Below are 72,089 nucleotides of genomic sequence, written 5' to 3' on the forward strand. Positions count from 1 at the left end.
TTAAGATTTTCAAAGGCAATCACATTCTTGGTCTTATTATCTTTTTATACATAAGGAAACTGAAATCCAGAGAAATTAAAGATCACCATAATCATATAGCAGGTGGAGAAGGGGTATGAGGAAATTATACTTAACGTAAAAGTCATAGGAATCCTCCCCCTAGAGTGAAAAAAACAAACTATGCTCCAAAGTTCTCCCAGAACTTCCTTCTATAACCTAAACTTACAACGATATCTTTTGGGATTTCTCTTTCTCATCTATATATTCACTTTCCATAGCATAGGGATTTAATGGGAAAGAATGGTACAAGCAAAACAGAATGTGGCCCAGTCAGGGAAGACCCAGCATACTTTTCCACTTAATTTTTTTCTTTTTTCTCAGCCAGACCTCTGTGTTACTGCCTGCTTATAGCTGCTATCTTTTTATCTGCCCTCCTTTGAGTCTCGGCATGTTCTCGGGAAGCATTTGAAAAATTTAGTGATTAAAAAAAATAGAGCATTTAGGAATCACTTTTTATGAAAATAAACATAATAATAGATATGTTTCCACTTTTAACTATTTTCTCATTCATTTTCATGACATCCTTAAAAAACGAGGAGTGAGTATTCTGATCTCCATTTTCCAGAGGAGGAAATTGAGACATAGAAGAGATAGAGTTGTTTAATTCTTTTTCATTTGTGTCCAACTCTATTTGAACCCATTTTTCTCTGCAAAGATACTGGATTGGTTTGCCATTTCCTTCTCCAACTCTTTTTTACAGATGAGGAAACTGAGGCAAACAGGATTAAGTGACTTGCCCAGGGTCACACAGGTAGTAAGAGTCTGAGGTGAGATTTGAACTCGGGAGGAGAAGTCTTTCCTGACTCCAGCATTCTATCCACTGTACCACCTACCTACCATCAAAGAGATGGAATAACAAGTAATAACTCACGGTGATGTAGCCAGGATGATCCTTACTAGAGATGGATTTAGAATACTGGATTCATAGCCTGAGGACCTGGGTTGGATTTCGGACTTCTGCCTCTTTCTTGTCCTTATTTATATTGCCACAGAGTCAGACTAGATGACTTCAAAAATTGTTTTCCAGCTCTAAATCTATTATCCCCTTGTCCTAATCTTGACTCAGTGGAGAGAGCTATTAACATTGTAGAAATATTAGTTTGGTCACTCTGAAGCCCTTGTGTTGTTATTTTAAAAGAGGAATGAAAATGTCAACTTCCCCCAGAGAGATCCTGTCAAGTGAAAACTTGAATTCTTTGGTATCACCCGTAGGAATGGTGTCTTCCCATTTGCTTTGAGAAGCAGACGATTTAGGGTAGAACTATGATAAAGGTCAAGACAAGAGAAAATAGAGCTGCTCTCTACATTTTTATGTCACCAGTACCCAAAGGCCAGAGCATTTTATTACTATCCATGCTATGTCAGACACACTGGAGAAACAGGATATCTCAGCCTTTCAAATGTCCATTTTTGGCTTTCCAAGTTCTAAAGTACCATCTCCTGGGCAACAATGTCAACATTATTATCTTCTTTTTAACAAGAGGTTAAAGTCCTTACTGTAAGGGGGGAAAGAGAGTTAATTTTATAAAAGGTTGGACTTGATTATTTTAATATAGAGTGACCAAGAATTTATATTAATTTCAGAGATTTATTTACAATTTATTTACAAAATATAGAAAGAGTGAAATCAAAGCAGAGAGAGGTTAGGGTAAGATATCACTAAGTAATTTAGTCAGATCCCTGGCTCGACCCCGGCAGGGGAGTTTTGTCCTTAACCAGAGAGTCCTCGGCCCTAGTAGCTGAGGACTTAGGGATGTCTCTCTCAAGGGGTAGGTCTCTGCTGAGGCTAGTTTCTCCAGAAAATCCAGGAAAGGAGTCAGCTTTTTCACTCATCACATATCAGTCCAAAAGGAAGGGATTTAAGAACAGTCTCACCAGGAACAGGGTCTCAGGTCTAGTCAGCAGATTCTTCTCCAGTCTTAACTCCAAAGAATGAAGAACTGCCTCTCACAGGAAGTTCAACTCCAAGTAGAACTCTAAGTAGAACTGCACTTGGGAAGTTGTAACTCCCTTTTAAAGACATTTTCTTTTGCATCACTTCCTGTGCCTTCCCCTAATTTTATGTCTCCTAATCACAATTGAAGCTTTGCTTTAGGACTGCCCAGGGGCAGTCAGTTTAATTCTGATTCGTCACCCACTATTGCACACGTGGGTCACAGATCTCCCCCTCTCAAGTGTGAATGATGTGTTTATACCTTTGGTGATTAAATCTAAAAATGGGCAGATCTCCCTACTCAACAGTAAGTAGAGTGTTTACACTTTTGGTGATTAAATCTAAAAATGGGCAGGGGAGTTAATTTAATTTTCATAATTAGGGGAAAGTTAATTAATTTCATTTTCACAATCAGGGGAGAGCTAAATTTAATCTTCACATTATCCTCATCAGTAGGGATAGAACCAGGACTTGGGAGACTTCAAACAATACTACAGTGTAATTGGATGTTTCACATCAACCATCTGGATAATCCATGTTGTAGCATGGAGTGGATAGAGTAGGTAGAGTGTCAGTTTAGTAATCAGGAAGATTTCATCTTCCTGAGTTCAAATCTGGTCTCAGACATTTATTAGCTGTGTGATCTGGGCAAATTGCTTAACCCTGTTTGCCTCAGTTCCTTCATCTTTAACATGAACCGGAGGAAGAAATGACCAACCACTCACATATCTTTGCCAAAAAATCCCAAATGAGATTACAAAGAATCAGATGCAACTGAAAAATGACTCAACAACAACAACAAAGTATGAGGTGGTGATTTGAAATCATAGGAACTAAGTTCAGATCTCATTTCTAACTATTTACTATACCATCACTATGTGCCCTTAGATATGCCACTTCAACTCTAAGACCTCATTTTCCTTCTCTAAAAATGAAGGTATTAGATTCAATGATTCCTCAAGACCCCTTCTATTTCTAATCCTGTGATCATTAAGAACAATTTGATCAGATGAAGTTTCAGGTCAATTGGTAAGATAGATGGAATGATGAAGATTAATCATTTTGTACTAGACTCAAAATTACTGAACTTATTAAACATGGAAAACATCTTCATCCAAGAATTTTTCAAGGAAAAATATGGAATCTGTATGGAAACCAGTGACAAAACTTAACATAGTATACAAAATTGAAATGCCTTATTTAAACTTTTTGTATTCTTGAAAACTTTTCTAGTTGAAAGAAATGAGAAATTGTGTACTGGCCTTGACAAACAAGCAGTTATAAAAAGCTGGAAAGTTTGCTAGAGGGATTGTCACCAGAATTATACCCCATATTTCCTCTACCTTTAAAGACTTAAAGATAGGATCAAGTAGTTCTTGTTTTAATTATTAAGATGAAAGATGAAAGAGCCTTGGCAATTTTTCATTGACCTATTAATAATATTAGAGTATAGAGAATTTTGTCTTTGTTACATTCATTACAACTCTAATCCTGGAAAGAAACATAATTATTATCCCCTTTCAGCCAGAGTACACCTTGGATAAGATTCCACTCAGTCCTTGAAGACTTTCCATTTTGATAAAAATTGACAGTCAAAAGTTTCCCTTTAACACTCCCTATGAAAAAACAAATGAATGAACAAAATAATAGTTACATAGAGATTAAGACTATAGGGCTAAAATTATTATTAAAAACCCATACCCTTTGACGTCTAGCTTATTGCTTGTCCTTCATAATTGAAGGGAACAAAAATAACATCATGATATTAGGGTCAGGGTACAGTGTGTTTGACTATGGCTCATCAGTCCAATGCAAGTTCAGAAGGCTCTGCCACAGGTCAGACACAAAGAGTTCATTTGAACACTTGGGATAGAGGAGTCTCTAAATTCAAGGCTCTCATGTTTCATCGGTGCTACTATAATTCTGCTTTGTTCAAGAAGCACAGCACCCTCTTTAATGTACAGATACTATGCTGGGCAGTCCAGTAATAGTATCTCCTATGTCTTACAACCAATACAAAGGCTTTCATAAGGGCCTTGAAAGTGTCCTTGTGCCACTTTTTCTGACATGGAGTGCTTGCCTTGTGTGAATTCGATGTAAAATAGTCTTTTAGGTAAATTTTGGCCATGTGGCCAGCCCATCAGGAGTAGCAATCTTTGCAGAAGAGTTTGAATGCTTGGCAGTTCAGCTCAAAAGAGGACCTCAGTGTCTGGTACCTTAACATACCAAGTAATCTTCAGAATCTTTCTCAGACAGTTAGAAAGAAAGCAATTCTGTTTCCCAGCATGTTGCTAGTAGACTATCCAAGTTTCACAGGGATACAGCAATGAATTCAACACAATTACTCTATGAACCTTCAGTTAGGTATGCAACCTACTCCCTTTTCTCTGTCATCTTTTATATTTTTCTGGAGCTTCTAAAATGCTGAGCTAGTTCTGCAATGTATGCATAAACCTTATCTATGTGGCCATCCCTGGAAAGCATCCTGCCAAAGTGAGCTGAACCACAACATACAAAATTTCATCAATGTAATTGTTTATAATGTGTTATGGTCCAAATAGTCAGTCCCACATCTACAGTGTGCTTATACTTTATTGAATACTACTAAATTAGCATACCATGGAGTAATAATTTGTTTTTTACTAGACCTATGACTACATTTCAGCAGTATGTCAAGGAAGTTCATTCCCTCCCCCTCCTTAGTAGCCTGACCTGTCTGTCAACATTCCTCACATAACAGAGTTACACCAGGTTTTGCATCCATGTATGTGTTGTATGTCAATAAAAGTCAAGGCTTTGGGATTGAAGCTGGGAAAAAGGGAGAAGAGAATGAAGAAGGGACACAGGAAGAGAGGAGGCAAGTAGGAGGGAAGGAGGCTAGGCAATTCGTGGTCAGGTTACTTAGAGGAATGATGAGATTTAAACTATAATTGTCTACCCTTTCTAATAAACTTTTATAAAATATCTATTTGAGTGGAAATATTAATTCAATTCTTACAACAGAAAACTCCATTGTGGAAGTTCTTCTATCAATGAAGATTGGACCTTATCTTGTCACTTAGAGAGTTGTCTAGGGGCACTAGGACATTAAGTGACTTTCTCAGGGTCACTTAGCCAGTATGTATCAGAAGCAGATTTTGAATATGTCACTCCAAAATCCCACACTCTGTATCCACTGAGTTTGTTAATATCTTTATTAATATTAATATTAGTTATTTATATTTATATAACACTTTAGGTTTTATGAAATGGTTTACATATATTATCTTATTTGGATATAATGTATACAAATTGAATTGTCATTACTCTCTATGAAATGAGTTTGTGATTCTTGAAATCTCTTTTATCAACTATTTTTTATCAATATAACCCCTTAATAATCATGAATGAAATGATATTTGTAGTTCAGTTTTGATAATTAAATTTAGTTAGAGTCTTCCTAGACAAAAGGGCCTCCCTGTCCAAAGTGCTGAACCTTTCTTGTAACAAGAGACCTTCACTACTCAATTTAATCTTTCTACATTGGCCCTTCTTAAATACAGGATTTGGATCTAATTGGGTATTGATTCTTGCACTTTCTTCAGAGTTTAGTTTAACAAGGCCACTCATTTTTAAAGGCATTCATTGTCCAATTTTTTAAACCGCATAATTCTTCAGGCCCTTGAAAGTTGTTAAATCTTCTAATTCTTTATTAAGGCCTCTTCTGAAATAACCCAGGTCTTGGGAATGTCATTTTCTCGGGAAGATGCGGCTTTTGTAATTCCTGTCTCACTGAAGGTGGAATAAATGCCTCCTGTGCAAAAATTGTGCTCAGAGACTAGCTCCCATGTATTCCTATCAATTAGAAATCTTGGCTCTTCTACTTTTCAGTAATAGCTCCAAACTACAGGGAGCCATTATCTTTGATGGATAACTACTTTCTTTATCATTTCCTAATAGTGAGGCAATAGAATGTTGTAATTATAACATTCTGAACTTTTGTTCAATCCTACCTATTATAAATTTGGCTACTTTCATTTTCTTTCTATTGGTTTCAGGTGCAATGAAAACATTGTGCACAGAATGAGTTCCACCCAACCAAAGAAAAAAGGACATTCCTGATATGCCATTTGATTGAGAACATTCTATCTCCTTTCCAGCACATCCATTTAGTAATGTTTTGCTCTCCCAAGATTTTCTTTATATGATTGCCTTGTCCTTAGCCCTTAAATCTGTGTTTTATAATGGAGCAACTGAACATATATTGTAGCTTAACCTAATATCTCCTTTCTAATAATTAGGCATGGTCTTGTGCCTGTGTTTTGATCACCTGTTATATCGGCAAGAGATTCTTAGGCATCATGACTGCCACCATAGATGTAATTAAGAACCAACCCCTTTATTTAAACTCTACTACTACCTATTCCTGTGGTCTTAGGTAAGTCACTTAATATCTTCATGTCTCAATCCTTTCATTTATAAAAGGAAGGAACTAGACTTTGTAAAAAATAAATCTCAATAATAAAAATATCACATTTTAAGAGATTTATTAATGATCATTAGAAATCAAGGATTAAAGAAGATACAAAATGAAGACTGTGTGCCCATGGATGATCAGCCAGTTCAAACACCTGCCTTACCACCACCAAGTTCAGGACCAGAAGTAAAAGCTAGGACCCTTTATGTCCTTGCCTAACATCCCCTGTCTACAGGAAGTATGTAAGGACAGGAAGTCAGTGGGCTCCTGAGAAATGTAGTTCTTTTTTAGGGTAACAGATTTTCAATTATACAACTTTCATGATCTCTAGCTTTATCTACTTCTTTCTTCTACTACCTATCTACTTTCATCTACTATTTTCACTTTAAGATTTAGATAAAACTCAATGATTAGGGCATAGAGGAAAGGATCAATGTGTCCTTGGCTATTTTCTAACACCAAGGAAACTTCTTGAGATTTTGGAAATCTATCTCATTTCCACTTTTAGAGAAAAACTATAAGAATAGTGGAAGATATATTTTACTTTTATTTTTTTATCAGAAGAAAAGGTCACAAAGGAAGATAAATCAGAATTGGAAGGTTTATCTACACGGATACTGAAACCTCTTTTAAGCAGGAATGGATCACAGAGGGAAAGAGCCTTTTCTAAGTGCTAAAGTTAATGTCAAGGAAGGTGGGGCTAACAATATAATTAGTAGAAGGTTCTTCTACTGAGAAGACAGATATAGAAATGATAGAACACATACAAATTTAAACTAAAGAAAGAGATTCTGTTCTTGGCAGAGAAACAAGGAATTATTGCTGCAAAATGGAGCAGACATTGTCAGATGTGGCCAGCTTTTTTATTTGTTCTTCTCAGTTGAACTTAAAAGAGAGGGTTTTATTGGTGTGTGGCAAGAAAGTAATTAGAAAATGACAGTGACATAAAAAAGAATAATGTAACTTTTTCAAAAGGAAGAGGTGAAAGGGAAGAGAAAAGAGACAAGCCAATGTTAAGTTTTGTCACTGGTTTCCACACAGATTCCATATTTTTCCTTGAAAAATTCTTGGATGAATATGTTTTCCATGTTTAATAAGTTCAGTAATTTTGAGTCTAGTACAAAATGATTAATCTTTATCATTCCATCTATTTTACCAATTGCCCTGAAAAATCATCTGATCAAATTGTTCTTAATGATCATAGGATTAGAAATAGAAGGGATCTTGAGGAATCATTGAATCTAATCTCTTCATTTTTAGAGAAGGAAAATGAGGTCTTAGAGTTGAAGTGGCATATCTAAGGGCACATAGTGATGGTATAGTAAATAGTTAGAAATGAGATCTGAACTTAGTTCCTATGATTTCAAATCACCACCTCATACTTTGTTGTTGTTGTTGAGTCATTTTTCAGTTGCATCTGATTCTTTGTAATCTCATTTGGGATTTTTTGGGAAAGATATGCAAGTGGTTGGCCATTTCTTCCTCCAGTTCATGTTAAAGATGAAGGAACTGAGGCAAACAGGGTTAAGCAACTTGCCCACATCACACAGCTAATAAATGTCTGAGACCAGCTTTGAACTCAGGAAGATGAAATCTTCCTGATTACTAAACTGACACTCTACCTACTCTATCCACTCCATGCTACAACATGGATTATCCGGATGGTTGATGTGAAGCATCCAATTACACTGTAGTATTGTTTGAAGTCTCCCAAGTCCTGGTTCTATCCTTACTGATGAAGATGATGTGAAGATTAAATTAGAGATATATAAAGAAGTTTCTCTTTCACGGAGATTTGAGAAGTTAAGGGAATAAGAAGGCTGATGATAAGGTTTGATTAACCAATTAAAAATAGTGAAGAGAAAATGTGGGAAAGAGCAGAGAAGAAACTAGGAAAGATGTATTAGATGGAAGAAGAAGAAGCTTAAGCCTAGTAGGGAGTAGTTATATAGAATGCATGAGGTTACTTAAGAGATTTTTTCTATTTAGGAATTGGTAGTAGACATTCATTATTTAGTAGTCACTTATAATTTTCTCAGAGTTCATGAGAAACTAAAGCATGGTACAAAAAAGTAGTGAAAAGACAGGAAGGAAAAGGAACAATATAGATTCTTCTATCAAGATCTTCAGGACTGTGTCTACAGTTTATTGCTAGAGGAAGTAAAGGTTGATAAAGAATATTAGAGTTCATGTAGATCCCAGAAGTAATCTAGTCTAACTCTCTATTTAATAGATAAGGGAACTGGGTCCAAGAGAGGTGAAATGACTTATCCAAGGTGACATAGCTGCTCTTATTCAATTTAAGAAAGATTTATTAGTTCCGGGTAAGAATGGCTGCAGATTAGATGTGGCTCGCTTCTCCTCCTCAAACACAATGATACAGATGACCTCAAAAGACCCCCTCCCCCCAAAAAAACCATCTTCATAAGAACGGAGGGACTCCACACTAAGGTGCAGCACTGAGGTACATGATATTTGGGCATTTCCATAATATAAGGGAACAAAAAAACTCCCAAACAAAGCTGAGCTGCTGACCTAACCTCCCCCCACCACACCTACTGAGCCAGAGTTAAAGTCAGTGCTGGCCAGAATCAACAAGTGAGGGAGGGGCATCCCAGGGCTGAGCAACGGGCAGCCCCAAGTCTGGAGAGCTGATTAAGACCACCAAGGACCTACCCCTGTGAACAGTAACACCCAAAACCCCAGCAGGCGGGCAATGGGAGCTCAGATCTCAGGAGCCCAGGACTAGCTCGCTATAATCAACGAGTGCACGAAGGGATCCCCTGAAGTGAGCAAGGGGCACCTACAGGTCTTGGGAGTTAACTAAGATCACCAAAAGACCTACCCCTGAGAGCAGTAACACCTGAAAAGGAGGCAGGCAAGGGAGGGCAGAACCTGGGCTCCCCCGGGAAGACAGCTCAGCTGCAGAGAACCAAGAATTTGCACAAGGCTAAAGCCTTGATCATTAGACCCATACACTGAGAGCAAGCCCTCCTCACTCAGATTTCTGACTGGAAAGGGGAGAAAAAAACATAGAGATGGCAAACAGTACCCAGGAACCACAACACCCCAACACCAAGAAAAGCAAGAAGAAGGGGGTGACTTTGGATATATTTTATTGAGGAAAAATACAGAATACTGAGGAAATAGTAGAAGAGGAAAAACAAACAAATGCTCCAAAACCTTCCAAAAGAAATGGAAATTGTCCACAAGCTCTTGAAGAATTTAAATTAAATAAATAAAATTATCAAAAAGATGGAAGCCTCCTGACAGGAAAAATGGGAAATAATGCAAAATGAATTCAGCAATCTGAGGGACAAAAAAACACCCAATTAGAGAAATAGGTGGAAGCCTCAAGAAGCAGGACAGACCAAACTGAAAAGGAAAACCAGTCTTTAAAGGTCAGAATCAGGCAACTGGAAGACAATGATATTGCAAAATTGCAAGAATTAATAAAGCAAAGTCAAAAGACTAAGAAATTAGAAGATAACATAAAGTATCTCACTGACAAGGTGACAGACCTGGAAAACATAGGAAGGAGAGACAATCTGAGAATCATTGGTCTACCAGAAAGCCAGAAATAAACAGAAATCTTGATATCATAATACAGATATCATCCAAGAAAACTGCCCTGAGGTTCTAGAACAAGGGGGAAAAATGGGCATTGAAAGAGTTCACAGAGGACCCTCTACACTAAATCCCCAAAAGACAACTCCCAGGAATGTAATTGCCAAATTCCAAAGCTTTCAAGCAAAAAAAAAATCTTACAAGAAGCCAGAAAAAGACAATTTAGATATAAAGGAATGCCAATCAGGATCACACAAGACCTAGCAACTTCCACACTGAATGACTGCAAGGCCTGGAACTTGATATTCAGAAAGGCAAGAGAATTGGGTCTTCAACCAAGAATCACATATCCATCAAAACTGACTATACACTTCCAGGGGAAAGTATAGGCATTCAACAAAATACAAGATTTCCAAGTATTTCTAAAGAAAAGACCAGAGCTCTGTGGAAAGTTTGACATCCAAACACAAAGAGCAAGAGGAACATGAAAAGGTAAATATGAAGGAAAGGGGAAAGGAGAAAAATGTTATCTTTTTCTTTTATTCAAACTCTCTTCTATAAGGACTACATTTATATCAAATTATATATGTGGAAAATGTAATGTGTAACTCTCAAAAATTGTAAGCATTACTAGAGTAATTAGAAGAATCATGCATAGGGAAAGATTGGAGCATTAAGACAATATGGATAAATGGGGGGGGAAGAAAGAAAAGGGTGGGAATCGTTGATGACACTAAGATATACTTCAAGAAATAGAAAAAAACTAAATAGAATAATCTTTCTCACACAAAGATACACGTGAGAAAGGGAGGGGAAGACTTCTCCTATAAGAAGGAGAGTAAGAGAGTGCTAATTGGCATTACTTAAACCTTACTCTCAGTGAAATCAACTCTGAGAGGGAAGAATATCTAGATCCATTGGAATCTTGAATCCTATCTCATCCAACAGAGTAAGAGAGAAGGGGAAATTAAGAGGGGGGAAGCATAAAAAGAGAGCAAAGTAGAGGGGAGAGGGAAGTTAACAGACCCTAAAAAACAAATAAACAAAAAAAAATCAACCAACAAACAAGAAGGGAACAAAAAGGGAGGGGTTAGAAATGGAAGCATATCAAGGGAGGGGACTAGGGGGACTGACTTAAAGTAAATCACTGGTTTATATATCAAAAGAAGAAAGGTCAGAATTAGGGGAGGATATCAAAATGCCAGGGAATCCTCAAATGACAATCATAACTTTGAATGTGAATGTGATGAACTCACCCATAAAACATAGACGAATAGCAGAGTGGATTAGAATCCAAAACCCCACCACATGTTGTCTTCAAGAAACACACATGAGGCAGGTAGATACTCACAAGGTCAGAATTAAAGGATGCAGTAAGACCTTTTCAGCATCAATTGATAGAAAGAAGGTAGTAGTTGCAATCATGATATCTGACAAAGCCAAAGCAAAAATAGACCTGATTAAAAGGGATAGGGAAGGTATTTATTATTATATTTATTTATTTATTTATTATATTTTATATTCTGTTAAAAGGGAGAATAGACAATGAGGAAATATCACTAATCAATATGTATGCACCAAATGGTATAGCACCCAAATTTCTAATGGAGAAACTAGGAGAATTGAAGGAGGAAATAGACAGTAAAATCATATTAGTGGGAGACCTGAACCAACCACTATCAAATTTAGATAAATCAAATTAAAAAATAAATAAGAAAGAGGTAAAAGAGGTGAATGAAATCTTAGAAAAATTAGAGTTAATAGACACATGGAGAAAAATAAATAGGGACAAAAAGGAATACACCTTCTTCTCAGCACCACATGGCACATTCACAAAAATAGATCATACACTAGGTCACAGAAACATGGCACACAAATGCAGAAAAGCAGAAATAATAAATGCAACCTTTTCAGATCATAAGGCAATAAAAATAATGATCAGTAATGGTACATGGAAAGTCAAATCAAAAATTAATTGGAAATTAAATAATATGATACTCCAAAATCGGTTAGAGAACAAATCATAGAAACAATTAATAATTTCATTAAGGAAAATGACAATGGTGAGACATCATTTCAAACCTCATGGGATGCAGCCAAAGCAGTACTCAGAGGAAAATTCACATCCCTGAGTGCATATATTAATAAATTAGGGAGGGAAGAGATCAATGAATTGGAAATGCAAATTTAAAAACTTGAAAGCAAACAAATTAAAAATCCTCAGAAGAAAACCAAACTACAAAATCTAAAAACTAAGGGAGAAATTAATAAAATCAAAAGTGATAGAACTATTGAACTAATAAATAAGACTAGAAGCTGGTACTTTGAGAAAACAAACAAAATAGACAAAGTACTGGTCAATCTAATTTAAAAAAAGGAAAGAAGAAAAGCAAATTAACAGCATCAAGGATGAAAAGGGGGAACTGATCTCCAATGAAGAGGAAATTAAGGCAATCATTAAAAACTACTTTGCCCAATTATATGGCAATAAATATGCCAATATAGGCAATATAGATGAATATTTACAAAAATATAAATTGCCTAGACTAATAGAAGAAGAAATAGAATTCTTAAGTAATCCCATATCAGAAAAAGAAATCCAGCAGGCCATCAAAGAACTCCCTAAGAAAAAATCCCCAGGGCCAGATGGATTCACAAGTGAATTCTATCAAACATTCAAAGAACAGCTAATCCCAATACTATACAAACTATTTGACATAATAAGCAAAGAGGGAGTTCTACCAAATTCCTTCTATGACACAAAAATGGTAGTGATTCCACAGCCAGGCAGGCCGAAAAATGGAGAAAGAAAACTACAGACCAATCTCCCTAATGAACATAGATGCAAAAATCTTAAACAGGATACTAGCAAAAAGATTTCAGCAAGTGATCACTTGTTGGATCATTCCAGGAGGGTCATTCACTGTGATCAAGTAGGATTTATACCAGGAATGCAGGGCTGGTTCAATATTAGAAAAACCATCCACATAATTTACCACATCAACAAGTAAACCAAAAAAAAAAATAATAAAATAAAATAACGTTTTATCTCAATAGACGCAGAAAAAGCCATTGATAAAATACAACACCCATTCCTATTAAAAACAGTAGAAAGCATAGGAATAGAAGGGTCTTTCCTAAAAATATAAACAGTATATATCTGAAACCATCAGCTAACATCATCTGCAATGGGATAAACTAGATGCATTCCCAATAAGATCAGGAGTGAAACAAGGATGCCCATTATCACCTCTATTATTTAATATTGTACTAGAAACACTAGCTGTAGCAATTAGAGAAGAAAAAGAAATTAATTGTATTAAAATAGGAAATGAGAAGACCAAGATATCTCTCTTTGCAGATGATATGATGGTCTACTTAAAGAATCCTAGAAATCAACCAAAAACCTAGTCAAAATAATCAACTTTAGCAAAGTTGCAGGATACAAAATAAACCCACATAAGTCATCAGCATTTCTATATATTTCCAACACATCTCAGCAGCAAGAATTAGAAAGAGAAATCCCATTCAAAATCACCTCAGACAAAATAAAATACTTAGGAATCTATCTCCCAAGACAAATACAGGAACTATATGAACACAACTACAAAACACTTTCCACACAACTAAAACTAGACTTGAGTAATTGGAAAAACATTAGCTGTTCATGGGTAGGATGAGCCAATAAAATAAAAATTAACATCCTACCCAAACTTATCTATCTATTTAGTGCCAGACCAATTAAACTTCCAAAAAATTTTTTTACTGAATTAGAAAAAACCATAACAAAGTTCATTGGATCAAGTTCAAAGGATCAAAGATATCTAGGGTAATAATGGAAAAAAAAAACAAAGGAAGGTGGCCTTGCAGTCCCAGATCTCAAACTATACTATAAAGCAGTGGTCATCAAAACAATTTGGTACTGGCTAAGAGACAGAAAGGAGGATCAGTAGAATACACTTGGGGTAAATGACCTCAGCAAGATAGTCTATGACAAACCCAAAGACCACAGCTTTTGGTACAAAAATCCACTATTTGACAAAAATTGCTGGGAAAACTGGAAGATAGTGTGGGAGAGATTAGGTTTGGATTAATACCTCACACCCTACACCAAGATAAATTCAAAATGGGTGAATGACTTGAACATAATTAAGGAAACTATAAGTAAATTAGGTGAACACATAATACTATACATGTTAGACCTTTGGGAAAGGTAAGACTTTAAAACCAAGCAAGACATAGAAATAGCCACAAAATGTAAAATAGATAATTTTGATTAAATCAAATTAAAATGTTTTTGTATAAACAAAACCAATGTAACCAAAATTAGAATGGAAGCAACAAATTGGGAAACAATATTCATAACAAAAACCTCTGACAAAGGTCTAATAACTCAAATTTATAGAGAGCTAAGTCAACTGTACACAAAATCAAGCCATTCTCCAATTGATAAATGGGCAAGGGACATGAATAGGCAGTTTTCAGCCAAAGAAATCAAAACTATTAAGAAGCACATGAAAAAGTATTCTAAATCTCTGATAATCAGAGAGATGCAAATCAAAACAACTCTGATGTATCACCTCACACCTAGCAGATTGGCTAACATGACAGCAAAAAAAAGTAATGAATGTTGGAGGGGATATGGCAAAGTGGGGACATTAATTCATTGCTTATGGAGTTGTGAATTGATTCAACCATTCTGGAGGGCAATCTGGAACTATAGTCAAAGGGCGATAAAAGACTGTCTGCCCTTTGACCACTGCTGGGTTTGTACCCCAAAGAGATAATAAGGAAAAAGACATGTACAAGAATATTCATAGCTGCACTCTTTGTGGTGGCACAAAACTGGAAAACGAGGGGATGCCCATCAATTGGGGAATGGCTGAACAAATTGTGGTATATGTTGGTGATTGAATACTATTGTGCTCAAAGGAATAATAAAGTGGAGGAATTTCATGGAGACAGGAACAACCTCCAGGAAGTGATGCAGAGAGAGGAGCAGAACCAGGAAAACATTGTACACAGAGACTGATACACTGTGGTAGTTGAACATAATGGACTTTGCCATTAGTGTCAATTCAGTATCCCTGGACAACCTGCAGGGATTGAGGAGAAAAAAACACTACCCTCCAGCAGAGGACAAATGGTGGGAGTAAAAACACCGAGGAAAGGCAACAGCTTGACTACAGGGATGGAGGGGATATGATTGAGGAAAGACTCTGAATGAACACCCTAATGCATAAATCAGTAACATGGAAATGAGCTCAGAACAAGGACACATGCAATACCCAGAGGAATCAAGCATCGCCAATGCAGGGGGGGCGGGGGGAGATAATGATCTTTTTTTCTAATGGATAATGTTTGAAAATGACCAAATAAAATAATGTTTAAAAATTTTTAAAAAAGAAAAAAAAAAGAAACATTTCTTAAATTTCTGTTTTATATAGAATACTATTCTAGGTACTGGAAGATTAGCAAAGTTAAGATAAGTCATATTCTTTGAACTGGAACTTAAAGTTCATGAGTTGGAAAAAAGAAAAAGTTTGTCTCAGCTTCGAGTTCATGGTGGACATCAATAAGAATCAAAAGATGAAATAGCCTCAGGTTATGGAAGATTTTTAATTCTAAACAAAGGAGTTTGAATTTAATTCAGAGAGAAATTAGGGAAATACTGAAGATTTGAGAAGTTTTCTTTGTTTTTTAGTAGAGAAATAATAAAAAGAGATTTATGCTTTTAATTCAGTAGCTTCGATGACTAGTAACCATACCTTAGGGGAATAAGAGAGTGGAAGTGAAGTTATTTTATGAGGCTATTATAATTTTCTAAGCAAGTGGTGGTGAAGATCTTTACTAAAATGGTGGTAGGGTAGGAATAGAGATAATTACAGAGTTTTGAGAGGTGATGTTGAGTTGGAATCAAAAGGATAGAACTGATTATGAGAGATAAGAAAGGGTTCAAGATAAAAAAAAAACAAAGTTGCAAACCTGGAAGATGGATTAATGGTAATACCACCCAGAGATATTGGTTGAAAGTGGAAGGAAAAACAAGTTTAGAGGGAAAGATAATAATCTTAGTTTGAGCCTTGACAATTTGGCCTTACTGGTAAGATATATTTGTTTCCTAATGGAAATTCCTTATTTGTATTTGGATATGTGTGTCTAAAACTCAGAAGAGAGAACAAAGTCAGATGTAGTTAAATAATTAATCAACCAGTAGGCATTGATAAGGGATATACTGTGGTCCAGCAACTGCACTAGGAACTAGGGATACAAAATAAAAGTGAAACAATTCTTACCTTCCTGGAATTCATATCTACCAGGAGAAACACACACACTTACAAACACATTTTTAAGTACAGGTAACCCTTCTATATCATGATTTTCCTCAGGGCAGTTTCAATATATGATGGGTTAGCATAAGAAATTAAATGGGAATTTTGGGGGAAATTTTGTAGAAGCCACAGATAGCACATGAAGGCCATCAGACAACACAGAGAAAGTTTAGAAACTGAGAAATGCCTACAATATATGTATAGTGTTATATAATATTGACATTGACCAAATACTTAACTCAAATTTTACAATAAGGTTTTGTAAACACCCAATTAAAGAAAGAAGAAATAAATCAGGCTTCTCTGGTATGAAGGAAGAACCTAAAAAATGAACATCAGAACTCCACACTGCTAATCTCTAGATGTGAAAGGGATACCTGCAAACATAATATACATACAAAGTAAATCAAAGCTAATTTGAGTGCAGCAATATGGAAGCATTTACAGTTGAGAGAATCAGGAAACACCTCCCAAAGAAGTTGTCCTTTGAGCTGAGCTTTGAAGAAAGCTGGTGGCTCTAAAAAGGAAAGGAGGGCATACATTTGGGGCTTCAAGGATAAAGTGTGCAAAGGTACAAAGAGGAGAGAGTCAAATATCATGTGTGAGGAAAAGTAAGTATATCAATGTGGTTAGTCCAAAGAGATATGAGAGGGAGAAATATGTGATGTCTGGAAAGGCAGGCTGGAACAAGATTGTGAGGAGACTTAAATGCCAAACAGAAGAGTATGTATTTGATGCCAAAGCTAACAAGGAACCCCTGGAACTTTTCATGGAGAGGAATGATATGGTAAGATAGATAAAACTGTATTTTACAAATATTGTTTTGGCAATGGCATAGAGGTTGGATCAGAGAAGACTTGAAGCAGAGATGCTAATCAGGAGGCTATACAGTTGTTTAGCTGAGAGATGAAGAGAGTCTAAAATGGAGTGATGGCTATATGAGTAGAGAGAAGGGGCCAGAAGAGAAAATATTATGGGGGTGTAGAATTAATAAGATTTGGCATAAGATTGGATATTTGGAGTGAAGAAAAGTGAGGAGTTATGGATAACTACAAGGTTGTTATCCTGAGTGACTAAAAATGTGGTGGTGTGATCTTGATAGAAGTAGGGAAATTGGGAAAAGGAGTAACTTTGGGTAGGCAGAGCCAAGCTGGAAAAGAAGCAGGAAGCAATGTTGCCAAGCTCCCATCCACAAAACTCCTCTAAACAGACCTGGAAATTGTGCCAGATTGAATCCTAATGGGGAACTCCAGAGGAAGTCAATTGAATCCTCTACTTGCCTCAGATTGGAAAATAGAAATGTCTGTTGAAATTGGGGCTAGGGTTGGGACAGGAACAGACCAATACGAAGAACAAAGGAGAAGGGGTACACACTGCAGACTGAGAAAAGGTCCTAGACATATACTAGGCATAGTTCTAGAGAACAGTACCAGCTATCTGCTGATTAAGAAGGGGACCAATTCAGGATAGGACTGAAAACACAGAGGAAAAGAATCTTTGATCTGTGTAACAAGAAAGAAAGAAGTTAAGAAGCTACAATGGTGTGGCTTAGATACCAGGAATAAAGGGGCACCTCATTTTTCATTTCTAGCCCAGGCTGAAGAGGAATAACCAGGGCAAGGGTCCCAAACTTATAGCACCTAAGTCCTGCAGTAGTCTAATTTGCTCAAACCTAAACCTAGGTTGAAAACTTATAGAATTCAGATAATGACTTAGCAGTTGATCTGAGCATTTTGAGAGCACTGAAAGTTTACTGTCCTCAAATTGATCCTTAGACCTTTGAATAACACAGCACTCAATACCTCCACGAAAGCACTAACAGGATAGATTTTTATTTCATAATGTAAAATGGAGATTTGAACCCCAGAATTCAATTCCAAGAAATCCTTGGTAGTTCCAAGAATTCCCTATAATATCACCCTGCGTCCTCACCTCAGTGTGAGAACACAATTTGTATTTAAACTGACTCTCCGCCTACTTCATGCCTCTCCCTGCTTCCCCTTCTAAGCACACGTGTCTCTCAAGATGAAGAGTAAGTGAAATTCAATGGGCTTTCAGCCCTCTAGACATGTGCTTTCTTATTTTGTATTTTCTTTCTTTCTTAATCTTAACAAACCTCATAAAAATATAATTCTTTTAGCAGAGAAAATTTTAATTTTTTTGTCATTTTCATTAAGAAAATTCTATTTCTTATTCTATTTCTTCAAAGAGCTGTCCGCAGGTGATCTCATGGCACATATCAGCACCTTATCTGGAAACAACTAATCCTACCAGATGTCATGGGTTTCTTCTTTCTAGTTGTTATATTCTTGAAGAGCTTGAGCCATGAAGAGTTTGCCCAAATTCTGTGCAGTGAATTCTTTGATGTTCTGGCAGTAAGTATTAATTTGGCCTGCAATAAGCAGTGAATCCATCCTAGCTGGTGGCTGAAGAGGTTTGAAGAGTTTGGACATGTCTTCTTCAGGAAGAGGTGGTTCTCCTCAGCTCTGGAGCTGCTGATTCTCCTGCTGATGCCACTGCTGATACTGATGTTTCTGTTGCTGCTATTTACTAGTGTTTCTCATATAGGTGTTATATTTAACTATATCCTGACTCATTTCATCCACTCTGTCCATCAATAATTGCAGACTCTTTCCCAGGTGATTATTGCTGGCTAGACTGAGCAATTCATGTTTATCTGCCACAGCTGATTTCTTTTCTAGTTCCCACATTAGTACATTGATCAAATGTGAATTTTTAATTATAATCTGCACTTCTTCAAACATGTGCTCAAAAGTGATATTTGCCTTTTTCAATGCTTCTGGAGAAAAATCTTTCTCTTTACAAACTTCCATCAGCTTAGGAGTTAGCCTATATGCCTTCAATGATAGAGACCCTTGAATAGTTTTTATGGGATCAACATGAAGATGATCAATATTTACATGACGAAGACTGTGTGTCATTTCCATCTGATATTTTAATCTTGGCAATAAGGATAGCAAAACCCACACCTAACATCAAGTCTGAAGTAAAAAAAGTTTTTTTGAATGAGCAAATAAAAAATGAATCCTACCACAATAAACTATTCCAGTAGTACTCAAGACACATATCCAAAAAGAAGAGAATGACTCCAAAATATGTACAAGTAACGCCTTAGAGGTAAACATAATCAGAGCACAAACTCAACTAGGATTTCTAGATGAAATGAAACAAGAGTTTAATTTTTTTAACAAATGAAATGAAAGCCTTTGAAGGGAAAAAATGGAAATGGAATGAGAACAATAAAAGAAAGAATTGGAAAAGGAATTGAGAACTTGGTATAAGAGGTACAAAACCTCCCAAGGAACAAAAACCCCTTAAAAGTTTGAATTGACCAAAGAGAAGCCAATGACTCCATTGGCAACAAAAACCCCAATGAAGATATGAAAAATATATAAGAAAATTTATTGTATTTCATTTAAAAATAACTGGTTTGAGGGGGCAGCTGGGTAGCTCAGTGGATTGAGAGCTAGGCCTAGAGACAGGAAGTCCTAGGTTCAAATCTGGCCTCAGACACTTCCCAGCTGTGTGACCCTGGGCAAGTCACTTGACTCCCATTGCCTAGCCCTTACCACTCTTCTGCCTTGGAGCCAATACACAATATTGATTCCAAGACAGAAGGTAAGGGTTTAAAAAAAAAATAACTGGTTTGTAAAATAGATTGAGGAGAAGAAATTTAAGAATCACTGGACTTTCTAGGAGCCATTACCAAAAAGAGATCCTAGACATCATATTTCAAGAAATTTTAAAGAAAATTGCTCAAATCTCTTAAAATAAGAGGGCAAAGTAGAAATAGAAAGAACCCATTGGTTGCCTCTTGGAACCCCAAAATGAAAACTCCTTTGAACACCAAAGGCAAAATCCAGAGTTTCCAGGTCAAAGGAGGGAAAAAACTGCAAGTAATCAGAAAGAAAGAATTCAAGTACCAAGTAATCAATGTAAGCATCATATGTGATTTAGTAGCCACCACTATAAAGTAACAAAGAAATTAAGAATATAATATTCCAGAAGGCAAGAGTTATGGGCTTACAGTTGAAAATAACTTCCCTAGCAAAACTGAGTATAATAATACAGAGGGACAAATGGGTCTCTAATCAAATCGAGAGGACTTTTAAACATTCCTAGTGAAAAGATCAGAGACATGTAGGAACTCTGAAATTCAAACAGAGGAGTTAAGAGAAACATAAAAAGTTAAACATCAGTGATGTTTAATCAGAGATGGTTTCAGAAGAAGATTTACATGAATCAATATAGAATGAACTGACTAGAACAAGGAGAATAATTTATAAAGTCACAGAAATAAGGTAAATGCATACAACTTTGAAAGAATTAGTAACTCTTATCAGATAAATGACCAACTATGATTCCAGAGTACTAATAATAAAAGATGCTACCCATCTCCTGATAAACAAGCAAAGAACTCAGTACAGAATGAGCCAATAAAATTTTCTGACAATGTGGAAATGTGTTTTGATTGATTATACATGCTTGTAAAAAGTTGTCTTTTTTCTCTAACTCTCAAGAGATTGTGATAGGGGTGTGTAAAAGGAGATTTTGCTGATTGAAATATATATATATATATATAATCTTTAAAAGGAAAAAAGGTGAGTTTGGGAGATGAGAGGAGTGAGATAATGAATTCTGTTTTCAACTTGTTGAATTTGAGATGTCATTTTATATTAAACAGCAATTTTGTGGCATGAGACTAGAAATAGGGAGAGAAATGAACTGGGGATAAATATTTAGTAGATATCTATATACAAGTGATGGCTGAGTCCATAAAGAAAGAGAATATGGATAGGAAAAAAAAGATACTGATTTGTAGCGTGTACAGGCATACACAATTATATATAGATTTTCAAGTTGTTTATGTAATGATGTTAGCCAAAACTGTGTAAATGAATCAAATTGCCAACAGATCAATAATCACTTGTAGTAGACTTACATTTTGCAGAAGAGCAATATATTAGGAGCTATTGAGTTTAGGTATAGCTATCCTCATACAGCTTACAATCTAGGACAAGCTTATAATGTAATATATTTTCAACAAGCATTTCTGTGCCTACTATAAGTTAGGCATTGTGCTAAGACTGGGAATTCAAAAGAAGGCAAAAACAGTCCCACCCTCAAAGAGCTTAGATTTTGATGGAAAAAGTGATATACAATTATGTACAAAGAAGGGATAGATGTGACAAGTTGTAGACAATCCCAGAAATAAAATAAATATGAGCACTAAGGAAATTCTTCTTTTAGTAGATGATATTTTGGCCACGGAAGCCAGGGAACAGGGAGGGAGACAATGTAAAGCATAGGGGACAATAAGTAAAAACGCATGGGTTTGGCAGATGAATTCCTGTGTGCTAGAAACATCAAAGGGGTTCATTCATGTAATTGGATTGCAGAGTTTGTGGAGGGGAGTAAAGGAAGACTGAAACGATAGAAAGGGACCAGGTTATAAAATGTTTCAAAAGCCAAAGGGAGGATTTGATATTTGATCTTAGAGTAATAGAGAATTTATTTAGTAAAAGGGGAAGTGATATAGTCTGACGTGTTTAAGGATGATCTGTTGAGAAGGTTAATAAGAAAGGAAATGAAGAGAGAGAAGAGAGGAATGTTTTGAGAAACTCCTACAAGATAGAGTTTGGAAAACGACAAGTGAGATAAAGAGACAAAAGTTAATTTACGAAGCAGGAAAGCTGGGACAGTGTGATGTCTCTGAATCTAAGAGAGGAAATGTATCCAGGAAGCAAAGCTGACAGAGAGCACTAAAGGGTGCAAAGAGGTCAAGAAATCTGAGGCATGAACAAAATGCCCATGGATTAGGCAACGAAGAGTTTATTGATAAGGGAATTTATTCCTGAGAGAGCAGTCTAAGTGGAGGTTTGGGAATAGGAGTCAAGATCACAAGGGGAAGTGAGGGAGAAAGTAGAGATGAAGGGCAAAACCAGGACTGGAACATCAGCCATTCTCCATTGTGCTACTGAGAAGCTGGAGGCAGAAAAGTCAGGGAGGGCAAAATTCAAGAGGAGGAAAAGATTTCTGTAAATCTAGTACAAGAACAATAAAAATAATTCAAAATCTTGCAACTGGGGTGAGGGAAAGCATTCAGTAGGCCAATAGAGGAAACAATGGCTCTTTGTCATTTGAAGGTTTGCTGTCCACCACTGCCCAAAGGTTGTAATGTTTGTTTTCTGATTGCCCACCTGTGAAGAGAAGGGCAGATTGTTAAGGTTCTAGGTTGTATTATACTGCCAGGCTATGGCAGGCAGATGCTACATTGAAGGGTCTCCCTAGCCATGTATGCAGAGGATACCTACACTATACCAACCAGCTTTGCCAAGAAATGAACATAGCCTTATTAACAGGAAAGATTGCTTAACAAATAGGGTTAGCTGTCCATGCATGGGATGGGCTGATTGAGCAGGTAGCAGATATACCTCCCTCCCATTGGAGGCCTTCCAGAAGAAGCTAGATGACCATCTATCCAGTATATTGTAGTGGGTATTCTTGAGGGATGGGAGTTAGGTTGGATTTATAAAAATTAAATTATTATCTACTAATAAAAATATTATATTTTGTGAGGTTTATTAAGAATTCTTAGAAATCAAGGAATAAAGAAGATACAAAAAAACAAAAAAACCAAACACGTGCCCATGGCTGATTAGCCCTTTCCAAATCCCCGCACTTAGCTTACCACTACATTTTCTACATCATTGCAATGGAGGAGAGGAGAGCGAGGGAGGTGTTACTGCCAGTTAAATACCAATTGTGATCTCGCCAACCTGGGGACTCAGGTGAGATTATAGGGAATTCTGGGAAATACCAAGGACTTCTGGGGATTGAAGTCTGGGAGGTTCAAAATCTACATTTTTATAGACTAGATGACTTCTGAAGTCATTTCTAATTCTGAAGTTCTATGACTTTTTGATCTTCAATTCCTTGTGCAAAAAAGAACATATTGGGTAGACTATAGAGAAATATCTTTCTCTTGTACCAAAATGTCACTGTCATGGATTAAATGTCCTTTCACTAACAGTGTGGCATAAAAACATGATTATACATTCACACAATATCTCTGCACTATGGGAATTGGAGGTGTTTTATTCTCAATTCCAGAAAGGGGAAGTTAAGGGGCAGTTGGGAAAAATGAAAAGGTCTTTTGTTTCCAAGGGAATGCAATGCTGAAGTAATACACCAGACTGAGAGAATCTGAACTCAAAATTGGAAGGGGAGGGGTATGGTGAATTTTCCACTAAGGAATAATTGCTTTTGGAATGATAAGTAAAGACAAGAAGTCACATTTCAAGTCTCTTAGTCTAACTGAGATTTTAAAGGGTTTTGCTTCTCAGTTTGTTATTTTGGATCAGATGTTATAAATCATATTTGGATAGGTTGGCTTTGTTCAACTACAGTCTGATTTTTGGTACATTGGATATGACTTAGGAGTTAAAATCAGTGGGAGCCAAACTTTGATTCAAACATATTTGTTCAAAGATCTATGGCCAGATGATATTTAAGAATACAAATAAAACCTTGGTGTTTACTGGCTTTATTTAATAGGTTGACTGTTGATTTCATCCACTATTATTTTCTTTAGAATGAGTTTTATTCGGGTTTTGGCGTGTGTGTGTGTGTGTGTGTGTGTGTGTGTGTGTGTGTGTGTGTGTGTTTGAAGAGTATGGATGAGAGTAATCTTGAAATGTAAAATTTTTGTGTTCAAAAATAGCTTGCTTTTCTTGGGCCTACATACAGTCCCTCTGCTATCAACTTTCTGCCTTCTGTCCATTTCCTTTGTTCAGTTTTCCTGGTCAGTCTCTATCCCTGATTCTGTTCCCCTCAATGATTATTCTGTGCCTCAGGCAACACCATTTTTACTTCAGTTAAGAATCTGTTTTATGAATCATCCATTCTTGGCTATCAGTTTCCTATTTTTTCTTTCTGTTCCAATTTTTCTTTCTACTTCAGAATCTTCTCAATCAACCCATCAAATATTTGTTATCCATTCCATATTTATTTATAGGCAGTTCTTGACTTATGTACAAAAAATATAAATGCACTCAAATAAGAATCATATGTGTCTTGTATATATTCATAAGTATAATAAGAACTCATCATACAAATGGTCCATATTTATAGTTGGTCATGGGAGTTTCTCAATTCAGAAAATGTAAACAATATTTGACTAAACATGATTTCTTCTTTTTGTCCTTTAAGGCAGATATAGATAATCAAAAAATTACCAATGCCCAAGAGTCTATACCTTCTCCTGTTCACTGACTTTCCATTGCTTTGTGCCTCTGCCTAGAAAACCATTGCCTCCAATCAACCAATCAATCAATCAACAGACATTTATTTTGTTTCCATGCTATGTGGCAAGGATTTCACAAGTATCTGGGATTACAAAAACAGAAATGAATTTACCAAAACAACTTACATTCCGTATAGGGAAACAATATGTGAATGTATATAGCCGGATACAAAATAAATATATGCAAAATTACAAAGTAATTCTTTGGGGATGGTATCCAAAGATGAGAAAGGTCTTATGTTAGGGTCAATGTTTTCCCAAGGGGGAAATGTGGTACTGCCAACTTAGGTAGCTAGAGGCAGCAAGATGTCACAGTGGATCAAGTGCTTAATTTGGGGTCAGAGAAGACCCGGGTTCAAATCTAGCCTCAGACATATGCTAATTATGTGACCCTCAACAAGTCACATAGCCTCAGTTTCCTCAACTATAAAGTTGGGATAATAATGAGAATATTTGAAAGTCCTTACCATAGTACCTGGAATACAATAGAGGTTTAATAAATGCTTGTTCGCTTTGGGGTAATTGTTTTAATGGTATTATCTCCATTTTTCATATGTGAAAACTGAGACACTGGGTGATTTAAGAATCATGCCCCTAAGCTTATGTAGCTAAGAAGTGACTAATTTACTATCAAGCAAAGGTTCTTCCTACCCAAAAGGTAGCTTGAGGTAATATACAGAACACTGGAGTTAGAAAGACTTGGGTTTGAATCCAAAATCATTCATTGATTAACTAGATGAGCCTGGACAAGTCACTTAACTTCTCTTTTCTCAACGTCAATATTGAAATGATAATAATAGCACCTTTCTCACAGGGTCGTTGTGAAGATCAGGTAAAATTATGTATTGTGTGTGTGAAGTGTTTTGCAAAATTTAAAATTTTACAAATGTAAGAAATTAATATGACTGTACCTTTACTTCAGATTTATTGCAGATTAAATAAGCTTTTATGGGTGACCCTGGGAAGTGGGTCCTTTTTAAGAACAATGATTGTATAAAGGCAAGAGTTCCAAGCTCCAAAATACCCTGCAAATAAAATTTGGGTGTTACTCAATCATGAACATAAAAATTGATTGTGTACATAAATGCACACATTTTTACATAAAGGAGTGAGAAGGTTCTTTACCACATAAGTTTACAAAGTTAATTACCCACATGTTATTTTCATGGAAAGTTTAAAAATGCATTATGCATTTATTTCTTACATTCTTTAAAAAAACTTTAGAGTTCCAAATTCTCTATCTCTAGCCCTGTCTCTGACTACTGAGAAGGCTAGCAATATGGTCTCAATCATACATGTGATATTGTACAAAACATATTTCTGGATTAGGTACATTGTGAAACACAAAACAAGAAAAATAAATAAAATGAAAAAATATAATTGAACTTGCATTCAGAGTTCATCAAGTGGATAGCGATTTTCATGATGAGTCCTTTGGAACTGTCATGGATCCCTATATTGATCCGAGCAACACAGATGAGTATTAATACAAAATTGTTGTTATTGTGTATGATGATTTTCTGACTCTGCTCACTTCACTCTGCATTAATTCCTATAGGTCTTCTTATATTTTTCTGAAACCATATTCCTCATTATTTCTTTTGTTGCAATAGAATTCCATCAGTCATATATTACAACTTGCTTAGTCATTCCCTAATTGATGAGTGTCCCCTCCAGTTCCTTTTCTTTTTCACCACCAAAAGAACTGCTGGAAATGTTTGTACATGTAGGCCTTTTTTTTCCATTTTCTTTGATCTTTTTGGGACACAGACCCAATAGTGATTACCCATACATTATTCATAGTACAATAATTTTGTGGGTAGCATAGGATCTTATTTTTATTAGGGAAATGTGACTGCTCATAATCATAAAGTTAGCTACAAAAAAGAACCTTTTTTGCCATAAAAAATCATGAAGACTGTGCTAAAATGTAAAAGGGGTCACATTCTGCAATGTGAGAGCACTCCCATGGATGAAATTGTCAGTCCTTGAAGTATAGGGACAAAAATGAAATGTAAAATCAGCTCTACTTTTTTCCACTGCTTATGACTTGGTCTACCCTTTACTTAAAATGCCTACTTTCCCAGATCTATGTTTACTAGATATGCATCCCATAATTCTATTTTTTAATATTTCCACCATAGGAACTCTTGCCTTTATTCACTGATATTAATAATGACCCGCTGGAGCAACTAGGTGGCTCAGTGGATAGAGAATCAGGCCTGGAGACAGGAGATCTTGGGTCCCAACCCAATTTCAGACACTTCCTAGATGTGTACCAATGGAAAAGTCACTTAATACCCATTGCCTAACCTTTACTACATTGATTCAAAGATGGAAGGTGTGATAATTAAAATGTTTGGGAGCAAGGGAAATATATATATCAATTATGACTGCTGAAATATGTTTTCTACTGTGTCTTGGTTTTATATAAATATAAGATGGGCGCCAGGGAATATATTCCCAATTTATGAATATGCCCAAGCCAACTGGGTTTTATAGAGAAATTTAATTTATAATACACTAATTAATCAATAGAAAAAGAAAGTAAGAAAGGAATAAGAATGAATAAATCAGTCAGTTGGTTTTATCACTCACCCAAGATCTCTCTAGGTAAGGCTTCTCATGCCAACCTCAGGCTCCACCTTCAAGAGAGCCTCCTTTCAAGAAATGTTTCCAGAGCCTTCTCCTCCTGACTCCTCCTGAGTTCTCCTTCCACAGCCTCCTTCAAGACCTCTCCAGGAGCTCTCCCTCCAGGACCTCTCTCCTCTCAGCCTCCTTCAGAGCAAAACCTCCCAGAGCAAAAAACTCCCCTCCTCTTCAGACCCCGCTATCTTTAAGGAAACCATCTAAGTCCCCTCCCCTCAGTTCTCACATCTACCAATCACTGTCGATGTCTCCCCTGTGCCAATGGTGGCTCTAGTTTAACCCAGGACCGTCCAGAGGTCTGTGGCTTTGCACATGTCTGTTGAAGGTCATATTCTCAAATAATTAAATCTTGATCTTGCTGCAGCCCTTCCTAAATCCCATTACTCTAAGTATGGTGGAGATTGTATTTTCCAAGACCTGGTTCTGTCATTCCAAGTATCTCTATTGTATCAATTCTAAAATCAATCATGACTCAAAGAAATTCCTGTTCTATGCTTAAGCATAGGTCAAAGCCCTTTCCATTGTTTAGCAAAAGGTTTCTGTCCTAAAGTAGTCTTAAGTAGGGAGGAGAAGGATCCTCCCATGCCAAGGGGTTTCACATTCCAATAGAGCTCTTACTATCAGTAGGAAATTTTTTCCGAGTATGAAATTTCCCAATGGTGAAATTTCCAACATTCATAAGTCTAAGAAATTTTAAGGTTTACAAAGGTAATTTGCTGAAGAAAGATTGGAGGAAAATAGCTTTAAGAGAAAATGCAAAAGACAAATAAAGCTTTTATAATGAAAAAGATAAGAAAATGCAAAATTCAGTCACAAAAAATCTTATCCCACACTAAGTAAACTGTTGGACTGTACATAAAAAAATTAACAGCATGTTTCCTTTTTTGTTTTTATGAATTTTCCCTTTTATTATTATGAACTTGAAAAACATTCTAGCTCAGTAGTTGAAGTAAGCACTAAATGATGTAGACACTATAAAAATGTTTATTCCCTTCCCTTCCTTTCCCTCTAAAATTCTAATATAGCAGCATTGTTGACTGATTACTAATGAGACAATTTTTGTGGACAATGGTACTTCCTACTTTATTATTTAATTATCACTGTAGCCATTATTTGAGGTCTGTTGTTAACTGCTGATGTTTCTTTTAAAATTATAAATGGGGCCTAAGCCTCTGTCTTCTAAGAGCACTAGACTGGTCTCTTGCTTTTGTTTATCAGCAGTCCACATTTCTGCAACAGTCAAAAGTCTAAAGCTTGATGGAAGAGTTCCAATGAGACAAAAAGGTATTATTCAGTCATCAGAAATAATCATTCTTTTGCATTAACTTATCAGTCTCTTTAAAAGGGCATCTCCAACTGCACATGCAGACTTTGCATAAAGTCCTCCAGCATTTTTCAGCCTTTAATCTTTAAGAACTGATTTTAGGTATGATAGGAAAAGTCTGCAAGTAGTTTTAAAAGGCAAATATATGTAAATTTAGACAACTGAAAAACTAGATATAATGTATTCTTGTTTAAGACCCTGTTACTAATGAAAAATGTTTCTCATAGGTACATATAAATTCTATACAAATGCATCCCTCCTCCAGGAGTTCCTGTTTCTTTCATGAGCACCTCCATCCTTCCCATAACCTAGGTTTAGAACCTTAGATTCATTCTTGACTCCTTCCTCTTCCTTGCCCCCCCCCCCAATATCTAATTAGTTGCTAAGTCTTCTTGATTTGACCTACAGGCAGTTTTATTATATACACTTTCCCCCTCTACTAAAAGAGCCTCCAATTCAGGGTAGATTTGCATCATTTCCTTTTTTAAACCTGTACCTTCTGTCTTAGAATCAATACTATGTGTTTCTTGCAAGGCAGAAAAGTGGTAAGGGCTAGGCAATAGAGATCAAGTGACTTGTTCAGGGTCACACAGCTAGGAAGTGAGGTCAGATTTGAATCTAGGTCTTCTCCTCTCTAGACCCAGAGAATCTTAAAAAAGTAAGTAAGCCCAAAAAATTTTAAGAGATTCAGTAAGGTCAAACTATATATTCCTACATGAAAAGATGATGTTTGTAATTTTAAAATATTTTTTGTCAGTATTAGAAGTAGTTAGAAGGAAGATACATAGCCAGAGGGTGTGGGAGTAAGGTGATTAGGACAATATGATATGAAAAAAAATCAAGGATTGAAAAAGAAATTATGTTGAGAGAAAATGAAAGAGAGGTGAAATAGGGTAAATTATCTCACCTAAAAAGGCATGAAAAACTCTTACAGTGGAAGGGAGATTGAGGGTAGTGACAGGCAATGCTTAAAACTTTCTCTGATAATTGGCTCAGAGAGGGAATAACATCCATATTCATTCAAGTTTAAAATCCTATCTTACCCTATAGATTAGTAGGGGGAGAATAAGACAAGGGAGTGTGGATAATTATAATGGATAAAGTAGAAGGTAGTGATTAAAAGCAAAATATCTGAGAGGAAGTACCAAGTAAAAGAGAATAGAGCAGGAGCAAAAGGAGAAAATAAGATGAAGGAGAATACACAGTTGGTAATCATAATTATAAATGTGAATGGGATGAACTTACCCATAAAATGAAAGTAGATGGCAGAGTGGATTAGAAACTAGAATCCTACCATATGTTGTTTAGAAGAAATAATTTGAGTCAAGGAGACACACACAGAGTAAAGGTAAGGGACTGGAGCAGAATTTATTGTGTTTCAGCTAAAGCAAAAAAATCAGGAGTAGCAAACATGACCTCAGACATAGCTAAAGTAAAAATAGAGCTAATTAAAAGAGATCACAAAGGAAATTACATCTTGCTAAAAGTTACTATAGACAATGAAGTAATATCAATACAAAACATATATGTGCCAAATGGTATAGCCTCCAAGTTTTTAAAAGAAAAATTAGATGAGCTTTAGGAAGAAATAGATAATAAAGCTATTCTGGTAGGGGACTTCAACTTTCCCCTTTCAGATCTAGATAAATCAAACTAAAAAAAAATAAGAAAGAAGTAAAAGAATTTAATTAATTTTTTTAAGTTAGAACTAATAGAGCTCTAGAGAAAATTTAATGGGAGTAGAAAAGAATATACCTTCTTTTTAGCAATACATGGCTCCTACACAAAAATTGACCATGTATTGGAACATAAAAACTTCACAACCAGATGCAGAAAAGCAGAAATAAAAAAGTGTTTTTTTAGATCATACAATAAAAATTACAATCAATAAGGGCCCACATAAAGACAGATAAAAAATTAATTAGAAACTAAGTAATCTAATGATAAAAACAGAGATGTATCAAAGAATAAAATTATTTTTAAAAAGAAAGAAGAAAATCAAGTAATCAATATCAAAAATGCAAAGGGTGAACTCACCACCAATGAAAAGGAAATTAAAGCAACCGTTGGTTTTTTTTTTGCCCAATTATATGCCAATAATTGTGAAAATCAAAGTAAAATGATAGATTATTTACAAGAGTATAAATTGCCCAAATTAACAAAAGAGAAAATAATATACTTAAATAATCCCATCTCTAAAAAAGAAATGGAACAAACATCAATGAACTCCCTATGAAAAAATCTCCAGGGCCAAATGGATTCACAAGTGAATTCTATCAAACATTTAAAGAACAATGAATTCCAATACTATATAAACTTTTAGGGGAAATAAGCAGAGAAGTAATCCCAACAAATTATTTTTGTGACACAAATATGGTACTGTTACCTAAGCTGTGAAGAGCAAAAACAGTGAAAGAGAATTATAGGCTAATGTCATTAATATATATATATATATATATATATATATATACACACACACACACACATACACACACACACACACACACACACACACACACATATATATATACACACAATTTAAATAATATTCTAACAAGGAGATGACTCACTATTTAACAAAAACAGCTGGGAAGATAGGAAAATAGCATGGAAGAAAGTAGGTACAGACCAATAATCTCACATCCTATACATAGATAAGGTCAAAATGAGTATATGATTTAAATATAACGAATGATACCATACCTGAATTAGGAGAACATAGAATAGTGCATCTGGCAGATTTTTGAAGAAGGGAAGAATTTATGACAAAAAAGAGATAGAGACATTAGAAGATGTAAGATAAATAATTTTGATTATATTAAATTAAAAAGGTGTTGTACAAACAAAACACTATAACCAAGATTAGAAGGGAAATAACAAATGGGGGAAATTTTTTAGAACGAGTTTTTCTGATAAAGGTCTAATTTCTCAAATCTGTAGAGAACTAAGTCAAATATTTAAGATTACAAGCCATTCCCCAATTGATACATAATCAAAGGACATAAGCAAGCAATTTTTCAGATGAAGAAATCAAAGGTATCATATGAAAAAATATTCTAAATCACTCCTGATTAGAGAAATACAAATTAAAACAACTCTGAGAGACTACCTCACACTAACAGATTGGCCACTATGACAGTAAAAGAAAGTGATAAGTGTTGGAGGAGATGTGACAAAATTGTGACACTAATATATTGTTGGTAGAGTTGTGAATTAATCCAAGCATTCTGGAAAGCTATTTGGAACTATGCCCCAAAGGCTATAAAACTGTGCATATGCTTTGATCCAGTAATACCACTATTACATCAATATTCCAAAAAAAGTAAAAAAAGGGGAGGATGGAAGAACCTACTTGTACAAAAATATTTATAGTTGCTCTTTTTGTGGTGGCAAAGGATTTGAAATTGAGGGGATATTCAGAAATTGGAGAATAGCTGAACAAATTGTGTTACATGTTGGTAATATATAGTGGTATAAGAAATGATAAGCAAGATGGTTTCAGAAAAAGCAAGAAAGATTTGCATGCACTGATACAGAAAGAAATAAGCAGAAGTGGGAAAACATTATACACAATAATAGCAATACCATAGGATAATCAACTGTTAAAACTTGGCTACTCTTAGAAATACAATGATCTGGGACAATCCCAAAAGATTTATGATGAAGAATGCTATCCACCTCTAGAGAAAGAACTGTTGGAGTGGAATGGATGTGGATGGAAGCATGCTATCTTTCAAGTCAATGTATTTATGGTTTTATTTTGGAGTTTGGGTTTTGTATGAGTGTGCTTGTATAACAATGACAAATATGGAAATGTGTTTTGAATGATAATAAAAATATAACTTTAAAAATACTAAAAATTTTAAACCAGAAAAAGAAATATGGTATCCATGATTTCTTTTTTGTTTGTTTGTTTAGTCATTATTTTCTGGGAAACCAGTGATTCTTTTAATTAGTACACCTCACCCTATATTCCAGATCAGTTGTTTTGCATAATAGATACCCAATTTGTTCTGATAATAGCTTGGTCTTCTGAATTTGTTGTAATATTCTTTTTTTTTTTAATAAACCCTTACCTTCCATCTTGGAATCAATCCTATGCACTGGTTCCAAAGCGTAAGAGTGGTAAGGGCTAGGCAATGGGGGTCAAGTGACTTGACCAGGGTCACACAGCTGGGAAGTGTCTGAGGCCAGATTTGAACCTTGGACCTCCCGTCTCTAGACCTGGCTCTCAATCCACTGAGCTACCCAGCTGCCCCTTTGTTGTAATATTCTTAACACCTTAGTGAATTCTGTTTGCTCCATTCTAGTCTTCAGGATGTCATGTACTTGTTTAACTTGTCCATTTTAGGTTCTTTCTTCTGTTTATTCTCTTTACAAGTGTTCTCATTTTCTTTTTATTTTATTATAGCTCTTTCTTCATTTGTTCCATTCATTGTGTTCAATTCATTCTTTTTTTTTTTTTTTGTAAACTTCCACTTGTAACTATTTCAGTTATTTTTTTCCTCTCACATTTTTATCTCAAAATTCATTCTACATGGGGGCAGCTGGGTGGCTCAGTGGATTGAGAGTCAGACCTGGAGACGGGAGGTCCTAGGTTCAAATCTGGCCTCAGACACTTCCCAGCTGTGTGACCCTGGGCAAGTCACTTGACCCCCATTGCCTAGCCCTTACCACTCTTCTGCCTTGAAGCCAATACACAGTATTGACTCCAAGACAGAAGGTAAGGGTTTAAAAAAAAAAATTCATTCTTCATCATTCAAGTTTTCTGTTTTATTCCTTTCTTTTCTATTTGTTCATCTCAAAACTTCAGCTCATAGATTAGGACCTTGTGCCAAGACTATCTGACCCTTTTATCGCTTTTGAATGGGACTAGATTGCCTCCTGCTAGTCTCAAAATGGAATGATGTTGCTTCAGAGCTAGGTCTCTCCCACTCTTCAGGCCAGAAGTATAAATCCTCTGGTGTCTGAGCAGAAGACTGTTTTGAAGACAGAAAATATGATCTGGGAACCCACTCGTAGGTTAGGAATTAGAGCTGAATGATGCATGGGGACCAAACCCTGCCTAATGTAGTTGCTTTCAACCTTGGTAGAGTTTGTCGCCTTTTTCCTTGTTCTCTCCTCTAACAAAAGTCCATGGCTTTAGAACTTGGACTCTAAAGCAAATCTACTCAGACCACACTGGCTTTATCTTGTTCTTTTTAGATCAGAGTGTTGAATCTAAGGACTTCTTTAGAAATCTGGTGGCTTATGGACCATCCTTCAGCACGGTATTTTAAATGCATAAAATAAAATCTATAGGGAGACAACTGGGTGGCTCAGTGGATTGAGAACCAGGCCTAGAGAAGGGAGATCCTGGGTTCAAATCTGGTCTCAGACACATCCTAGCTGTGTGACCCTGGGCAAGTCACTTAACCCCCATTGCCTAGTCATTACTGCTCTTCTGCCTTAAAACCAATGCACAGTATTGATTCTAAGGCAGAAGTTAAGGGTTTAAAAAAATTAAATCTATAGTATTATAATGAAGACTAATTATATTGATGTTCTAGGGCATCTCCAGTCCCCAACCTCCATTCATACTGATATAAGCCAAATTCCTTGTGCAGTTAACTTGGAGTTTTGTTCAGACCTTTACCCATAGAACAACTGTATGGGAAGTGGCTGGGTTTTTTTCTGGACAGTCTCCTAGGACATCCTCAGACTCCAGTTGCACTGATCATATTCATTTCCTTGTGCAACAAGAGTTTCAAGACTTTATGTCTTAGTCCCTAGAATCAACTATCACCAGACCATGTAAGCTTTAGGCTCATGACAGCACTGACATGCATAACCATTTTAGATGACATGAAGCTGCATGTGAGGCTAGGAGCCTCCTGGGTAGCTGCACGCCCAAAGCTTCAGCCAGGGCCATGGGGGGGGGGGGAGAGGGCTGCTCCACACACTGGCTGCAGGGGCAGGGGGCAAGCAGCGGGCAGCACCCTGCCAGGCGGCTGGGGAGGGGCAGAGAGGGGCAGGCGGGGCTCCAGTCCACAGAGGAGAGCCTGGAAATGATTACCAGACACTTTTAACACCCTGAAAATATAGCAATGGCTTTACTCACAATTTTTTTCTCTACGTACTTTTTTGAGACCTTATTCTCAGTGTTAAATAATATCAAAACCAACAAAAGAAACAGATTGACAGATGAAGTTAGTTGTGCTTGCTTGGACTTGAAGTGGTCAAAATACCAACATTCAACTGAAGATTTAGCCAATAAAATTCAGCAACAAAAAAGTCACTAATAGGCAAATTAGTTAAAGAATTCCCTCTCCCCCTCACTTATCTTAGTTCAGGGCACCCCACACAAGTTAAATAACATCAAGATCAACAAAAGAAACTGACTGACAGATGAGCAAAGAAGTCATTAAGCAGGTAAGTTAATTAGTTTTTGGTTTATTAAATATAGTTATATGTTACAATTATACATTTTTGTTTTTAAAACTATAAATATCTCAAAATTATGATTTTTTTTCTCAAAGTGACACACCACCCAAGTCAGGCTTGTCTTTTTGGCAGATTTTGACACACCAAGCTCTAAAGGTTGGCCATCACTGCTTTAGGCCAATCCCTAGAACATTTGGCTGATGATACTAGCCTTGGTTCTTTTTACAAAATTACCTACAGAAAAATCAAAAGCCATCCGTTCTTCCATTGATTTTTTTTTTTTGCTATCCTTTAAGGAATGGAGGAGCTAAATGGCATTTATTTTTGGTTATGTTGTTTCAAATGGAACTCTTCTGAATTGTTCATAGAAATTCATGGGTAAAGGTAGGTTTAACTAGAAGCTTTCACATTTTCATTTTTAACCTGAAGTCACAGACTTCCAAAAGCTTATTATACCATTTTTTGGCTCTATATCTATATATTGCCCACAAAATTAAACTTAAATTCCTTACCCTGTATAAATATGTCCAGAATATAACCCCATTGTCTTTTTTCCAGTTTTGTATCTTCCTATTACACTGCATGTAGAAGCTGTTCCCTTTATCTCTCCATTGTCTTTGCTCATGTTAACCCATTCTTTCTAGTATATCATTGATCATATGTCTGTCAATTATAATCTTACCCATTCAAATGCATATCCTAATCTGGGTAGTAAGGGCTCTTCATCCACATGGTTTATTGTGTGTGGATGGCTAGGCCAATCTCCTACAAGATTTCTTCCAAGAGGCCCTGAAATGCTCTAGAGTTTCATGCAGCCACAACAATAAGATATTCAAAAAAAGAGTATTTTGAAAGCCTTGTTATTCACAAGGAATCCTCTTCAACTTGAATTCTTTACTGCATCTCCTACATAATGAACACATCTGGTGAGCATATATCTCTTGTTTTGTGCCTTCTTTGAAGATATTTATGGTCCAAGAGTGAGTGAATAGTTATTTCAGTTGTTATGTATTTTGCATTTGTTTAATTTTATGTTATTTTCCTCAATAAAATGTAACCCACTTGAGGATTTTGTTTTGTCTTTTTCCTTTGTAGCCCTGGTATTAGCAGAGGGCCTGATTTGTAATAGGTGCTTAATAAATACTTATGGGATTAATGAATTAAATGAACTTGTCCCAGATTCAAAAGTGGCAGCTCCTAATTTGCTTTTCTGACAATGTGGGATTAAGTTATTAACTTAATCAAAGGGACCCTCACAAACTCAATTCGTTTTGCCAAGGGAAAAGAAACAAGGTGACAGTATGTGGGAGAAGGTGGAATTAGCTTGTCTAATAGACCACATAGGAACACTCTAAGATCCTTTTCCCTATCTCTGAGCCTCAAAGTCATACTGATTTCATTCCTTCATACACTTAACAAAAATTCAATTAAAAATGAATTGGGGTTACTAAAATTCTACTTTAATAATACAGATAGTGGCTAAGCAGCACCTCGATTCTTCCCTCGCATGCAGCTGAATGGGACATCTTATAGGGCTAGGAATCTCTTGGAATTCTCTCCCTCTTTATGTGTCTCAGAGCCATGTGGACATTTTCTGCTTTGAATGGGTTAATTACCATTGAAGCATTTTTCCTCTGTGGTCTAGACACAGAAATATCCAGATATTGTTTCCCTTGAAAGTCAGCCATCCTACAGAATGTACTTGATCACCCATTTCCATGTTTTTCTAAGGCCAGATGGGGCTAAACACAATTTTTAAAGATTTTTTTCTCTCCTTTTTCTTTCACTGATTAACAGCTTGTTTGTTTTCAATTGAGGATTCTGCCAAGCAAAGAGGGAGAAAGTGGAAAAAAAAAAGTCCTTAATTTCTGAGTTGGGGAAACTAGAGAATGATGAATTTGCTGTTGCCAAGAGGAAACAATCCCTGGATCTAACAAATAAGTGTGGAAAAAGAGGTTACTAGATGTTATATAATTCAGCAGTTTAAGCATAGGCAGAGGACATTGCAAATAAGTATGATTTACTTTAACATTTTTTATGACAGGCGATGTATGCATACATTATGTATGTAATTGTCTGTATTTGGGGTGATTGATAACTGCTGTTGTTCAGTCATTTTTTTTAATTGTGTCCAATCCTTCCTTACCTCATTTGGGGTTTTCTTGGCAAAGATATTGGAGTGGTTTGTCATTTTCTTGTCCAGCTCATTTTATAAGCTTCTGAGGCTGGATTTGAACTCAACCCACCTAGATGATCACACAAATGTACATATATATTTATAACCTTTACATTTTAAGTAAAAGTAAGCCCTAGTCTGACACTGACTCCCTGTGTGATTTTTTCAGAAATAATTTCACTTTTCTAGGTCTCGCTTTTTTATCTGTAAAAAGAAGAGATTCAATAACTTTAAAGTTCTCTTCTAGCTCTCCCATTATCCATTCTAACCCATGCAGTATTTATTAAACAGTGGTGTGAATTTTAAAAGTCTCCATCTTGGTCTAGCACCCAAAAATTGTGCACACCCACCTACACGGGCATGCGCTAGTCAATGACTAATCAGAAATAACTAACTGCCCACCTGGGCTGTCCTAAGCCAAGCTAGAGCCAACCATTGGATTTGTGAGACACAGGAAGAGAGGTAGGGAACAGCCTCTGAGATTGGCGGAACTTCCTGTGGAGAGAGCTAGGGGGAGTGGGTGTTAGGAGCTTGGAGAGAGAGGACGCCCGCAGACAGCTTTCCTTCAGATCGGTCACGTGAGTTAAGGACGGGTTCTTTCCACCTGGGCCTTTAGGCCTAAACTCCCTCTGCCTTGGTCAGAGGTTGAGTAGCCTCTTTCCCTTTTCTCTTCTCTCCTTCTCTCCCTAACCTTTTCCCTACTCCCAGTGTGATTAAACCTCCATAAACCTCATTCTGACTTGAGTGTTTCATTTTAGGAATTTCATAAGTAAATTCCTTGGGGGCAGCTGGGTAGCTCAGTGGATTAAGAGTCAGTCCTAGAGACGGGAGGTCCTAGGTTCAAATCTGGTCCTCTTTTTTCTCTCCTATAGTATGGCAACTTCCTGTAGCCTGGGCTGCAAATGGGGAAGTAAAATATACTGCATTCTGTCCTACAGACTTGTGGGATTAGAAATTACTTAACTGGACCCTAATACAGAGGCCTGTAAAAAAAAAAAAAAAATTTTTTTTTTTTATTCTTGCTTTCTCAAATTTTGTATACATAGATTTTTTGATTTTGATACTGATTTTGAATTCTTTAATGTAAATATGCATATATAAAGGGTTATATTTTTTTCCCTTAATTTTTTCCCTTTTTCTTCTTTTGATTTTGATTTTATTTTGATATTGTTTTGTTTTTCTTTTGAATTAACTCACACACCCCCACAACTAAAACTTGAATCCTCAGCTGGACTCAGTGTTTTTTCAACACGTTCTTCAGGGGGGATTGTATTTCATCAAATCCAAGATTTAAATTTTGTTCGAGAGAGAAATCTTCAGAGAAGCTTGCTAACTAACTGAATCCAGAGAATGAACTGTTTGCAGAAAGATATCTAAACCTTTTCACTACAGGAAGATCCAGAATGAACCTTGGGGTGTGGTTGATTGAACATTTTTTTGAATGTACACTCTTATGCCAAAGGGGACTGCCCCCTAATTGGCTTTTGTCAATGCGCCCAGCAAAACATTGGTTTGCTGTCTTTCTCTCTCCTCTATTTCCCCATATTTACAACTATTATAATTTTCCTCTTAGTGGGTAGAAAAAATTTTTGTATACACTTATAGTTAGAAATTTTTGGGGTGCAGTATGCTTATGTTTAGTGATCAATTGGGGAGACTAGTCTCCCAATCATCATCAGGGGGGATTGTGAATTTTAAAAGTCTCCATCTTGGTCTAGCACCCAAAAATTGTGCACACCCACACTACACGGGCATGTGCTAGTCAATGACTAATCAGAAATAACTAACTGCCCACCTGGGCTGTCCTAAGCCAAGCTAGAGCCAACCATTGGATTTGTGAGACACAGGAAGAGAGGTAGGGAACAGCCTCTGAGATTGGCGGAACTTCCTGTGGAGAGAGCTAGGGGGAGTGGGTGTTAGGAGCTTGGAGAGAGAGGACGCCCGCAGACAGCTTTCCTTCAGATCGGTCACGTGAGTTAAGGACGGGTTCTTTCCACCTGGGCCTTTAGGCCTAAACTCCCTCTGCCTTGGTCAGAGGTTGAGTAGCCTCTTTCCCTTTTCTCTTCTCTCCTTCTCTCCCTAACCTTTTCCCTACTCCCAGTGTGATTAAACCTCCATAAACCTCATTCTGACTTGAGTGTTTCATTTTAGGAATTTCATAAGTAAATTCCTTGGCGGCCATTGTTAATATTATATAAATCTTATAGCCACATTTGTAACCATTACTATATTATAACCTTCTCCCAGAAGCCTTAAATTTCCCCATTACAGTGGCTATGTGTAAAGCTCTGACCTAGGTATCAGAAATATAAAAACAAAATATTAATAAATGAAGGATCATCCATTTGGATTTGGAAGGAGGTCATCTTTTCTGGTTCTCTGATGTTCTAAATTAGGACTACAGAAGTCAAGAAGCACACTCAAGGTCACATGAGCAGGATGTAACAGCCAGTATTCAAATCAGAAGTCAGAATACTGACAAAAATCCAGCCTTCCTTTCACTACAGCTTACTGTTTCTAAACAATCATTCATTAAGTACTTATCGTGTGCTAGGCTTGGATGAGGCATTGAAGATACCAAAACCAAGCTGAGGCAGTTTCCATCCTTATAGAGCTTTCCCGCTATTCCAGGGGACATATTCGTATTTAAGATAAATTCAAAATAAAGACAAGGTAATTGGGTACCAGTCATGAACAATGAAGCAGAGGGGAGATCTATTTACCTTGACCACAGTGTAATACTTTAGTTGAGTTTTGAAGGAAACTAGGAATATGAAGGAGTAAAGACAAGGAGGAAGTGCATTCCTGCCTGTGTGAAAGACAAAGAGATGAGAGATGGTGCCTTGTAGGTCTGAGGAAGAGCAAGCAGGTCTGTCCAGTTGGACCATAGAGTATGTAGAGAGGAATAACGCATGACACGGCTGGAAAGGAAGATTAAATCAGGTAGCGATTAGGCTATAAATCCCTGGGGAGTTTGTATCTGACTCCAGAGGTAACAGGATATTATTGCAATTAATTTATTTAGTAGGGGAGTGGAAAAACACTTTAAAAATTGAGAAGAACCAAGAGAACCACTTACACAGTGATAGCCATATTGTAAAGAAAGTTAACTGTGAAAGACTTAGGAACTCTGATCAATAGAGTGACCAAATATATTTCCAGAGAACCTAGGTTAAAATAGGCTAATAGCAAACCTTTATTTAGTGCTTCAAGTTTGTAAAGCTCTTTATTTGTATTATCTCCTTTGATTATCACAATAAACTTATGAGGCACCCTATTATGATCCTGATTTTCTAGATGAGAAGATAAGGCTGAATCAGTTGATTTGCCTACAGTCACAGTTTAAAAAGTGTCTGAAGCAGGATTTGAACTTGGGAGTCTTTCTAACTTCAAGTCCATGTGTGTATCCACCATTGCACCTCACAACTAAGAACTAATAAACGTTTACCGATTTATGGTTCCTGATCAGTGATATTGCTGTTTTGTTCTTAGGGAGTTATAACATATGATGGAAAATCAAGGCACCTGCGTAGCAGAACTTCTGGTAAGTAGCTAGAATATCCCCATGGACATTTAGTTGGCATCGACTGAATAAAGCAGTAAGGGAGGGTGCTTGAAATAGTGTAAAAATGACTGAATGGTAGACTGAATGGTAACTGATCTTATTACTAAGCAATATTCATCATAGCTATGTGATGTTATCCCCATGAATCCCCATTCTGGAGAAAGCGTGGATTTCCCTTCATGTGTCCTAGTCCCATATTTCTGAGGTACAGAAGTTTCCCCTTACTCTCCCACTGCTCAGCCATGGCTGAGGACCCTGCCAGCCAATAGTGGTGAGAGCAAGGCTGCAATTGCAATGCATTAGGATTACCTCCAAAGCCTAATGACTTGGGCAAACTCACTTGGCTATCAGGGCTGTTTTTCTCCCAACTTTGCTGAAGAGGCCAAATCTCTGATCGCTGATATACAGTAGTGACATTCGCATTCCATCCCCAGGACTGTGAAAAATCTGTTTAAAACAATAAAAAGAGATTAAGCACATATGATTAATGTGCTTAAAACCAGGGTTCTTTATTTACTATAAAAACACCGTCAAGTAGTTGAAAGTAGAGCTCATTTTTAGTCATCCTATGTCTGTGTCTCTTACAGGACAAGTTACTCAAGTCCCCAGCTGAGAACAGACCATGTTTGGCTAAAGAGGATGGTGAGCCATGCAGGAGAGAATGAGGACCAGCTCTGGCATATGGTATGTATATTGCTTTCTCCCAGGCCAAATTCTCCAATGGTACAGAGCACCCTCCCATTGAGTTCCTCGGGCAAGGGCCCCTGATTCCTTTCCTGAATCCACTGTTCCAACAGTATTAAACACGCTCTGGAAATAACTACACATTTCTGAATGATGAGTTCTGAGGTGAAGACTTGTCAGTAGTATGGCAACATGGATGAAAGAAAAATATTTTATTTGGTGGGAGAAATGCTTGGCTCTTAAAAAGACACTAACAAGGGTTAGCTTAGCCATGAGCCACAAAAGAGTATTTCCCCCATTCTTTTTCATTACCTTATTAGATGTCCCAGGCAGTTCTTCAGAGTTTTGCAGGGTCCAAAGGTAACCAATGGCAAGAGGCATTTTTCTCTGCCTTGGATCCTGGCTTTGAATGGGAGAAACAAAACACCAGATTCTTTCTCATCTCCTCAGACCAGCTGAGGGTCTATTTCTCAATTCTGTTTCCTGGTCTGCAAAAGAGGCTCAGAATCAAAGATCCTAGGAGACCATCTCTGCTCACCACATACATAATCCTATCATTTCCTCTCCCAACTGTGTTGAAGTCTGGCATAATCTTCACCCTCATTTTGATTTCTACTGGACAGGGACTTTGTGTCTACTGAATTATGATGGGAGGAGAGGAAGGGAACAAATGAAACCTGCAACCAAGTTCAAATCAATTTTACGTAACCAGGGACATAGAAGACTTTATTTTCCCAGGTTATTCATGAAGTCCTATAGGATTAATGGCTTACATTTTGCTTTCATGTGAGAGCCATGCTCTGATTCAATGAGCTATTTCATAAGGGCTCATATGCCATGAAGTATAGGTCCCTCTGATGCTTTTTAGGCTTTATTCTCTTACTCAAACAGAAAGATTTTTAAGAAAGCAACACATAGACCTGAAGGAGGAAAGGAGTTCCACCACCTTGTTCTTCCCTTGTCTGAAGTTCCCTGTGAGTAGAACAGTCATCCATAAGAGAAATGGTCCATATTTGTCTTAGCAGGATTCCTAGACTCCTCAGGTTAAGCTGACCAGGGCCAATATACAGATCATGGGATATCCCTACTATCTGTAAAATCCAAAGCCCTGGAATAGGAGGGAATGCAGAATTAGCTGGATTTTCAGTCAATACCTTATCCAGACATCCAAAAATATGATGGAAAGGGAATGTAACCATAAAATGATTTTTTAAAGTGCTGTCTGGTCAGAACTGCAGAAGGTGAGAGAGAAACCACAGAGAGATTCAGTCCAAAACAATTTTTGCATCAGGGCTCAATGCTGCACAAAAAAGTGGCCCTGAGATTGAGCAATGCAATGAAGAAACTAAGGAATTCAAGACTCTCAGAGGGATCATTACATAGGACCATTCAGCATGCCTTGAACATTCAGTACATCTATTAAGCAACTATTATTTGCAAATCAGGGTGCAAAGCAGAAGGCACAAAGGAAAAATATGTTCATGCAATGCTCAGTCTACCTATTGGACAACACTGCCACTGAACTTCTAACACACATATGTACACAGACACACACAACTAGACACTCTCCTAAAAAGAAGACTGTTGAAGGTGACAGTAGGAATGGACATCCAATACTTTCCAAGTTCATTTGTTAAAATTATTATACAAGAAGAGAGAAATTTGGAATAACTGGAATTTATCAGCCCGTTTCAGAAGAATATCCTTAGTCTTTGAGCCTCATCCATCTAGATCTGGTCAGATTTTAGATCACTATTATGCAAGGGTATTTCATTATCTGTTAGTAATTTATTTGATAAATAATCACTATGTGTTTACTTGATAAAATATTAGCTGATTAATTATACAAAGGTTAGAACTATTTTCAATACTAGATAAAATACATGGGCACAGTTCTTAGCCATCTTAACTATTTAAATAATTAGGTGAAAATAGAAAGAGAAGAATATTTTAATATAACTAATGATTTCATGAAATTTAAATGGTTTCCTTGGCCAACTATATGTGTCATTAAGATATTTCTTGAAAATCTGTTGAGTACAGGACACAGTGAAAGGTATTTTATGTGAGGTAAACACTTTCAGAATTAGAAATTTTGCTTGGTTTTGCTCCCAGGGTCTCAGGGTGAATTTTTATTTCTTCTGTTGTTGTTGTCATCCTATGATTGCATCTATGTGGAGAATTTTTGTTATGGAAACTCCTTTCACCAACATGAATCAATATCATATATCTAACTTGGAATCATAGGATCATAGATTTAGAGCTAAAAGGGGCCGGGGAGTGGGGGGTGGGAGAGTGTGATTACTCTAGACCAACTACCTCTTTTACTATATGAAGAAATCAGTGAATGAAAGAATGAATGAAAAATCATTTAGATGCTTACTCTGTGTCCAGCATGTGCTAGGCTCTAGGGATACAACTGTAAGTAAGCAAAACAGTATCTTCCTTCAGGAGAATATAGTCTAATAGAGGAGAAAACATATGGAGTGGAGTGGAGGCCAGGAAAGAGGGTTTTAGACAGAGAAGTCTAAAGGAGGGACCTGAATTCAAATCCAGCTTTAGATACTTTCTGTGACCCTGGCCAAGTCACTTAATCTCCATTTGCGTCAGTTTCCTCCACTATAACATGGAAACCCCAGAGAAGGAAATAACAAGCCACTTCAATTTCTTTGCCAAGGAAGTCCCATAAATGTCACAAAGAGTCAGACATGAATAAACAACTTAAGAACAATAGAGTGGGAAGTTGAGTTCCAGCTCATAGGTAGAGACTGGAACACAGGAAAACGGTAGCTTGAATATGACCAGGAAGTGAGATGGTAGCTCTGATTTGCTCCAGAAAAAATGGTTTGCCTAACTATACATAAGTGGTAAGCAGTAGATAGATAAACCTAAATCCTTTGACTCCATAATCCAGTTTTAGAAGGTTGCCAGAGATGCTGAGAAGCTAAGTCATTTGCCCATGATCATAGAGCAAGAATGTATATGAGGGAGCACACAGACTTGGAGTTTTCCTGACTACAAGGCTAGCCCTCTATTCACTATGCCAAAAAGAGTTAATAAAACATGAAGGTAATACATCACATGACCACACACACACACACACACACACACACACACACACACACACAAATTTAGTTATGATACGAGGTTCCCATTGTAGAGGACTATGTGTAGGGGTAGAGCAGAACTTGGCTAGATCAAAAATTAGGTTGAGGTGAAACCCAGTGGCTCTTCTTTTATTCACAATCATAAAGAAGATTCACAATCATGAGATAAGTGAAGGTTTTTCTATTCTCATAATTGCTTCATAGAAATTCCAAGAAATGGCTGCAAAGCAAGAATATGTTCTAGAGGAAGGAACAATTAGTTAAGAAATAAGAGGTGTGGATTCTAGAGCAAGTTCTATGGATAACTAGCTATGGGATTGGTAACAACTTTCTTAACCTCCCTGGATGGCAATTAATTTATTTATTGGTTGAGGAACAGAGAGAGTTGGACTAGATTGTTCCCAATATCCCTTCCAGTTCCCCATGTTCTATGATTCTAAGTAGAGGTGAAGGTGGTTTGTCAACAGATGATAAATTTAAATGGCAGAAACAGCTGACACATTCCACAAAGCTCGAAGTGAAAACTATCCTTTCTGCTTATTTCTGTCACTAAGTCTACAATGAAAGACTAAAGAAGAGACGAGCCAAGACTATGCAATTGTCTCAAAATTGGTGTCCTGAGACTTGAGTTTGAAGAGGTTGCAAAGAAACTAAGAATTACTTTAATTCTGGCTCTTCTAATGCCCTAAATTCTTTTTCATACACAGCCAATCTTATATCTGGCCAGGATCACTCTCATTCCCCCACCAGTAACTATCTTAATTTCTGCATAGAGCTCTCAAATGATGCTAGAGAAATTCACAAAGCTACGCTAATTTGTCCAACAAAACTTTCAGGCCATCTATATTGAAATAGACCATTTCTGGTCTTTGGAAATCCTTCTTTTATCCTTTATTGATTCCCTAGTACCATTCCCTATAGTAGCTATTCCAAAACTTCATCATTCTCCATAAAACCTCAAACCCACCCACACCTTCTTCACTCTTGGCAGACAATTTTCCCTGCTAAATTACAGAGATCAAAGTCATCTGGCACAAGCTCCATCATCTTTCCTCCTCCTAACACAAAATTGCTTATGTTGAATGCACCTTTTCCCTCTTTTCTACAGTTATAAAAGTAATGTGCTTCCTCCCATTCCTTTCTGCCTCCTTCAAGACCCAGCTTCTGCAATCATCCCTCTTTTCAAAATTTTATTTTTAAATATTTTTTTTTACTCTGAACTAAAATTTATTAAAAAACAAACATTTTCAAATGTGAAAAAGGTCAGAAGAAAAATATTATCTATGAAACCATGGCTCTATTATATAGAAATTTAAAAAAAAAACATTAAATTCACTGCAGCAATTTTAACATTGTTCATTGTGTGTCCTTTTCTAAACTGTCTTCTCTTCAACTCTGTGTATTTTTTCATTTCAACTGTGTATTTTTAAAATATTTCATTGATTGTCTTTTCTTTTTTTGCTTCACTATCATTATCTTCTCATCCTTCCCACCACTCCTAAATAAAAGCACTCCCTTGTAATAAATAAATTTAGTCAAGCAAAACAAATGTGTTTTACAAATCACATTTGAAAAATCATGTCTCATTCTGTATCTATAGTCCATCATCAACTCACTACCAAGTGGTAAGAGGCATGTTTCATTATTTGTCTTCTGCAGTCATGATTAGTAGTCAAAGCTTTAAGCTTTTCAAAATGTTTTCTTCTATAATATTGTAGTCATTATGGAAATAGTTCTCCTAGTATTACTTATTTCACAATGCATCAATTCATCAAACTCTTCTCAGGGTTCTTTGAAGATATTAGGGCTATTTGTCTCTTTTCTTACCAAAATGTTAGCACTTCACCATTTAGTCCATTTCAGTTAAATATATTTATCCCTCTATGTTCCTCTTGACATCCATATTTGCCATTTCAAAGTTTCTATTCAAATGTAGTCTTTTTTGTCAGAAATATGTGAAAGCCTTCTGTTCTATTCAAGGTCCATTTCCCCCACTAAATTCAGTCTACTTTCTTTGTCCTGTTCAGTTCCCTCTCTAGCATAGTATATTTCTTCAATGTCAATTCAAGATATGTATAAATATGTAATAATTCAATGAATCAGCTATCTAACTGCATACAATAGTGGGCAATAGACACCTTTCTTCCATCTAATTTTTCTTACTTAGATTTTTAGGCTTGATGATGATGATGATGAGGATGAGGATGACTTTTACTGAAGAGATGCTATAACTTAATACAAATCACAAAATATCACTGCATACAAGAGCATTTGGAGTTCCTCACCACTTAAAAGAAATCCCTCTTCCATGTGGATCCATTATAGGACATCATCCATAATAGTTCCAAAAGCCTTTATAATGCTGACAGTTTTGGGTTTATTTCTCATTCCTTTGATGATTATTATCTACTCCCAAGGCTTTAGTTAACTATCACATGCAAGTATCTCAAATTTTCTACTGTCAACAACTAATCTTCCTAAAGGCAGCTTTATGACATTTCTCAGGTCAAAATCCTTCAGTAATTCTCGTATTTCATATAACATTAAGACCAAGATTCTTACTATGGTGTTTGTGACATTCAGTAATCTATCCTCCAACTCATATATATTGCCTTATCCACCAATATTGTTCCTCCCTGTTCATTGTTTCTCACTTTCCATCAAGGTTAGCAGAGAAAGAGGCAACATAGTGAGTTTTTCAGCCAATAGACATGTTAGTGTCTCTGGAACTCCTTAAAGTCTAGTAATACTAATGAGGCAGCCACAGTGTGAGCCTGTCTAGTGGATTTAGAAGAATTGGGAGAATGGGCTAGCTAGTCCATGGATGGCTTTAAAATAGCTTTTTACTTGTGAAGCATTTGAGCACCTAACCAATTAATTCACATGCTTTGCCTAACAAACTCTTCATCTGTCTCCTGGCACCAATTCCTTGCAATTGGAAATCTTGACCTTGCCTGTTGGCATACCCACCTCATCAGTATCTCTCTTTCTTGAACTTTATCTTGTATACAACTAAAATGCTGTTTATCTGACACTGCCTTCTTACTGTGGCCATCTCTAGACAATAAAATGGGTTCCCTTTCACTCCACAATCCCAATCTCTTGTCTACAATGGATTACTTTCAATACATTTTTCTGAGTTTTTTGTTTGTTAGTTTTTATTTTAAAACCCTCACCTTCCATCTTGGAATCAATACTGTGTATTGGTTCCAAAGCAGAAAAGTGGTAAGGGCTAGGCAATGGGGATTAAGTGACTTGCCCAGGGTCACACAGCTGGGAAGTGTCTGAATCCAAATTTGAACCTAGAACTTCCTATCTGTTGGTTTTTTAATTAATAATCAATAACTAAATATTATATTTTATAAAGTTGTATTAATAATAACTAAAACAAAAGAACTGCCTGACTACAGCCTGGTCTCAGGTTAAAAAGAGAGAGAGGAGGGAGGGAAGGAAGAGTTACAGCCCTTAAATGCGATCACGCAAAATGTGAGGATGCAGGAAAAATGGAATTTTGGGAAATTCTAAGGGACTTCTGGGGGGATGAAGTCCAAAGGCTCAAAATCTCCATTTATACTTATCTCTAGGCCTGGCTCTCAATCCACTGAGCTACCCAGCTGCCCCCTTTTCTGAGTTTTTGGAGCAAAAGAAGCTATGAGCCTCACTACAGGCTCTGCCTAATCATAGTTCTTGCCCAATCATGGCTCAGGTACCACTTCAGGCCCAGAAAAATGAACCAGAAAACCCACTTGTGTATTAATGAAAGGATATTTATAAAGCCCTTAGATAGTTTCTGACATACAGCACTCAATAAATTGTTCTTTTCCCTTACCCTATTCTCCCCTTGGCATATTTTGTGCTTTTCTGCCATTAAGAACCATTTTTATAGTCCACCTTGATCTCTTCACACACACACACATGTATATACATGCATATAGATAAAATATAGAAATATATATATGTGTTGTGTATGTATGCTAACACATGTAAGATCTCATCAAGTAAATTATATATTCCTCAATAACAGTACCCAATACATAGTTTTTTACATACTAATCACTTGAATGAATGACTGAAAAGTAATTATTAAATGTTTACTATTTTCCAAGCACAGAAGTAAAAGCTAGAGATACAGAGAGAAAAATTAAAAATCCACTATTGTTAAGGAGCTGATATTCTACCAGGGGAAATGACTTCAAATAAATTTACCTACTTATTGAAACAGGGAGATAAGAAAAATTTTTGATACTACTAGACTCCCATTCTATGATTATGATAAGATGTAACTTGAAAGATAGAATTAAGTCTCCGACTTGTCATCCTGAGGTAAGAAAGAAATTGAATAGCTAATTGAAGATGAAGAGAGGTGTCATGACCAGAAGAAACTGATCCTTAGGTATGCCTATGACTCTAGTCTACCTCCATGGCGATGAACCAATGGCCTGGGTGATAGAGAGGATAAGTAGAGACCTCTCTGTGGGCATGCATGCTGTTGCCTGCCAGAGTTAGTTACTAGAAGGCAGAAACTCTGGTGGATCTGTTCTCCTCCCCCTCTCCACCACACCTCCATGCTCCTCTGCCCAGCAGCCCAATGAAAGCATTTTCTCCCTCCACTGAGCAGAGCGCCTGAGCCACTACCTCCCTTTCTCCCACCCCTATTTGGGGTAAGGAGGGGGGGACCTGCGGTCTCTGGGAGGGAGGAAGAATAGCATCTATGCCGGGGGGAGGGGGGGGTGGACATGACACATGGTGTCTAAAAGGTTTGCCATCACTGGTCTAGTTTATGGTGGAAATCTAGGGACAGACCCTCCACCTACATCTTCAGAAATAGATAGCCAAAGAACACTATCCACATTCAGAGGAAACTGTGGGAGTAGAAACACCGAAGAAAAACAACTGCTTGATTACATGGGTTGAGGGGGTAAGATTGGGGATATAGACACTAAATGAACATCCTAATGCAAACACCAACAACATGGACATAGGTTCTGATCAAGGACACATGTAAAACCCAGTGGAATTGTGCATCATCTATGGGGGAGTAGGGGAGGAGGGTAGGGTAGGAAATAATGTGATTCTTGTAACCAAGGAATAATGTTCTAAATTGACTAAATAAATAAAATTTTAAAATAAAAAAAGAAATAGATAGCCAGTGAATCTCTAGTGATTAGCTACACAGTAAACACATGAAAACATAGGCTCAAAAATACTAACCATTACCCTATAACCCACATGGAACAAGTTAAAAAGGTGACATCATCATCAGGAAATGATCAAGCTAAAAGAGGTTAGAACACAAGATTTACATGGGGAAAGAGAAGGCTAGAGAAGGAAAAGAGCCAACAGTTTTTGAAGGAGTAAAGATTCCAGATGAAGAAAGTAGAGCAAGTAAAAGGATTCTTATTGTATCCTTAGGTCAGTTGGTGTAAGACATCAAAAATTGCTCAGAATGAATGAGGTAGAAGAGAGATACTAACTGAAGGACTCTCAATCTTGTATTTGAGAACTGGAGGCACAGTGGACAGAGTAAGCATCATGATTAATGTTCCAGGTCTCCCATAGGCTATCATATTATTATTATTAAAATCATTCCAGAGAATGGAGATTTTTTATCATCTCTCAATAAGTCTTTGTGGTAACAGAAGCTAAATTCATATAATTTTTGAAGGAGGAATAGGTATTGTGTGATGAAATCTGTGATTTCAGCTTAGTAACGAGAGTTATAAAAGTGGTCACCATTTATAAAATATTAGCCCCCTAAGTCAAAATGACTGTTAGCAGCTTTTATTTACAACAAGGTAGAGACAGTAAAAGTGGGAAATAAAGGAAGGAGACAAAACCTTGTCTAGACTACCAGCCCTCAGTGCTGTTCCAGTAAAGTCCAGCTCAGCACCTGGCAGGGACTTCCCCAAGTCCCAATCTCCACATGGATTTCCCAGTAGTCCTCAGCCAGAAGTCCCAGTGTCTTCAGCCAAAGTTCCACCAACACAAAATGACTCCAAGGGAAAGTATGTCTCTTCAGCTCTACTCACAGATATGGAATCCAAGGGAAGCATCTCTCCAAGGAACCAGTCTCTCCAAAACCAAGGAGGCCAAGAGAGCCAGATCATGTTGGTCTCTTCTTTTATACCCCTTTTTTCTATGTCATTTCCTGTCTCTCCCCCTCATCATAGAAACCAATTGTAGTCTTTTAATTTGCCCCTTCTTGGGCAGTGCTTGTTGTGGCCTTTGGAGGTGTGAACTAGTAAATGACTTATAAGCTCTCTTACCTAATGGTTAGCTAGCTACTAAGTACTTGATTTGATTAACTAAAAATAGACAAAGGAAGAGTTAATTCTATCTTCACAGTAATAAACTTCCTCTACTGACTTGATTAGCATTGTCTCTATGACATGGCTTTAGAGAATTATTTGTGGGGCCATGAGACATTGTCACTCACTCAAAGTAACAAGATAATGTGACATAGTTAGAGGCAAGGCTTAAAACCAAATCTTTCTTTAGAGACATCTCCATCTGTGCCTAAACTGTGATAAAGCCTTCTGAGTTTGTATTGGTCTGATCAGCCATGGTTGACTGTACATTGAGTGCAATATAGTAATGTCATTTTGGTTTTCTTCAAGCACAAAGGACAAGAACCAACCCAACTATCCACACTACCATGCTGTCTTTCAGGGCTGAATATGTATTTATTAAATAATGAATTGCTGGTGGAGTTGTGAATTGATCCAACCATTCTGGAGGGCAATTTGGAACTATGTCCAAAGGGCGATAAAAGACTGTCTGCCCTTTGATCCAGCCATAGCACTGCTGGGCTTGTACCCCAAAGAGATAATGGACAAAAAGACTTGTACAAAAAATATTCATAGCTGCGCTCTTTGTGGTGGCCAAAAATTGGAAAATGAGGGGATGCCCCTCAATTGGGGAATGGCTGAACAAATTGTGGTATATGTTGGTGATGGAATACTATTGTGCTAAAAGGAATAATAAAGTGGAGAAGTTCCATGGAGACTGGAACAACCTCCAGGAAGTAATGCAGAGCGAGAGGAGCAGAACCAGGAAAACATTGTACACAGAGACTGATACATTGTGGTACAATCGAAGGTGATGGACTTCTCCATTAGTATCAATGCAATCCCTGAACAATCTGCAGGGATCTAAAAAAAAAATACTACCCACAAGCAGAGGATAAACTGTGGGAGTAAAAACACCACTGAAAAGCAACTGCTTGACTACAGGGTTGGAGGAGATAAGACTGAGGAGAGACTCTAAATGAACACTATAATGCAAACTCCAACAACAGGGAAATGGGTTCGAGTCAAGAACACATGTGATAACCAGTGGAATCATGCGTCGGCTATGGGAGAAGGAAAGGCGGGGGGGGGGGGGGGGGGGGCGGGGGGGAGGGGAGGGGAGGAAAAGAAAACGATCTTTGTTTCCAGTGAATAATGTATGAAAACGACCAAATAAAATAATATTAAAATTTAAAAAAAAAATAATGAATCGGGAAGAATTCTTCAGATTTCCCTGATAAAAAGACTGATACAATGTGACAGCTAATAGTATTCAAGTGTAAAATTCATGGGGGCCACTGAGTCTTTCACTAGTTATTTGGTTAGAAAATAAGTATTTATTAAGTACTCTACTATGTGCCAGGCACTTGGCTAAGCCCTGGGGTTACAAACAAAAGCAAAAGTAATCCTTACTTTTGAGGAGTTCACAATTTGATGGAAGAGACTACAAACTAAAGTAGAAATAGGAAATAAAAAAGAAAGGTGCTAGAATTAAGAGGGGTTGGTAAAGACTTCCTGTAAAAGATGGAGTTCTGTTTATTTTATTTTGCTTTTATTTATTTAATTTTTAAAGGATGGGATTTTAGATGGGACTTAAATGAAGCCAGGGAAGCCAAAAGATGGTGATGAGGAGGAAGAGCAATCCAGGTGTGACAGGCAGACAAAAAAAATGGTCAGAGTCTTGTTTGTGAAAGTACAAGGCCAGTGTCACTGGATTGAAGAGTACATGACAGGGTGTGAGTTATAAGAAGACTGAAAATATGGAAGGGGGTCTAGGTTATGAAGGGCTTTGAATGTCAAAGAGAATAGTTTGTATTTGATCTTAAAGGCAATAGGGAGCATTAGAGTTTATTGAGTACAGAAGTGATATAGTCAGACCTGGTCTTTGAGAAAATCACTTTAGTGACTGAATAAAGGATGGATGGGAGCAGGGAGAAACTTGAGGCATGGAGATCCACCAACATATAATGAGGGTTCATACCAGGGCGATGAAAGTGTCAGAGGATAGAAAGAGGTATTTTTGAGACATGTTGCAAAGATGAAATCCATAGACACCAAGAAGACACTAGTTTACTAGAATTAGCATTTTAAAAAGGTAAATTAAATATAAATTTTAAAAATATAAGGTGATATGGTACAGAGGATGGAAGGTCAGCCTCTATGGCCAAAATATCTGAGTACAAGTCCTATCTATAACCCATAACAGGTAATCATTTAGCCCCTCAGTGAGGCAGGCAAATCTCTCAAACTTTAAATTAACAAGAAGTAGCTCTTTTGCATCAATGGAAGATATTTGTACAACTCCCCATATCAATGAAATAACAGGTTCATAGAGGGGGAAAAAAGAAAGGTGCTGATGTTAAAACCTTTAGGCATGCATTATAGGTCTAATCCTAGATATCTACATATATACCTTATATATTTTGTCCATATATTCATTCCTCTTAAATTCCCATTAAGAACATTCCAGTCCCCTAACAGACTAGCAATTTCCCAGTTTGCAGAAATTATACCATTTTCTAAATTTACAAAAGTGAATGTATTTTCTGCATTCACTTTTAGAGCATTCATATATGATGAACAAAATGTTTCCAGCTTGCTAATGCATTCTGGATGACGGTCATTAGTCTATACTTGCTTTTTCCAAGGGTCTTTATTACCATAACTTACAACAAAATTGGACTCATGATGAACAGCAAGACCATAGAAGTATTACCTTTGGCTTCTTAACTACTAAAATTTAGCTTGTTCAGCATTTGGAGTTGTTGGCAGCACTGGGATGGCATGGGAACGGGAAAGAAACTTCATGCCTGCTCCAATCATTTTGAAAGCTTTCAGCACTGGGTTACACAATGGAAAAATCTCAAGGACATTCCCTGTATCCATATGTTTATAATGAGAACACAAGAGTAAAAATCAACTCTAAGGTTGAAGTAGAACAAATGAAAACTCCATAGTTATATTATCATACAAATATGGCTATGTTAAAATATTTAGTACAAATAGCCAGGTCTCCAATGGTCACAACTGACATAATAGGGAGATTTTATGCAGGAGCAGGAGATTTTATGTACTGGCTCAAAAAGCCGATTGTTAAATTTCCAGTGTGAGCATTGGTAATTGGCAAATAGTAGAAATCAGGGTTTGATTTGTTTTGTGCATTGTCTCCACTTAATATTGTGAAGGAAGAGGCTTAAAATTAGAAAATGACATAGATACATTTTTGAAGGGTCGTTGTTAAACACACATCTAGTTTTGTGATACTTCTTTGAGGCATAGAGCAAGACATTTGTGATACTTAAAGGACCATTGCTTGAATGCACGTTGCACAATAAATTCACAAAAGATCGAAGATGAGAAGGTATATTTTAGGAACGAAAAGGAAGATAAAAGAAGCCTTTTCTAACTGAAGAGCCTAAGAGTTGTACTTATTCTTATTTCTGAAACTGAAGGCCTTTAGTAAATCATATTTTCCTTTAGTAAATAATATTTTCCACCTGCATAGATCAAAATTCTTATCACAAGCTTTAAATGGGAATCTTCAGTGGCAATTCCGGAATCAACAACAATAAGGAAAGGTGAATGAGTGGTATATAGATGAGGTGAATGCTAGGTATATAGATGTGCAACATTCTGGTTGTGAATAGGAAAGCATCAAATAGAATGAGAATGGATAATAGAAATCATCAAGTTCTGCCACCTGATTTCACAGATGGGGATCTATAGCTCTAAGAAATCAAATAATTTGCTCCAAGTCACCTAGGCTAGTCAATGACCAAGCTAAGACTAGATCTCAAATTAAAGTGGTAAGATGTAAAGAAAGCTAAATTAGAAGTACTAAGTACTCAGTTCTAATCTTAGTTTTCTACTTTCTAGCTTTGTGACCTTTGCCAAGTCACCTCACTTGTAAAATGGAAAAGGGAAGATTAGACTAGAAATTTGTTAAAGCCTTTTTTCCATTTCTAAAATTCTGCAACTCCTAACTCTTACTTTAATACTCTTTTCATTGTACCACATGACTTATTATTAATCTCTCTACCAATGCAGGCCAGTAACTTATAATAATAGAGACTTCCATAAGTAACACAGACACAAGCTAACCCAATAATATATCAGCAAAGAAATATTGATCATATGCACAAAAATATTTGTAGCATCTCTTTCAGTGTTTTGGCAAAGGACCAGACATTTCTTATCTATTGGGGTAATTTTGATATGTTTGTGATTCAAAGGAATACTATTGTTCTATAAAAAATAATGGAAAGTTTGATTTCAGAGAAACCTGAGAAGACTTATATTATCTGATAAACAGCAAAACAAGCAGAACCAGGAGAGCAATTTCTACAATAACAACAATATTGTAAAAATCAACAACTTTGTAAAACTTAAAAACTAAACAACAATCACAATTCCAAGGAATATATCACTCAACAACCAGTCACAATTCCAAGGAATATATCAATGAAAGATAATGCCGACCTCCTGACAAACTGGTAGTGGACATAATGTGCAAAATAAGACATTTTTAAGACAAGATCAATGTGGTCATTTATTTTGCTTTGTATATTTGTAACAATATTTTTGTATGATTAGAAAATTGTAATTATAAAATTATAATTTCCTATTTTTTTCCAAAATATTGTGGCAGGTGGGAGAGAAAATAAATTCTTGCCTATTGTTAATTTGTTGGTTTTGTTGCTTGAAAAAAACAAAAATTTAAAATGAACCATCCAAAGTGCTTTGCAAACTTTTTATATAAAAATCACAACAAAGAATCATAAACAAATGGTTGGCACAAGTGGATCTGTTTACAGAATCATAGGGATTCAGGATCAAATCATTGCTACCAAAAATAAAGAGATTTGCATTTTGCATTCTCATACTCATTGATTGGTATAGATTCTGAAGGAGATGGTAGAAACTATAAAAAATATCATTATAGGTTGCAAAAATTGAGCCCCTACCTGAATAAAAAACAGTATCAAGTGGCCAGAATTGTACCACAAAAGCTTACTAGCTTCATAAACAAAATAAAACAAATTTCCATACTACAAAATAAACTCTCAATATTTTTTATGAATTCAACAGGTCTTAGAACAAGAGAAATTACAAGCAAAATTGTCCACTACAATTGTTAAGAACCAAGTTTTTAATGGATATTGTATATTGAGTTCTCATAGTCTGCAAACTACATAGAATGAAGGAGAGAAATCATATGGCCTGGACTTCATTGGTGGGAGCATCAGGCAGAGGAGCTCCCTCTATCAATCCAAGTCAGACTCTTGTCTCAACTCATAGCCTTACAGGATGTCCTAGAACCCCAAGAAGTGATTTGTCTAAGGTCACACAATCTATATAGAATGCAGGTTTATCTGGCTCAGAGACCAGCTCTCTTTGTATTATGCCATTAGTTCCTCATTGATGTTCCTGAAACATCAATATAGATCATATCAATTTATCTGCATATCATAAAACAGGTGCTATTGTCAGTACATTGTATATGTGCTCCCATACAAAAATAGAGACAGAGCACAAGGAAGATAGAGACTTGTACATCATTGCCCTCATCCTGCTTGCTACCAGAGTTGTTCTAAAGATTCTTTCATTGATTTTATGGCAGATGAGTCAATATCCCAATATTTTCATTTTATTACAAATTAACAATAGTTATAATTTACATAATTCTTTAAGCTTTGCAAAAAGATTTACAAATATTATCTCATTTAATCCCCTCACCAACTTTTAGAAGTAGGTACTATCATTATGCCCATTTTACAGATGAGGAAATTGAGGCAAACAAGTTCAGTGACTTGACCAAGGTTACTCAGCTAGTTAGTGTCTAAGCCTGGATTTGAATTCAGGTCACACAATAACCTTTTCCATCTGCACAATAGTGCAACAAACAACACATAAAATAATAGTACATTAGTGACTTGTTTGAAGACCATTTTTATATGAACTGTTGCAAATGTAAGCATGACTAAAATAAAGATTGATACAAATCTTTTTCAAGCTGCACGATAGTTTATCAAGCATCAAGTAAAAGAAATCAATACTAGATACAGGACTTGTCCTTAGTTTTGATATGGATACCATCAAGCAAAAAGAAGAGAAAATTTTGATGATGATGATGATTCTCAAACATCACATTAACATTTGCACACTATCTCTTTCACTAGCGCTCTATAAGGCAGGTTATGTAACTAGAGTTATTGCCATTTTTCAGAGTAGGACACTCATCCACAACACTCAGAAAAAGCTATGATTTGTTCAAGGTTGTAGAACTAGGAATCATATGAACTAATGAAAAACTGCCAAGAAGAATATATAACTCAGTAAAAAATAAACCAGTGTCATAAATAATTTCCCAGACATGTTAGAAATGAATTTGAAGAGAAAAGAAGATATTCTCTTTTTTCTCCATCCAAACACAATTGCCTTCCAAGACCTCAGAGCTTCATGACCCACACTCCCTAATAAAGCAAACAACAAAGACCTTTGTCTTCAATCACTGGCGAGGGCAAGAGAAATTAGGACTGAATGTATATCTGAGGATCAGTTTCATAGAGATACTAATTAGTCTCACAGGAGCTGATGAGATCACTGAGTGCCCACAATATGGCACCCACACACTTTTCCACTATATTTCACTCCTCATCTTGGACTTTTTATTCTAGTCAACCTGACCTGCCAGCTATTGCTTTTATTTGATATGTCATCTTCCACATCTATGACCATTGCATCCCTTATTTCTAAATCTCTAATTTCTAAAATGCATAGCCTGCTCACCTCCACTAGGTTTTTTTTTTTTTTAATAATCTGCCAGTTATAAGCATCCTCTCCCTCCTAAACTACTTTGAATTACTTTGCATTTTTGTGGTGGTCGTTCACCCAACTTTTCATGGTCCTATTTGGGGTTTTCTTGGGTGATCTGCCATTTCCTTCTCCAATTCCTTTTACAAATGAGGAACTGAGGCAGAGAAGGTTAATTGATCTACCCAGTCACACAGTTAGTAAGTGTCTGGACACATTTGAACTCGTGAAGATGAATCTTCCTGACTGCAAGTCTATCCACTGTGCCATAGAAAACTCACTGTAGGATGCAGGCTGCCCGACAAGGCATGCATTTTGTATTATTTAGCTCCTATACACTTCGTATTTCCCTAATAGAATATACACCTTCTGAAGGCAGGGATTACTTCATTTTTGCCTTCATATCTCCTGTTCCTAACACCATTTCTTTCGTATAGCAAATACTTAATATAAACGTGCTGAATTGAGCCAGGCTGATTTAAATGGCACAGTTTCCAAGAGTGACCCACAATCCTCTCCCAGAGTGAGGAGTCTAAGGACAAGCATTCAGAAAGCTCAGGAGGACAGGGGATTTATCGAAGTCTCAGGAAGCAAAGTTGTTCGTCTTCAATGATTTGAAAAACCCATAGTGGACAAAGTAATTTCCAATTCTGTGCATGAGTACAACTCAAATCCAACCATCCAGAGCTGATTTGTACTCATATCTGCACGCAAAATTTCCCTTCAATCCAATGATAGATGTTTTAGTACAACCAAGGGCAGGGTTTTAGCCCAGAACTATGTTTTAACTTAATATCTGTACTGCAATTTTCATCTGGAACTTATCCTGAGAAGTCAGGATTGAATTATCCCAAGATGACATTTGAGTAAACTAAGACTGAACACAGAGATATGCATTTATGTCTCTTAATTCCACATAAGGGAGGATCCTGTTACAACTTAAACCTGGCCACAGTGGTTCTGCTCAAAACCACACTCAATATTGTGTTATCACACTTAATAGAGAACTTAAATTAATTAAAATTAGTATTTGGTTCTGAATGTTCCTTTCTCTTTGGTTTCTTGCTTTGGGGCGGGGAGGGGGGAAGAAGGGGGGGGGGGAGTTGTGAATTTTTTTTCTTTCAGCTCAGAAATGTGGAGTTAAGACTTTACACCAGAACCAATAAAATGCAAGTTGAGAAATCCAAGAGAAGAAAATCTTAAATGTTTTAATAAACTGAGAGTGTAGTAAGTTCAAATAAAATGGAAAACTTTACCCATTTTTCAGCCTGGATAGGGCTTGAAGTTTAAAGGTGACTTTAATAAGCTAAGAAATATGGTTTTCTGTTTCTGCTTACTTGGTTTTATTATCATTTGTCCTTAACATTAGTTGGGCTAGAATTTGTAATTACTCCTCTGTGTACTTGTATACTCACTACCAGTACCCAAGTAGAAAGCAAACTTCTTAAGGGAAAGTTTTACTCTATTTTTTGTCTTTTTTATCTCTGTTGCCTAGCACATTAACCTATGCTGTTTTTGGTTTCCAGCATGGCTTGGTCCATATTGTGCAGTTCCTGGCATGTAAACTACCTCTACTGACTTAGATAATATTGGAGACTTGCTGGGGAGATGGAGAGGTGAAGTAGCAAGACAGGAACTAAGAGCTTCTAGATTTCAAGGTGTGACCTCTATGCAGCATGTCATGCTGTCTGCTACCTAGATCTATGGAGTAGGTATTTAATAAATGTTTATCAAATTAAATTTCTCTTGGTATAACCAGCTCAACTTAAAAAAAAAAAAGGACCAGAACTTTCCTGTCTGGTAACACCCCAAGTGCAGTTTTCCAGCTAAATGACCTTGGAAAAACCTTAAAAAATACATATTAACAGGATCGAAATAATCCAATTAATTGAATTTGAAGATCACTTAGTCCAACTGAAAGATAAGGAAACTAAGACTTATGGAGGTTAAGAGACTTGCCCAAGCTCAACCAGATAGAAATAAGCCCCAGATTCGAACCTATAGCTTCAAAGTAAACCAACCAATCAACTAACAAGCATTAATTAAGCACCTCCTATATACTAGGTACTGTGCTAGGTGTCTGAATCACTTTGCTAAATCCAAGAATTCTGCTTATTGTTTTTATACAAATAGTGTTATAATGATATTTCTTTTCAGTCTAGGAGAAAGATATTACAAGTTCTATAAGTAGGGTTAAAGAAAACCCTAAATAATGTTCATGAAAAACTGTCTAGGAGTTGAGATGGGCTTAGACAAATCCTAAATGTTGAGAAGAAAATATCCTTTGAAGGTACTTGCAAAGGCTTAATTGTACTTTAGAAAATACCCACTTGTTGATATGCAAACACATACCACAACTACATTCCTTTCAAGTTCATCAGAGAGGTCTCAATAGCATAGTGGATAGATGGTTTTGGAGCCAAGATGATCTGAGTGCAAATCCAGCCTCTGACATATATTGTGTATATGAACCTCTCAGTAAGTGACTTAACCTCTCAGTGACTCTAGGCAATTTTCTAAGATTGTAAGTTGCAGAAGTGGATTTTTTTGGGGGGAAGAGGGCAGAGTTTTCTCCTTGAGGAGTTCCCTGTAGCAATGATATCACTAGACTAATACTTATCCCCCTGTTGGAGCAGTGCATATTGTACTTGAGGAAATGCTCATTCAATAATATACAAATGAATAGGCAAAACTACTCCTAGACACCCAAGTTAACTCTTTTTTTACCCTAAAGGAAGGGAGACAAATCCAAAGCACCCACCAGTGTCTTGCTAGGAATTAATTTTCCAGATGATCTCTTCATGTCCTGGATGAGAAATCTATGCCTTCTCTGGAAAAGTTAAAAAAACCCTAATGAGCTCTTGACTTAATGGGGAAACGGACTTTCCCATCTTTCTGAGCTCTTAGATAGTGACTGCATTAAGCAAAGACTTCTCAAGGCCACCAGCCATGAACTTCACTCATAGGACAAGAAATCCCATCAGATGAGGAAATAAGAAGGAATAGCTATGGTTTCCCCTCGAACCCTGGCAAGCCCAACCAGGGAAGCAGCTCTCCATTTATTTACCATAGGGAGAGTTAAGGAAAGGGAAACAGAATCGAGTCCTCTGGAGTGCTTTAGAAGTTGTCAGATGTGGGCTAGTATTAGAATAGCCATCAAAAGCGGAGCACAGCCCCCTTCTCTCTGCTGTCCCTCAGCACAGCCCCCCTCTCTCTGCCGTCCCTCAAAATCTCACACGCCAGCTTCTCAGTATCTCTATGTATTCTCTATAAATAACTTTGCTCATAAACCACCCTGTCTGAGGTTGCTAAAGTGCTTTCTTTGCTGGGTTTCAGCTTCTAGCGTCATTTTTTGGTTAGAAAAGGCTGAAATGGAGCACGAGGCAGGATTCCAAGTCCCCTTTGGGCTCTGGAGGGAGAGAAATGGGCACCTCAAATAGGAGCTCTACTGGAGCACAGAACCAGCTATTTCTCCTCCAGGGCAAACAGCAGGGAGTAAATAAATGCATGAGGACAGGAAGGTATGGGAAGCCCTGGACATACTAAGATTCTGCTATTGGGGGACCTTCATGGTAAGGGATAGGACTGTAGAGAAACACTTGAGAGGTTACTACCTGGAGGAAGAAGGTCCTAGATGGGAGCTCCATGGTTTTAATGAATTATTCTTGTCATAGGGGGCTTTAACTCACATATGGGGCAAGTCCCTTTTTGGATGTCTTAAATTTACTTTTAAAAACCTTATTCATTCATAACACAGAAACCTCCTTGACAAACCTCCCCTGCCTCATTTTCCTCATCTGTAAATTAAGGGTTTTGGACTAGATGGCCTCTGAAGTTCCTTCCAGATCTCTGATTGCAGCAGCTGGGGGCAAAACCCTAGAATTACAGTTTTGACATGAATTCAAATATGAACGTTAATGTCTAATCCAGGGATGGAGCCAACTTTTATGTGTATGTGAAGTAAATTACCTAAGAGGACCTATTCTGGCACCCCCAAGGTGGGCCATAGGTGTCACAGAGTGATATGTCATACGCTGGACAGGTGTGCAAGTCACCCGGAGTGGGACGCGAGTGGTTTCAAAAACTAGCGTGGGAAAGCGAGTGGCTTTTTAACTTCCGCTCTTGAATGGACCGACTTCCTGGGCTGGAGCTTGCTAGTGCAGCCTAGCTGGGCTGAAGTCTGGGACCTGAAATCTCTCCCCCTCTCATTTTGGTAATAAATGCTCATGGATCTGGTAATAGTCTCCAGATCAATTTTATTTGTAACATTGACTTGACCTGCTTTCTACCTTGCTTTCTAATCATCCTATTTGGTCCACGAATGAGCTGTGGGAACTTGAAAAAGATTTCTTATGGTAACCAAATTTCAATAAGTTGGTCTTTTTGGTTACAATTTAATTAATTCATTTGACCATTATTAACCCCCCAAACATTCATTACAACATTATTCTAAGAAGGAATCCACAGGTTTCACCAGACTGCCAAAGGGATTCAAGGCAAAAATGGTGGAATCTCCCCATTGGTCTAGCCTTCCAATGGAGGGAGGAAATACAAGATACAACCCATCTTTCATACTTATCTGTTGTGCTTTCTGCTTTTTATCCACATTCTGATTTTGGGCCATTGCTGGCCTGACTTTTCCTTATTGGTCATTGACAACTACTCTCATCACCTGATCCCAATTTGCAAAAGCCAATTTAAGGAAACTTGAAGCAAGGGAGGAGTCAAAAATCAGCCTGTCCTCATTTCAGATCACGGACCGCCACACTTCCCCCACGCCTCCTGCCATGTTTCTTGTGTGCCAACACCCGCCCACCCACCCTTTGTGCTTTGAGCACAGAGCCACTAGCCACTAAGAGGAATTTGGTTTGATACCAGTAACGCTGTGTAGCTTTGGTTGTCTGTGACTGTCCACCAGGCCTCAATGATTACTACTGGGGGAGGGCAAGAAGGCTAGAAGGGCTTGCCTAAGGCTGCTGGTTTGTCAGCACAAAATTGAATGCTCCCTTCAGCTGGTCAATTAAAAGCCAGGCTTCAGAACAGAGAGGCAAAAGATGCCTTTGCCAAACTACTTAGAAGAATGTAAACGTTCCCTACCAGACGGCCAACAGAACCGCTGGAAGGTATGGGGGCCATCCAGAGCCCAATTGCTACATCAGGAGCTCCTTGTGGCAAAGCCAAGGTGGGGCAAGTAAACTGTGAAAGAGGAAGGGAGGGAGCGAGGATTTGTCTTCCAAACAGCTAGTTCAAGAAGCCATGCTTGTTTTCTCCAAAACCATCCAGGACACTCCGTGTGTGTGTGTGTGTGTGTGTGTGTGTGTGTGTTTGAAAGAGAGGGGGGGGGGAGGGAGAGAGAGGAGAGAGTTGGAGAGTCAGAGAGAGAGAGAGAGAAAGGGAGGGGGAGAGAGGGAGGGAAAGAGAGGGAGAGAGAGAGAGAGGGAGAAAGAGAGAGAGAGAGAGAGAGTGAGTCGGAGGGAGGGAGAGAGAGAGAGAGGAGGAGGGAGGGAGAGAGAGAGTCAGAGAGGGAGAGAGAAAGAGGGAGGGAGAGAGAGAGAGAGAGTTGGAGAGAGTCAGAGAGAGAGAGAGAGAGAAGGAGGGAGAGAGAGAGAGAGAGTGAGTCGGAGGGAGGGAGAGAGAGTGAGTCGGAGGGAGGGAGAGAGAGTGAGTCAGAGGGAGGGAGAGAGAGAGAGAGTCGGAGTGAGGGAGAGAGAGAGGGAGAGAGAAAGAGGGAGGGAGAGAGAGAGAGAGTTGGAGAGAGTCAGAGAGAGAGGGAGAGAGAGAGGGAGGGGGAGAGGGAGAGAAGGAAGGAGAGAGAGTGGGGAGGGAGAGAGAGAAGGAGAAAGAGAGTTGGAGAGTCAGAGAGAGAGAGGGAGAGGGAGAAAGAGAGAGAGGAAGAAAGAGAGAAGGATGGAGAGAGAGAGAAGGATGGAGAGAGAGAGAGAGAGAGAGAGAGAGAGAGAGAGAGAGAGAGAGAGAGAGAGAGAGAGAGAGAGAGAGAGAGAGAGAGAGAGAGAGATGAATAGAATAGTTGGAAAACAGGTATCTCTCTTTGGAAGCTGGGAGGGCAGCAAAAGACTGTCTACCACTCTATTTGTCTTGGCAACTGTGAATCTGTGAATCTAGCCATGGTCAGGGTTTCCATGGCCCTGCTTCTGGAAAACATGGTGAGAGTTTAACCCATACCTTGGGCTAAAGATGGGTCTGTATTTTCAATCCCAGGCACTCCATTCCCTCTGTTTGGTTGTGTTAATAAGAACTGACATTTCTCTAGCACTTTTAAGTTTCCAAGGTAATGTATATCCATTATCTCATTTGACTCGAACAATGACCCTGTGCAGTACATAAGATCCCTATTATATGAGAAAATTTGGGTAAGGAAAAGTTTTTTTCCTCAGGATCACATGGCTAATAAATATCACAGGTTGAATTTGAACCCAGGTCTTCTTGACTCTATTCTTTCCTTCATGCTGACTTCTGTTACTTCTGGCATTTTTATTATTCTGGTGACAAAATTTCATTCATTTATGTTTTTCAGCATACTGAAGTCATTCCAACATTTATATTCTATTTCCCTAATTTGAATGCAAACTCTCTGGATATAGGTCTTATTTCCTTTCTATCCTTCCACCCAGTATACTCAGGGGTGTGATGAAACCAGCTCTAACCAACTTTGGAGAACTAATTAATTATCATTAACACATTATACCTCAGAAGTCATCACTTGCTACAAATCAGGACTTGATTTATTGCTTACTGATTGCCTAGACTTTTAAAAAGTGTTAGTATTAAGCTTAAAAATGTATTTACTTTTTTTTTCTTTCTTGGAGAGCCTGTTTGTTAAATCTTTACTAGCATACCCTAAAGTACAGGGCTCTGAATGTAGGAGATGTGTTTTTTGATCTATGCTCAGATATGCCAATTGACTGGCTTGTAGAGGATCAATATCTTCCAGAGGAACCTCTTCAACAAAATATTTATTCTTTCAGTGGAGAATAATTCTTCTGTGTAGGACTCTAGCATTCTAAATAGGATATACATTTTTCCTGATAGTTGAAGCACCAGCAGTTTTTTCTAGTTCAAGTCCAGACTGACTTTTTTCTCATAGACTTATTTACTTTAAAATTAATAGGAGATGCATGTTTAAAAAGTGTAGATAAAAACAATTAGAGGAGGGGGAGGTAGATGGCTCAGTAGATCAAGAGCCACACCTAGAGACTGAAGGTCCTAGGTTGAAATATGACTTCAGACACTAACTGTGTGACCCTGGACAAGTCACTTAACCCCCATTGCCTAGCCCTTATGACTTCTGCCTTGGAACTAATACACAGTATTGATTCTAAGACAGAAGGTAGAGGTTTTTTTTTTAAAAAGCAGTTGGAAAAGTAGATGTTACAAGGGTGGAAGAGAGAGATATTAGATATGGGATACATATTCACCAAATTCATCTTCCAGAGAAAAGACACACAATATTAAAAGTTTCTCTCACTGTACATGAATGACAACTTTAAGCGTGTACTTAGTTTCTAGTGTCCTTTCTAGAACCCCTTGGGTGCCCCTTGCCTTATTTCCATCTTCTGGATCCTGCCTCCTTAATGTCTATCTGTCATGGATCCCCAGTGGACCAGCAGGACTACTGTGCTTAGTCTTTGCCTCATCCTCCAGTCTCCTCCTCTCCCATCAAATTCAATGTACTCTGAATGCCTTGCAGTTGTGATTGCTGCAAACAAATCTGATAAATTATTTCAGACTAAGATCTAGAAAGGGTGCCTCTTCCCCAATCAAAAGCCCTAGGTTCTAAGGTAGGAACTTAAATTCTTGAAGATCCAGACTAGAACACACACACACAAAATGGCCAGAAGAGAGGAAAGCAGGGAAGGCACTGAATTTGTAATTAGGAAGACCTGGTTCCAAAACCTGTCCTTTGGTGTTAATTAGCTGTGCAAGTCCCTTCAGTCTCTCTGCCCCGAATTCCCTCTCTGCAAAATGAGAAGGTTGAATTCAAAGACTGATAAAAATCTCTTTAGCTGTAAAACCTGTGATCCTGCTATTTTATGGCTAGAAGTAATAGGATAGATCTGAGTCTGGTCAATGCTCAACAATTAGAAACCTAATGTTCCAAGCTGGCTGAGGAGGCTGGCACCCAGGAGTTTGTAGGGCACTTTGAGGATGGCCTGGAAGAAGGAAGAAACTTCTAGTCTACGAGGTTTGATTGTTGTATAGACTGGACACAGTATGAAATGAAAGGACCTCACCTTTAGTTAAACCCCACCATTTTGCAGATAAGGAAATTATAGATTTCCTTCACCAGATGAGTGGCTTGAAGTCAAATGTGTAATAAATATCAGAGGTGGAATTTAAACTCAGGTTCACTGTATCTGGTGCTCTTGCTACTACTACAACTAATTAAGAATAAAATTAGGAATAAAAAGAACTAGTATTTCTATATATTGCCCACGGGTATAGTAGATAGAGTACTAGACCTGAATCGGGAACACTCATCTTCCTGAGTTCAAGTCCAGCCTCAGATACTTACCAGCTGTGTGACACCAGGAGATGCATTTAACCCTGTTTGCCTCAGTTTCCTCATCTGTCAAATGAGTTAGAGAAGGAAATGGTGAACCACTCCAGTATCATTGCCCTTAAATCCCTTACATGAGACAACTGAAACAACAATTTATACAGTGCCTACTGCATGCCAGGTACTGGGCTTAGCACTTTACAAATATCTCATTTGATTCTCATGACTTGGGAGGTAGATGCTATTATCTTCACTATTTTATAGTTGTTTTTCAGTCATGTTTGGCTTTTCATGACCCCTTTGGGGATTTTCTTGTCAAAGATACTGGAGTGTCATTTTTTCTCCACCTCATTTTGTGCATGAGGAAACTGAGGCAAACAAGATTAAGTGACTTGCAAAGGGTCACATAGCTGGTAAGTATCTGAGGCCAGATTTTTTAACTCAAGAAAGTGATTCTTTCTATCTCCAGGCTCACCACTCTAACCACTGCACCACCTAGTTGCCCATCCCTATTTTACTGTTGAGGAAATGGAGACAAACAGAGGTTAAGTGACTTCCCCAAGGTCACATAGCTAGAGTTCAAGGTCAGGTTTAAACTCAAATCTTCCTGACTCCAGCCGTAATATTCTACCCACTGTGCCACCTGGCTGCTACTAAAGGATAGGTGAGAGCTGAATTATGGAAGTCTGTGCATGCCACGTTTGTATCAAGCCTACATCTTATCCATTTGGTGATGGCATTAGAGATATTTTTTATTTTCTTCAAATCAGAGTGACATAATCACAGTATTATATTAGGAGCTTTGGCAGGTGGGGAAAGCATGAAGGGGAGAGATAAAAGCTAGGCTTTCCCTCTGGGGGCTAGTGATGGACCTTCAGACCGAGTACTCCCCCATATCTGAAGAACACGGCATAGAGTGCCATGCCTGAAGTCCCCTAGTTGGTAGGAGGAATTCTATTTCTGTTGTTTTTCAGAAGCCATTAACTGAACACACAGAACAGTTGAGGCTGATGTGTGTGGCTTTTGTGAAATTATTTTTGGACTTCTCCACAAAGCACATTATGAATGTTACATAAATACAGATGAGAACTTCTGGATGAGGATGAAATGTCTGCTTCTTGGCTCATGGCTCCAGGGTTGCCCAGCAGGGTATACAAATGCCTGCCACTGGCCCAGGTCCATGGCTTTCCATGTCCTCCTCTGCTCTCTACGTGATGAGTAAAGCTCTGCATGAATAATCTAGGCTTGGGTTTGCCCCTTCCTTCCAATAACAGATTGGATATTTGGTTCTGACTTACCTAAGGGATGGTATGAAGCTAGACTGTTCTCCATTGATGTGGCCAAAGAGTATCAGTTGCATTGCTTAGGGCAAATATAATACAGATGAAGTTCTTCATCAAGTAATCAGAACTTAATTCAATTGTATAAAACAACAACCTACTCAGGCTATTCAAAAAACAGTCCTCACTTTACTTAGTGATTTCAGGATGCCCTGGGGGCAAGATAGTCCATCCAAATAGTGGTCATGGCATTCCCAGCATTCTCCTGAAAAATTTGCTTCAAGGAAAGGATATACATGAAATGAGGCCAGAACTGTAAGAAAAAGGTTCATATGAGATGGAACTTAGCCCTATTCTCAGGATCAGGCTCCCAGGTGTGAGATACACATATATAGCACACATTCCAGGGGGATTATCCTTACTCCCTCTCTTACCCAATGAGCTGGGTCCCCAGAGTGTAGCTACTTTGTCCCAGCAGGATTCTAGGAGTTGGAAGGAGCTTTTTAGTATTGTGGAACATTAGCCCTCACTGGTGAGTTTCTCAAAATGGCCAGCAATTAGTCAGAAATAATTAGCTTTTAAAAAGGGTTATTGATTAAGATGGTATGGTCAATACAAAGCATTTCTTCCCCAAAGTCAATGATCCATTCTCCAATTAGAATGTACAGAGTTCCAAGGAAAGTGAGCTCAAGCTTAGATAGCACATGTCACCAAAGTTGTTTTCAACTGTGGAAGTCCTTTTCCTGGAGTTTTTAAAAGTTCCTCCTTAGATATATCATCATTTCTTTCTTCTGGAATCTTTGTAAAGCTTTGAACTGAGTCCAGTCTGTACTTGGCTCCCATTGTAGAGGCTGCCATCAGCTATTCTAAGGATGCTGCCAGGACACTGGTAGGTAGATGGAAAACCCCAAATCTCCCAGGTTCTTAGAACATAAAACCCTATTCTAGCCAAGAGTAGAATAAGGGGAGATTTGAACTCATATCTTCATAATTCGAAATCCAGGACTCTATCTACTATGTATCCACATCTATCCATAGCTAAAACATTTACTGCTACTTATGATATATATGTGTTGAATATATATATATATATATATATATTCCATTTTTGGTGACATGTCAGAAATTTTTCCCATACTTTGGATTTGTGACTATTCTAGCCTTCTCTTCCACCCCTGTGAACCACATATGGAGTATCGTATTCAGTCCTGGGCACTACAATTTAAGAAGAGCAGTAAGTAACAAATTAGAATATATCCAAATGAGAATCACTAGGATAGTATAATGAGACTAGAGATCATCCTGTACAAGGAGCAGTAGAAGGAAGTGAGTATTTAACCTATAGAAGAGAAGACCTGGGAAATGGGATATAATAGCTATGTTTGAGAATTTTATAGCAACAAACATTAAACTAGCTCTTATTTTCTTTGGGCCCCAGAAGGTAGACCTTAGGAGCAGTAGTTAAAAGTTGAAGGAAAGTCAATTTAGGTTTTATATAAAGCAACAATCTAAGCTGTACCAAAATGGAAGAGTATTCTTTGTGAGACAGTGGTCTACATCACTGAAATCCTTTAGGAAAAGCCTAAAAAGTTACTTGTCAGGGACATTATAGCCGTAGTAGTATTGAGTTTTCAATTAACCTAGATAATTATGAAAGTCCCTTATAATCCTCAGACTATGAGTTTATTGACAGAGAATAGAATGGTATATTCTTGTATTTCTAACTATGATCTTTGGGATCCATCCTGCTTGCTTTCTTTCTAAAGAGTATTCAATTCAATAAACATTTAATAAGTACTTACTCTTTATGCAACTCTGAGTTCTGAAAGACAAGTGAATTAGACTACACAATCTCTTAGTCTCTTAGAGATCATCTGGTCCAATTGCCTTTGCATTTTCCAGCCCTCAAATTCTATTGCTTTTCTCAGGTCATAAAGCCCTTACCCCAAACTGTGATATCAGAGGTAAGGTCAGGAAATGGTGAAGCATACACTCAACATGAATACTTGGAGCTCAGAGACATGCTTCCAGAAAGCCACTTGAAAACAACTCAATTCTAATAGCATATGCCAAGATATGTTTCAAATGACTTATGACTTAGATATAAAGGGTGACATTATAAACAAAACCAATGGAATTGAAAAGAGAAGCAAGGAATAAGGGGAAATATTGCAGTAAGTTTGTCTGATAAAGGACTCATTTCTAAAATATAGAAAGAAATGAAAAATTTATAAGAATAAGAAGCATTCCAATTGATAAATGGCTAAGCTACAAATGGGCAGTGTTCAGAGAAAGAAATCCAATAGGCTGTGAAAAAATGCTCTAAATTGTTAACAGAGAAATGCAAATGAAAGCAATTCTTAGATTCGCTCGTTATAGTATATAAATGCACTGTTCATGGAACTGTAAACTTATCTAGCAATTTGACCACTGACTTAGTCTATCACCTAAAAAAATTAAAGATAAAAAGGACCCATATATACAAGAATGTTTATAGTAGCTTTTTTTTTTTTTGCAGTGGCAAAGAATTGGAAACTGGAGAGTGCCCAGTAATTGAGGAATGGCATAATAAGTTGTGGTAAATGAGTATGATGCAATACTATTGTGCTATAAGAAGTGATTAAAGAGATGGCTTCAGAGAAACCTGGGAAGACCTAAATGAAGTGTGCAGAACAAAGAGAAATGAATATACATGTATCCTTTCAACACTACAAGAGATTGGAGTATGGCACTCCTGTGATCTAGAAAATATATATAAAATGCTCTTGTCTTCCCTTCATACCAGGGAAGTCTGAATTCTTTTTTCTTTTATGGTGTGTTTACCATGTTTATTTGTGGTATTAAAAGATAAAATATGTTGACATTATCTCTTCCACATCTCAACTTTTCCCATTGGGGTTTTGATATGAGATGGGTTGTTATAGGAAATTAAATGAGAATTTGGGGGGAGTTTTGCATAAACTGCAATGACACCAGAAGACAAGACAGAAAAAGTTGAGAAACTCAGAAATGCAGAAAATATATTTATAGCAGTATATAATATCAACATATTTTATCTTTTAAAGCTATAAATGTGCACAATCTTAAAAAGTTAAAGTAAGTAAAAAGTTAGTTTGTAAAAAAAGAATACAATAGCCAGCAGATAACATACAAGGGCTAAAAATATTAACATTGACCTACATATATATAGCTGATAACCAAATGCTTAACCCAGATTTTACAATAAGGTACTATAAACATTCCTTAAAAGAAAAAGAAAAAAATCTGGTACAAAGAGAGGGCCAAAAATTTTATGCAGATTTTCCAGATTATAGGGGTGCGGTGCCTCTAACTCCCTTGAAGTAGAAGGGATATCCATACAATACTATACATAAATTTTACGCATTTCTGAGTTTCTCGACTTTTTCTATATCATCTGTGCTTCTGCAAAACTCCCCCAAATTTCCGTTTAATTTCTTATGCCAACCCACAATATATTGAAACCCTTATGGGAAAAGTCATGATATGGAAGAGATACCTATATAATAGCAATAGGAATTTTAATTGTCTCTCTTTCTCTGAGGATGAAAGAAAAGGTGAGAGGGAGAAAAGGTAGATTTTTGTTTGAAAAATTCAAATTTAATTTGAAAACACAAAATCCTGTCACAAATCCTTTTTGGAAAATCTTTATTTAGAAAGGGTGTCAATCGACATATTGTGAACTAGAGATGAAAGAAGCTGGCAAATGATATGAAGAGATGAGGCATTATTTTGCTAACATCTTCTTTGCATTCTGCAAGGAGCAATCTGATGGTCTGCTGAGTATGCCTAGTGTGTGGTGTTCAAGTCTGCCTACACCAACTGGGACTCATTAACCAAGGGTAACAAAAATGCATTCAATGCTTTCCAAACATCTTCCCTCCAAACCAAGGTCCACTGTGTCCAGCTCCTGCTTTTCAGTCTTCATCCTGGTCTATGATGTTTCAATCAAATAAGTTGCAAAGGATTTTCATCAGGAGATGTTTGCAAGTATTTTGTATTGCTCATTTCTAGTTTGGAGGAAGGGGAGAGATGAGCATATTTAGAAATCCTACTTCTTAATAAATTGGATGCATAATAGTTTGTTATTAAATTGCATGTTTTTTCCAAGGAAAGGTCAGTGTTTACTACAAGTGGCTTTTCAGTAAATATTATAACAATTTGATCTATGATAGGGACATTCACATTGTGTTGACACTGGAACCATTTCTACCATCACATTAACCAAATAGGTCTGAGAGACTAATATTCCTCCTGTAGAAAAGAAGGGATTTCTTGGGGGGGGGGGGAGGAACAATCATTGCTAATGATAGTTTTTACACCAAAATATTAAAGATGAAATTATGCATCATATATCTTATGTACTACAAAAAATTTGCATAAAATAAACTCAATTTCACCTATTTGGTTCCAAAATTTTCCCCAACTCTCTTTTTTTTTCTGTGAGTATTTCATAGCTCCAGACCCCCAGTATTAGTATTTATGGCTTCTATCAGTATATCAAATTCTAAAGTGTACTAGAACCTAATTAGAAATTCTGTCCTAGAATATGGTCTAGTATCCTAGTCCAC

The 72,089-nt window shown here is 37.2% G+C and overlaps 1 long non-coding RNA gene and 1 pseudogene across 1 annotated transcript; one reads left to right on the top strand and one right to left on the bottom strand.

Annotated features, from left to right (window-relative positions):
- Window positions 1-18,578: 18,578 nt before the first annotated feature.
- LOC100619772 (eukaryotic translation initiation factor 3 subunit H-like) lies at window positions 18,579-36,758 on the bottom strand (annotated as a pseudogene).
- Window positions 36,759-38,246: 1,488 nt separating this feature from the next.
- LOC130453642 (uncharacterized) lies at window positions 38,247-59,405 on the top strand. Its single transcript, XR_008911087.1, has 4 exons — window positions 38,247-39,217; window positions 40,739-40,790; window positions 41,399-41,495; window positions 59,229-59,405. It is a non-coding gene; the product is annotated as an uncharacterized LOC130453642 (long non-coding RNA).
- Window positions 59,406-72,089: the final 12,684 nt, after the last annotated feature.

The sequence above is a fragment of the Monodelphis domestica genome, chromosome 4, assembly GCF_027887165.1.
Source record: "Monodelphis domestica isolate mMonDom1 chromosome 4, mMonDom1.pri, whole genome shotgun sequence".
NCBI classification, from domain to species: Eukaryota; Metazoa; Chordata; class Mammalia; order Didelphimorphia; family Didelphidae; genus Monodelphis; species Monodelphis domestica.